The sequence below is a fragment of the Aedes aegypti genome, chromosome 3 (genome assembly GCF_002204515.2).
Source record: "Aedes aegypti strain LVP_AGWG chromosome 3, AaegL5.0 Primary Assembly, whole genome shotgun sequence".
In the NCBI taxonomy this organism is placed as follows: Eukaryota; Metazoa; Arthropoda; class Insecta; order Diptera; family Culicidae; genus Aedes; species Aedes aegypti.
The window spans coordinates 214,506,001-214,572,407 of NC_035109.1; the positions used below are offsets into that span (position 1 = coordinate 214,506,001).

Below are 66,407 nucleotides of genomic sequence, written 5' to 3' on the forward strand. Positions count from 1 at the left end.
CCATTTGAATAATAAAGGAAATGATGCATTAGTGCACTTATTCCAAAGTATAGAAAAAGATGCAATTAAATTAAACTTGAACCAGCTTGCACTATCTACTGATGACGAAATTTTTGAGTTTATAACCGCAGAAGCATTAAAAAAGATAGCAAATATATCCATGAAAAATATTGAAATATTATTATATGAAAAACCAAAAATTATAAAAGATCCAAGAATGGCCGCTGAAATTCTCAAGAAAACCCACAACAGTCCAACCGGAGGACATCTGGGTCAAACTAAAATGTATATTAAGCTAAGGAAAGAGTTCTATTGGAAAAAGTTCAAGGAATCAATCCAAAATTTTGTAAACAATTGCAAACATTGTAAGATGAATAAACACCAAAAACCAACTCATGAAAAATTTATAAAAACTACAACTCCTTGCAAACCGTTTGAAATTATTTCGGTAGATACCATTGGACCATTCCTAAAAACAAACTATAACAATAGGTACGCAGTTACCATACAATGTGATTTTACAAAATATGTTACAGTTATTCCAATTATAAACAAAGAAGCCTCAACAGTAGCCAAAGCAGTGGTGGAAAAATTTATGCTAACATACGGAACAAATATAACAGCCGTTAGGACAGACATGGGAACAGAATAAGGAATGAATTATTCAAGAGCATAGGAAAGTTATTGAAATTTGAACATAAATTCTCCACGCCATATCACCCACAGACTATCGGTGCGTTGGAGAGAAATCACAAGTGTCTAAACGAGTACTTGCGAATTTTCACTAACGAACATATTAATGATTGGGATGAATGGGTTAACTACTACACATTCGCATACAACACCCCTCATACACTTTTTAGACTAGTTTAGAATTCAAATCCCTACAGACCACGCGGACCCCCTTCATAATCCATATCCATCCATCTCATTTTACTACTCACACGGAATTCTAAACTTGTAACCAACTCAGTTATTGGGTCACCAAGTGGCTCGGTAGCTTAGTTGGTAAAGCGCTCGTCTAGCATACAAGAGTCCTGGGTTCAAATCCCCGCCGAGCACGTGGATTTTTTTCATAATTTCACCCATAATTTGTCCATCTTTACCACGCGTAATGAGTTAATTAATTTATTATAGAAAATTTATTCGCGATTTCGCAAAATTGACCAAACCTTTGACGAAATGCCTTAAAAAAGATACGAAAGTCGTCAATAATGAAGAGTTCATTAATTTTTTCAATGATTGTAAACAATTATTGACCACAGATCCGATTTTAAAAACAGATGCAAGTGACTTCGCTTTAGGAGCCGTTTTGTCTCAGAAATTTGAAGATGGCAAAGAACATCCCATTGCCTTTGCATCAAGAACTTTGAACGAAACAGAATGTAATTACTCCGCTACGGAAAAAGAATTGTTAGCCATCGGCAACAAAGCATTTCAGACCGTATATCTATGGAACTACATTTGAAATTCGTACGGACCACCCGCATAGAAAAATACAATTCGTCGTATTTTCCAAACAATAAGATTCTTCTAGCTGTAAGAGTTATTATATCACAAACAGTGGCCTTTTTGTTGGACAATTTGAGTTCCAGAGCTCTAGACTATTAATAACGGTTTTCATAATCCACAGCAAACAGTAACAGTATATAATACTGTTACTCGTAGGAAATAGTGGCAGTATAAAATTACCGTCCGTAAAATGGTTTGTACGCAACACACTAGCACATATATGCATTTCACTGTATTTTACCTTTTCATTACAGTTTGGCAAACGGTCACCCGCAATAGTATTCGTGAACAGGTTCATAAGCGAACTTAATCCACTCTTAAAATTTTCTCACAACAGCGTAAGCATTATAAATAATTTGAAAAAAAATCCAACTTAATCTTGAAACACTACCGTTTTTTGGTTCTTTGGGTTTATTCACAAATTTCATAACGTCATAAATGTTCATTTTTGACACCCACCCAACTCCTCGTAGCGCACTTTGTATGAGTATTTTTCGAATATTGTATGAGCTGTAACATCTTAAGGACACCCACCCACCCCCTTCAGGGTTATGAATTTTGTGAATGAACACTTTTATAGTTTTCAACAAATTGTGTGAAAACATATTTCGAAAAAAAATCGAAAACCTACATTGCTGATGTGATGTTTTACTAGAGTGTTTGTTTTCTCTCTATCTAAATATGGAAAAAAGTGAATCCATTTGGCGGATTTGTTTTTGGGAAAAATAGTTTATAAAATCAGCACGAATCAGTGTGAAATGTCCAGCAACAGTAGCGCCGGTAAGTAATTGATCTGAATAATCTAAATGTAGCACGTGAGTCATTTGTTTTTCTCTTAGATGCGGGAGTGGAATCATCGACGGAATCGACACAATCTGCTGTCGAACTGGCAGAGCCCTTTCAGCATAATGGCTGGGATCGGAGACGCTGGGACTAGATAAAATGACCGAAACCAGACCGGTGCTTCACCAGAAACAAGACAAACAATGTTTTCCCGGGACGGTGCAGTACGCTGTTCCGTCACGATTCCCGTTAAGCGGAAGCTAAAATGTTGGCAAATTGGAACCCATCGGAAAATATTCTTCAACGCCTGAAAATTTACGTGTGAGAAAAATTTACAAGTGGTGAATCAACAACTGAACCTTTTCCTAATGTGAAATAATAAAATAAGTTTATTAAAAGTACAGTCCATGGGATTTTATACTTGGGAAAATATAACTCTGCTGAAGATGCTCAAAATGTATCATTTCTATTTTATGGTTTAAATCCAAAAGAACAATACCACATACAGTAAAATAATCATTTAGCACCAAAGACCAACTATTACACAAAGATTATTTGTTTTTATTGAATATTTATGGTTTTAATGTTTCTTAACCATTTGGCTTAAAATAAATTTGTCAAAAAATGGACGGTATATCTACCGTTTGACGAACTATTCATGGAAAATTTTGTTCGTGGAAATCGCCATATTTATATGGTTACATAACTTAACCGCCCATTCCCCACATTGTTATTTTCCCATTCACTATTCACAAAATTGTCAAACACGTTTGTCGTACTGTTGACATATTGTTAATTTGCATGTTATACGTAGTGGTCCAGATATTGTCGCAAATTGTTGTGGATGGTAGGGGGAATAGTACCGATATGGTTCATGATTATGCGGGCACAAACCACTCGTTTGGCTCCGGCAAAAAAATGAATTAAACAAACGATTACTTCATTGGAAATTAGCTCTCGAAGAACTAGAATTCGAGATCAAATATAAAAAAGGAACCCTTAATGGTAACGCAGATGCTCTTTCACGGATAAACCCTGAGCCAGTAGGTGCAACAGAAATCAATGCAAATTACGAAAGTGACAACGCAACTCAACATTCGGCAGACACCGATGACAATGATTTTATACCTTCCACATTAAGGCCTCTGAACGGATTCAAAAATCAAATAATTTTAGAAGAAACACACGAAAACAGTCGTTGACTCTGTTCAGATATTATCATAGAATTATTATCAAAAAACCACATTTTCGACCGGCATCCTTGATTAACATTTCAAAGGAATACGCCTCCACAAAGTATACCACGGGTCTTTATTGAAGCGAAAAAATATTAAGTAGCTTGCAAACCGTGTACAAAAATTACTTTTCTGGAACCAAATCTTTTAAAATATTCTGTACACAAAAATTTCTGGAAGACGTGACAGACGAACTGGAACAGGACTTGATAATTCAACGTCAACATAATGCAAATCATAAGGGCATAATAGAAACATCATCTCACATTTCTCGGAAGTATTTTTTCACAGGTTTGAAGAGTAAAGTCTCGAAGTTTATTAACATCTGCAGGCTATGCCAAAAGGCTAAGTACGAAAGACGTCCATGGCTATCCCGCTTAAAACTCGCAATGCAATTCACATTCTCAAAGCAATAACACACTTTTTCGCAAACGTTGGAAAACCTTCATTTCTCGTCATGGACCAAGAGGCCTCATTTACCTCAACAACAATCAAAGAATTCCTCGAAGAAAGCCATGTAGAATATCATTATACGAGTGATGGACAATCCTCTTCTAATGGTACAGTGGAAATCGTTCACAGAACCATAAGAGAATTGCACAACATCCTAAGTATAAAAGATACAACGAAAGATTTATCGGAAACTGCCAAAATAAATCTTGCAGTTGATCTACAATGATTCCATCCACTCACAAACAAAATTAACCCCCAAAGAATTATTCTTTGGTTTTAGAAACGAAGAACCCGTCCCCAAAGACCTAAATGAAAGAATTAGGCTCAAGGAAGAGTTTTACAGGATGTTTTCTGAAAAACAAATAGAGAAAACACGTGCAGATTTAGATAAACTAAACGCGAACAGAGAAGACCCAGGAAAATTCTCTTCAAACGACGTAGTCTTCGAGAGAAAACGCAACAATCTAAAACATCAAGAAAGATACCGGGAAACGAAAGTAATTGAAAACATGAAAACTAATATTCTTGACGAGAACGGAAGAAAAGTCCACAAAACTAAATTAAAAAGAAGAAGAAAAATTAACCCTACTTAAAACTATTACCTTATTTTTTTCTCGATTCGGTTTCATTTCTTTACAGCTTGGAGATGACACTAAAATTCATAATATCACATTGTTGTATCATTTTTGTTTTGTGTAACCCCATCAATTCCTCACATATGGAAATTCACGAACTCAATCAAAATCCAGGCATTGTCGCCTTCAAAACTCATCCCGTTTTTCTAAAAGAAGGTTTCCACACATTAATTCATAAATTGAACCTATTTATACGCATTCAGAGTTATATTGAAGCAATATGAATCGATCATTTTAAATTTAGAAGAAAATTCAAATATTGTAGAAATTGTTAACATTTTGAAACAGAAGCAAAGAGAAGCTCACATTATTCTTGAAAATCTCACAACAAAACAACGAAGAACAAAAAGATCCCTTAACTTTCTTGGATCTACTATAAAAATGATAACTGGAAATCTTGACAATGAAGATTTGTTAAAAATTGAAAATCAATTAGAATCATTGAAACATTCAAATAATGCTTTAGTTACCGAAAATAACGAACAGATCAGGATTAATGAACTATTCGAAATCATGATTAATAATTTGACTAAGCAGGCATATAGACAGTCTATGGAAATCGATAGCATTATAAAACAAGCTAGGTTGAGTTTAGACAGACCAGCAGACTGGAAACACATTCTTCAGGTACACAGCATCATCTTCAACATCGACATGGTCCAACATCAGCTGGCCACAATCTTCGAATCTATTCAGTTGTCAAAACTGGGCGTAATATCAAAGGCATGCTTACAACCCTCTGAATTGGAATTTGCCACGCAACTTTTAGAATCACAAGGCATAGTGATCGAAAGTTTTGATCAAACTTACGAGTTTTTGGAACCAATAGCTTTCCATAATAACTCAGACATAGTAGTCCTCATCAAAGTCCCCAAACTTCGACAAGGTGAATACACACAATTTCAAATAAAAACCATTCCCACACGTAACAAAACCATCGCAATAAATGCTACAACGAGTCATACTTGGTTACGTATCCATGCACGAATATCGAGAAAAACAGTATTTGCGATGTGCAAAATTTCTTCAATGTTTCCAACGACAAATGTCTACATCCAATATTACGAGGAAATCCGGGTAGCTGCACCTTCTCAAAGACTCTAACGAAATTAGAAGTAAAAAAGGTCGGAAACCTCTGACAAACCAACTCTAATACAGAACAATTGTGGATATGGCCCACGAAACCTAACCGGAACATTCCTTATATCATTCAAGGATTGCTCCATAACAATCAATGGAAAGGATTTCAGCAGTAAATCTTTTAAGGGAGAATCTCCACCTACAGTTCTTCCACTTAATCGAATCAACGCGGATGAAACAGAAACCGAAGCAAAATCAATAGAAAATCTGGAAGAATTACACATACAAAATCGTCATAAGTTAGAACACCTCTAAGTCGTTAGCAAAAGGACTAGAGCGGTTAATACTGGAGTCATTATTATGATCATGTGCCTCATCATAGCTTTATTCGCTCTTGTTATGAGAGAAGTTCGGAAACTTAAGCTGAAATTGACGATACGAATTCCAACTGCCGGAATTGCAGATACTCCGCAATCAGGGTTGAACCGAGACGGTTTAATCTAAGAATCTAAGATTGTGAGTTAGGAGCGACAAGTCGCAGTGTAGTGTTTTTTAAAAAGTCTTCAATGATAATCAAGACATAACTCTATATCACAAGCCATCTCTGCGAATATTACAACCCAATGCTATAGCAGGAGATGGTGGATATACTTCCACCAAACCTGAAGTTGCAATGGGCATCCTACAAGAGAAATTTTCAGATTGTTGACTTGGCGGAATCCAAGGATTTCATGATGGATTTGGTAACGATGACTAATGATGTGGCTCTTAAGTGGATCTCGAGCAGCACACCTCGGGGAGATGGGAGAAACCTAAGAAGGAGAAGTTTTCGACGGAGAAATTGTTCGTACACCAACAAACGCCAACGGCTCCTAAACTAGAAACCTTCAACCTTGTCCGTGCGGAGAGACCAGCTACCTCAAGTATTAAACCATGTCTACACTGCTGTGAGATAGATCACCGAATTACGGAATGTCCAGAAAGCTTCGAAAGCTGGATCTAGATGAACGTTCGAAAGTAATGAGACAAAAGGTTCAGACTCGACAACCGTGCTTGCTTGGCTGAGATCCGAAACCAGACGCTATCACCAGTTTGTTGGATTCCGAATAGGAGAAATTTTAAGCACCACCACTGTAAATGAATGGCGAAAGGTCCCTTAACTTAGATTTCTTTCAAATCGACTACAACTACTATTTATCTTGATAAATTGATAAATTTAGTGAGTATGGCCGTACGATACCCATCAAATCTCGACACGCTCTTGATATTGGGAACGCAATATGGGAAACTGTTACTTCCTTTATTGTCCCTAACTCTCTTGTAATGGATAACGAGCGAGCATTCCAATCGCCCGATATCAAAGCCAAATTACTAGATTTGTATATTAAAGTGTACCAAATCCGAAGTAAACGGAGCTGTACTATTCCATCATCCTTAAACTTTAACAGAATCCAAAAACAAATCACCCCGCACTTACTTTCTCGTAATCTAAAAACAACATAACCATTCATTCTTCCACGCTTAAAACTCCTAAAGAAATCCTTTTCGGAAACCAGAGAAACCCTGAACGACGACTTGACCCAGACACAATAGAGCAGATAAGAGAAAAGACTTACGACGACATAATCATTCGACTAAAAGAAGCCCAATTCAAACAACTAGGAAAAACTAATAAAAACAGACTAGCCGCACCGTAATTAAGGACCGGACAGCCAGTGTATGTTAAAGACAAGATTATTAAACCCAAACATAAGAGAATTTTCAAAAAAACGTTTGTTCAGACCAGTATTTAAGTAACTTTTAAAAATGAAGATAACTCAAAATTACATAAATCTAATGTCAAAAACGTCCATCTACTTCCAGAATCCCGGCAGTGTTAGTTGACCTCAGAATACAAAGCACTCTATCAGGAACATGTAGCAATTGTGCAATTAGACCAGCAAAATTATATCCGGACATTCAAAAACTATAAACGAAATGAATACTGCAAAAATACAGCCGTACACGACATGAAGACAAAAATAATTGCACGAGACAACGACGACTCAGAAATGACTGTCTTTCGTAAATGGAAACTCGACGAACTGAAGACAAACCTTAGACAAATACTACCCAAACATCGACGACAAAAGCGTTGGGACGCACTTGGACGAGCTTGGAAGTGGATGTCTGGCTCGCCAGATGCGGACGATTTACAACTCATTAATTCTGGCATTAACCAACTGACAGAAAACAACAATAGACAAACTTCTGTCAACGATAATATCTTTGACGGAACTATTCAACCGCATTTATGTTGCTCTTCCCTGTCTCGAACAATATCCAATGGCACCCAGTCTCATCAAGCAATCTGCTGTGCCCTCAGAGCCAAAGGTATCATAAGTTGTCCAAAGGCGTGTCAATTCCTGTGTTGAGTAATGTATTCAATATTAGTAGATGAATTGATCAAATTCATAGGAAGACGCTGGAGTGCGTTTTGTTCAATAACATGTTACTCAAACGTAGCATGTGTGGAACAACACCACGCGAAAGTTTATAAATATTTGACACATCGGAATTTGGTGCCGATGTTGTTTAACCTAGTTTTGGTAAACTATCAACCAGGAACTTTCGGGCTTTTCTTGATTGCTATGTTTACGTTTGAAATATATGATTGAATAAAGACGATTACAAACTTCGGACATTGATGAAGAAGGTTCACCTTCCGTGACCATCTTCAGAACTAAAGCAAAGTGTTATAATTACAAAGTGATGCATCACCGAAATCTATTCGAAGTCCTTCTACACCATTAAGCAAAACCACGATATGGCGACACCGACACGTGCCATAAGCCTACAGTCTTCATAGTTATCGAAAAAGTGAAATTGGTGTAACAGTGAGCAAAAATGTGCCATTGATCGGTAGCCAAAAAAATTCATCATGACCGATAATTGGCGGCCTCCAGGCAAAGTGCCGTCTGTGGTACTGATTATTGGACTTGTACTAATGGCATTAATGTGTAAAATAGTAATGCAATTAATAATCGAGCAGAAAGAAGTGACCGATAAGGCTAAATTCGCCCATCTGTTTGCTCATTGGTAAGCAAGAAGAATTACGTTCGCGTAAGAAAGTGAAGCGAAGAACATTACCAGAGAAAACATTACCTTCCACAACCTGTAACTGACACAGTTAAAGTGCGATTCCATTGCCCGGCAATTCCATTCGTTCGAAAAAAGTGCCACCTAAACGAACGAAATGGGAAATACGGAAAGTAACGACCAAAACACACACGTTACACAGTTAGGTGACCAGCAAGTCATTATTATTGAAAATCAGCAAATTAGCACACAGCTTCATAACCAGGACGATATAAAACTGTGGATAATTTTATATATAACAAGTGCCTTATTAACATTAAAATTAGTGAAAATGATGAGGAAATGCTGTAAGAAGCAAACTCTTAAAGCATTAAGCACCGCAAATAAAGTGCAAAACGTTTGAACATTGAACTGAATCATTTAAATTAGCTGTTGCAATCGCTATAGCGAATGTGGTAGTGTTTTTTTTTTCTATCTTTATTAACGAGATTTTTAGCCCTGGGCTAGTTCATCTCGGGACCAACGGCTTTACTTCCCTTCCGAAGGAAGTCGTCACTAATTTTTGTTTGTGACTATCTCGGGGATGGGATTCGATCCCAGGCCCTCGGCGTGAGAGGCGTGTGTTCTAACCACTACACCAGGCCCGTCCCCAATGTGGTAGAGTGTGAAAATCGTAAAGTCATCGCGAAGTGCGCGAAAGTTAACAATATCGTCAAAATCAACCACACTGCGCTTGTGGATAGCGTCACATCAGTGCGAACCAAAGACATCAACAAAGCAGAGTCCCCCGCACAACCCACGGTAGAGCCGTTGAGTGGTAGAGCGATTAACTGTAAACTCGCTACTGTTGCTGATCCAGGATTGAGCGCATCAAACTACACATACAAAGTAATGGAGTGGATAATTATAATCAAAGGTTAGTATAAATAGGTAGTGTTAAGTGATATGTTGTAAATTTGTAAAATGCGTTTGACGTAGTGTTAAAGGTGTTAAATTTCAAATGTGTAAAACCGGTAATCTTTGAACAAAGTGTGTAATGGTTTTTCGTGTTTTAAAATTCAACGGATGAAGATATCGATCCATTAATTAAAAAACTTTCCAATATTTTGAAAAATCTAAAAAAGTGTCCAAACCGAAAATATCTAAAGAGTACTGTAGTGGAATTATAACAAATTGCAAGACTCTTCCTGTCATCATAGTACTAACCGTAACAATTGTTTTATATATTAGCCTGACCGCATTATGAGCCTATGCATGCTATAAAACGTTTGACTTTTACTGTACGCCCTGTTTTGAAGTTGCCCATAAGAGAGAGCGAGACAGCACCAACACACGGCGCACAGTAAAAGTCATGAGAACAAAAGAATTTATGGCACGCGCAAAGGCTCATGCGTTTATTGCTGACTGCCGACGCAGCACAAAAACGCATGGGGCATGCTGACCATTTTCCTGTTTGCATATTGTAGGTAAATATTAAGAACGAATAGGTAGGTTGAGATTTTGGTGGAGCAATATAATTCATTCTAGACAGAACTGCAATCACGATCGGACGTTAATCAAGAGAATGCCACACAGCTCGCTGTTGAAGAGCGATAAACTACCGAGTGCATACGCAACAGAAAATGTAACACACCACTCAGGTATGATTGAAGATGAAATATAGGATTATTAGTTAGCAATAAACTGAGTCGGTTCTTTGATAGATATCACTATCGTTCGCCTTGGACTTGTTAAATTGAAGTAAATATTGATCACCAAAATAAGGGTGAATCCTTAGCAAGTCACTCAGGAAGACAGAACAAATCAGAATGGTTTTATCTTCCAGTTTTGATTTTTGTCCCGTATCTCCATACATTCAACGCATTGTGTGTTTTGGGAAATGAGATTCTGGGGAACGGTTTTCAGGGTAATGTTATAAAATAGAAAAAAATATTTAAAAAATCCGTTTTAAACATCCATGCTTGGGATAACTACTTGTCCCTTTCCATATAGTCCACCGCAACTCACTTCAAGAAATATGTTAAGGATTGCGGTTTAAGTGTTAAATTTTGTCAAAACAAAAAGCACCCACTTGCATGAATTCAACACAACAAATCATTCATCCGAACAAATGCTTAAATTGCTGCAGCCTTAATTTCACCTCGTTTGGATTTGACTATTGAACGCGTTTTTTTCTCCTGCTGAGTGTTCCCCCCCTTGTGTACTCCCATGGATTTTTCGCTACTGCCAGAAGATCTGACTCTTGTCGAAAAGTTGCTAGCACCAGTCTCACCTTCGTTGGACAATTTACGATTTTCTAGTAACCTGGCGTTTAACTTTCGGATGCTCTCCGGTGAAAGTATTCCCGTGCGATTGTTTGACATTTTCGATCGATTTTGAGTGCCACTTACGCCACTGGTTGGCGATGGAGACTCGGTTCGCGAATTGCTACCACTACCACTAAGAGACGACGATAAGGCCACGTATTTTTCGACCGGTTGCTGATGCCTCGAATATCTCGGCGAGCTACTTTCCATCGGTCGAAAACTGCGATTCTTATTTAAACTAAGCATATTACTACTACTGCTAGTGGCGCCACCAGCAATCGGTGGCTTCCTATTTGTGGGCGGCTTTTCTATGGTCACTGATAACGATTTGGACTTACTGCTATTAATGGTACTAGAGCTACTTGTACATATGGCATCCGAGGTTGGCACGTGTGCCGTTAGAGTTGGTGTTTTTTTGGTTTTATAGACAAACACTTGAGGAAGATTTTTATCTGCAAAGATATTCCTAGATGTTTTGAGCTTACTAATGGCATAGCTGTTACTAGTCGAGGCTGGAGCACTTTCAACAAAGCTAGACTGTGGTTTCAGATCAGAAGTTGGCGAAACTTTCTGCTTAGAAGCAAACATAGGCTTTTCTTGACTAGCCGTTTTGGGTGGCTTTATTTGATCACCTGAGTCGCTACGTTTCATCGGCGGAGGAACTGGGGAACTAATATTACGGCGCTCAAATATTGGCGTATCACTAACCCGAAATAGTTTTGATGTATATTTGTTTGTTTTCAGTGGACTTTTAGATCTCTCTTTTTCCAGTGAGCTGTTTCTACCACCTAAAATAGTTGCAAGCGGGTTTATCTTACTAAACATCCTATTGTTTTTTGCATCCTTCGTTTCAGCAACTACTTCTACCTTAACGTTTTCCTTTTCAGACTGTGTTTCTAAACTTTCTTTCCTACACATACTCAACTGTGTTCTAAGATCATCCAAAGCAGTTCTAGGCAAAACTTTAGTAGCTTCTTGTTTGACTGAAGAATTTTCATTTACCGCATCAGATGCTGACCAAGTATCCTTTGACTCTTGTGTCATACCAGCAATCTCATTTTCAACGGCAGATAACAGACTACCGTTTGTGCAACTACCATTTACATCAATATAGTTTAAGCTTGTATCACAACTTGAGTCAAAATCTGAGCAACCCTCTAAGTCTTTTACGTTATTCAGTGTCAAATTGCCATTATTCATCTGAATTATGAAACCCTTCTCCCCGTAACGTTTGGCCCTTGGTGACTCATCGTACCTTCTCGTCAGTTGAGGATTGTTTGTCAATGAATCTTTCACCAAATTGAGCACATCCTCTGTCGAAGATGGTTGCTTCAAAGCGTTTGGATCAATCTGTATCAAACTAGTTGGCTCCGAAATGCTTGAATCAGCATTAATTACTAGATCTACGCCATTCAGTTTCAAACCTAAATTACTAGAATCTAACGACTTCCGCTGGTTCTCCCTGTTAAGTATCATTCGCTGCCTACGTCTTGCCCTTATGCTATCTCGAATACGATCACCATTAGGTGAGAAATCTTTGCTCAAATGAGGCGACCTGGGTATCTCCGTGACCCCCAAAATGAATCCACTTACATTTACGCTACTGCTAGTGCTATCACTACTGGTAATGTTATTGTTTTCCACACTGTCTTTCGTTGCCATTGCTCCCTTGGGAGATTTTGCACAGTCTACCATGTCAACACCGCCATCATTATTGGCGGGTTTTACTGTCTTTTCACAATTTTCTTTCTCTTCTACCATCATACCTTCATTGATCCTTTTGCGACTCAGCGACGGTTTGACGCCTGAAGCAGGAGGCGTGGCCAGCCCATCCGGAGTTGTACACTTGCTAGAGTCGTTGCTCCTCTGTCCTTTGAAGTGCTTGATTTCGGCGGCAATGGTTAAGGGAAGGGGTTTACCCAGCGTGGCGTTGTGAGCCATGCTTTCAAACCACACTTCCAGAATATTGAATGGAGGCCTGTGAAGAAAGAAACAAAACCATGGAAACTATTGGAAAACATTAACCTTAAAATACTAAACTATTTTACATACAAAGGTATCGACCGTGATAATTTTTATTTTGAATTTATTTATCGGCATATCGGTCTATTTTGCTCGAAGTAAGAGGGAGCATGGAGAAGAAAGCAATGAATACTAGATGGAAAGGTACCGTATGGGAACGGCGAGAGAAATTGGATTAGATGTTGAAGAGGGCATACCATATGAAATAGTAGGGGAACTGTGGGTAAAATGAACAGGGGGGGTAAAATGAACAGGTTTGTGTTTTACGATAATTCTGCTATATACCGTAAAATCGGGTGTAATTGATCAGAAGGGTGAAATTGATCATCGTATCACACGATTTTATTTATTCGTAATGGAGCACAAATATCAATGTAAGCTACAGTAAATGTACGTTGCTTGTCGTAACTATTGTCGAATTGTGTGTTGTGAAGTTTCTTGCGTTAAAGAATGTTTATTACCATGAAAATAACGCAAAATTTCAAAATCATGCACGGTGCAGTATTAACAAACACCATTGAACTTTTATTCATAAGCAAAGATTTGAACATGGTATAAACCTGAAAGTTTGTGAGGATGCTCGAGATATATCCTCAAACCAGATTTCATCACCAAAACTCGTACCAATTATCTCATATGGTTCAAATAATTAAATTTCTATCAGATATCATTGAATTCCTTGGGAAATTGCATACATTTAGGCGTTTTCCGCGTAATTCTTGAAATTTAACTATTCGTTATTTATATAAATATTGCATTGTTATGAATTTGACAAGCATATTCGGATTCAGGGAGCACAAATTTATCAGGTAGAGTTGTTTTGGAAACTAACAATAATGGCATTGACAAATGATCAATTTCACCCCGAAATGAGATCCTCTGATTTTTTATTTTAGAGGTATTTGTTAACACTAAAATGACATTTGTTAGAAAATTTCGGTACATAAGTCGACGAGGCTCACCTTCGTACTTGTTTTCCTGCATTTAGCTGTTTGGTATTGTTAACATTATAGAAAACAGACTTGAAAAATCGTGAAAAATGATCAATTTCACCCGAAATTACGGTATCTATGCAAAACATTGCACCATCCTGAATCCTCAGACTAAGGAACTATTTCGACAACTCTAGCGCGATCCAGAACTGTCACAAGCTGGAAAAGTATACAAAAACAAAGTACGCCTCTCCGTTTTCTCATGTGATGTAAATTTTCACTCCTGGAATTTAAGGTTTTTATGACTAAAATCATCAAAAATCTATTTGACTGCGTAGCACATCATATCTTTAAAGTATTTATGATAAGTAGACGAAAATTGAAAGTATTATTATGTTCTAATTTCGTAGAACAAATGATTTGATGATGTTGATTATTTGGGGGTAAAATGAACCACTCGAGATGGGGGTAATATGAACACCATTGCAGGGTGAATACTACTGGATTTTATTTCAGATGCCGAGAGTTTTCCGGAGAAAATACAAAGACATACATGGACAGCCATCCAAATGGTCGCGGCTAAACGTTCCATCGATTCCGGATTGTCCGTGAGATATGCATTGAACATGCACCAGATGTCGAGCATCATGCCGCAACCCGCTCAATTTCAAAGGCGTCCATTTTACCCCCACTACATGTTCATTTTACCCCCAGTATATGTTCATATTACCCCCATTGTATGTTCATTTTACCCCCAAGTATATGTTCATATTACCCCCGTTACATGTTCATTTTACCCACATGTTTGGAACATTGACTCTGTGGAAAGAATTTTTCAAAATTATAATAATGTTGATAAAATTTTAATTCTATCACAATTTTTCAACTTGTTACATTGCATAAACATCCTTCTTCAATTCTAAGCAATTGAAAAAGAATCTGACAGCTTCATAAGCAAGAAAACGTGAAAATTGCTTAGGGTGTTCATTTTACCCCCAGTTCCCCTATTACTTGAAACGTCACTTCCTTGTGGCTAACGTCCCCTATGGGAACGGCTTGGGTGTGTTTTGAGAATGACACTACCAAGACGTTAGCCACAAGGAAGTGACGTTTCAAGTAATACTGTTTCATATGGTATGCCCTCTTCAACATCTAATCCAATTTCTCTCGCCGTTCCCTTACGGTACCTATCCATCTAGTATTCATTGCTTTCTTCTCCATGCTCCCTCTTACTTCGAGCAAAATAGACCGATAGACCGATATGCCGATAAATAAATTCAAAATACTAAACTATTTTTTTTATTTGCTTAAGGGAAAGATAAAACGAAGTCAAACCTCAAATTTTTAAGAGCACAAATCTGGAAAACCATGCATCCGTTTTAGCTGAAAACTGAATCGATTAGTCACTAGCTGATGATGACCAATCGATTAAATTTTCAGCTCAAACGGTTGTTCGGTTCTTCATATTTGTGCTCTTGAAAATTTGAAGTTTGGCTTCGATTCATTTTCACCTTAAAGTAGACATTTGATGGTTTAGTATTGGAAAGTATTTTGTGTTGGACCCATAAAGGCCTGAGTGAGAGCAAAATGAAAACTAAAACTCTATTTATATATTTCATAGTTTCTAAAGCTGACCAGAGGAACTCGGAAATGTTCCTGTGGTTGGAGTTATTCCAGTGGTTCACTGAGTGAAGTCGGGTAAAAAAGGCTTTTATTTTTGTTGTGCGTTTTGTACTGTTCGAAGAGCCTAATTTCAACTCGATATTTCAATGATAGACCATACATGGACTATAACTTTGCAGAAGGTACTCCGTTATCTCTCAAGCAGGATTGCTATAAGCAATTCTCGCTGAAACCAGGCCGCCATCGGCACTCATCGTTAGAATTCTAATTTTATGTCACTGATCGTAAGTACATGCTAAAACTTAACGGTGATTTTTTTTAACTGTTTTCACTAAAAAATAGGTAAACATTTTGACAAAGTAAAATTTGAGCCAATATGTTACAGCTGCACTGTGTGGTTTTTACCTTTCTTAAATGTTATGGTGTCTAAAAATATTTAATATTTCACTAAGATCGAACTTTACAGAAGGATGAATAAAGTTCATTCTAACAGTATATTTTAATACACCCTTTCAAGATTCAACATTCGTTTTCTTCTATTTTATTTTTTTCGAATTTGATCTACTTACAGTTAAAGTTGAAAATTAAACTTACCGTTTGTCCGGATTCAAATCACAACACAGAAAGGCAATTTTATAGAACGGTTCAGGACATTGTTCGCAAAACTTTTCTTTGAAAACTGCCTGATTCAGTCCGAAATCCGAGGTCCTCGGTAAGTAGTCAGGATCCGCTTGCACTCGCCCAATGATCTCACACAGCATGATGCCGAAGGAAAATATGTCAACTTTCTCGTCGTACTTGTTGCCACGCATCATTTCCGGTGCCATCCAGTATGGATTCCCTACCACAGTGTATCGCTGTCTACGAGGTCGACCCCGACGACCAACGGTTCCCGTGCCATTTGATTGAGAACATTTTTCAAACGCGGTACTGAATGGCTGTTTGATTATACGCGCTAGCCCAAAATCAGCCACGATCACTGTCTTGTCTTCCCGTACTAGGCAATTGAGAGAGTTCAGGTCCCGATGTATAATGTTCATGGAATGTAGGTAGCTCATGCCGCAGGATATATCACGAGCAAAGCGGATTCTCAGCTCCCATGGCAGTGGCAGTCCAGAGTCATGAATCAACTCTTTCAGCGAACCACCCGGAATGTATTCCGTCACCAAATGTAGCTTCTTATCTTTGTACAGTACTCCGATAAATCGCAGAACATTGTTGTGCGAAAGGGATCGCAGCACGGCAACTTCTTTAAGGAAATTTTTCTGCGCTTCTTCGTCTACTCGATAAAGTTCTTTCAATACCATCACTTCTTGTGTCACCCGGTGAGTCACCTTGAACACTTGACCGAAGAAACCTTTGCCCAGCAATTCACCCTGAACGAGATCCGACGCCCGAAAAATACGAGCAGCTTTCTGCTCAACCCTAAACGACTTAGTTCGTGACAAATCATAGAAATCGCCACTGTGATGATGGTGTTGGTACTCGTCCAATAGCTTGGACATACTGGAACTTCTCTCCTTTTCCTTGAGGCTATTTGAAGCTGCGAAAGACAAATGTGAATTTTAGATTATTTGTACTTATAAAGTTTCAAGTAACAAGGTGTCCATTCAAAATCAGCTTAACAATTCCCGGATGGCCAAAAATATAAAACATGATAGCATCTCGATCTTTCAACTTATATTATCGATATATTCCAGGCATTTGAAGAAAGTTTAGGTTTTGTAGTGTGTGAGTAACTTAAAAGTGGGAACTTCAGACACCTTTAGAATAGAAACCAAGAAAATAGGTTAAAAGAGATCAAACAGAAACCAAGGCCAAGCAGGAACCAAGGAAATAAAAAAAAAGTTTTTATAGAAATTCATCAGAGAGTCCAAGCATTTCAATAAACATATTTCTATCAATTTGTATTGAATTCTTTGTGACATTACTACAAGTGTTACTGTTCAATGCTCAAATAATTGTATGTATTTTTTTCATGATTATCGCCAGAAATTACATCAGCATTAAATTCAATTGTTTGCTGAACCTACACCCCGCTGCTACCTCATTGGTGTACCGTGAACAAACATCGTTCGTGGCATCTTCATTCGTTATCGGCCGGGAAGAAATTTCAGTTCTTCCAGGTAAGAGCTAGTATATGTCTGGCCGAAGTCAGTGATGCTGCGCGCCTAGTAATGTTGAAAAACCGTTCCAGTTCTTGCTTCTCTGCTGTTTCTCTACAACATCTTCAATGCCGCACCGTGAGCAACCGTTCATGGCATCTCATCAGCTATCGGCCAGGAGGAAACCCCAGTTCTATCAGGTAAGAGCTGGTATATGTCTGGCCGAAGTCAGTGATGCTGCGCGCCTAGTAAAGTTGATAAACCGTTCCAGTTCTTGCTTCTCTGCTGCTTCAATGCCGCACCGTGAGCAACCGTTCGTGGCATCTCATCCGCTATCGGCCGAGAGGAAACTCCAGTTCTATCAGTTTTTGCTTATCCGCTGCTTCCCTACAACTGCTTCAATGCCGCGCTGTGAGCAACCGTTCGTGGCATCTCATCCGCTATCGGCCGAGAGGAAGCCCCAGTTCTATCAGGTAAGAGCTGGTATATGTCTGGCCGAAGTCAGTGATGCTGCGCGCCTAGTAATGTTGAAAAACCGTTCCAGTTCTTGCTTCTCTGCTGTTTCTCTACAACATCTTCAATGCCGCACCGTGAGCAACCGTTCATGGCATCTCATCAGCTATCGGCCAGGAGGAAACCCCAGTTCTATCAGGTAAGAGCTGGTATATGTCTGGCCGAAGTCAGTGATGCTGCGCGCCTAGTAAAGTTGATAAACCGTTCCAGTTCTTGCTTCTCTGCTGCTTCAATGCCGCACCGTGAGCAACCGTTCGTGGCATCTCATCCGCTATCGGCCGAGAGGAAACTCCAGTTCTATCAGTTTTTGCTTATCCGCTGCTTCCCTACAACTGCTTCAATGCCGCACTGTGAGCAACCGTTCGTGGCATCTCATCCGCTATCGGCCGAGAGGAAGCCCCAGTTCTATCAGGTAAGAGCTGGTATATGTCTGGCCGAAGTCAGTGATGCTGCGCACCTAGTAAAGTTGATAAACCGTTCCAGTTCGTGCTTCTCTATAATCGCTTCAATGCCGCACCGTGAGCAACCGTTTCGTGTCATCTCATCCGCTATCGGCCTGGAGGAAACCCCAGTTCTATCAGTTCTTGTTTCTCTGCTGCTTCTCTACAACCTCTTCAATGCCGCACCGTGAGCAACCGATCGTGGAATCTCATCCGCTATCGGCCGAGAGGAAGCCCCAGTTCTGCCAGTCACTGCCACCAACCACTACTGCCCTCCATCAGCCCACCATCGTAACACATCGCCATACGTTAAATTCCTAATTAAGATAAGAAGCTTGTAACATAAGTTGAAATACTACACTTCCTTAAAAGAGCAACTATGCTCACTGGAATGTGTATTGCAATGTATAAAATATAATAATGAAAAGATGAGGAGGTTTTATGCCTGTTGGAGGAAGATTCTTGAAAGAAGATCACCTCCAATGGGCTTTTCCCTGCTCCATAAGAGAAGAAATAAAAAAAAAAAAAAAAAAAAAAAATATATCGATTTTGATACGAAACGGTTATGAAATTTTACCAGAAGAAAATATTATAAATTTCATACGATGGCGTTATGCAGGAATTAGCTTGCGGTATAGTATGAGTTTTGCAATGCATACAGTAGTATAGATTTCATAAATTATTCGTATGAAATCAATGAATAATTGTTATGAACATCAAATTGTACTTGTATGAATCTCAGTATATTTGAGTATGACGTTCGTACAAAAATGTATGTAATTTATTTCATATTATTATGCCTTTTGCAGTATTTTAATTGTAACAAGACGTTTCTTGTAGTTTTCCTAATATGTCTTATACAATATCACTGTTCTCACTTCAACATTATAAAACCATGCTATATTCATGTAACAAAATCAATGAGAATACAGTATTCACTTCATTGAAAAGTATACATTTTGATCATTGTTTATGAATTATAAATCAATAGTTTGTCTCCCCGTTGAAAACGCCATCCAATCGAATATTGCCGTTGTCAGAACTGAAATCTCCTGCCAGTCTGGCACCGCTTCCGGAAGCTTCTAGTATTAATATGTTGAACAGATTCTGAAGAAGATTGTCGATTAATAATTTCAAACATATGATAAAATCTAATAACTAAAATCACGTTTTGTGATAGCATCTATTTCCATTGTGCACGTTAAAAACGTGAATGACCCTTGCGGTTAAAAAGTCTATAATAGAAAAAAAAAAATGTGCACGAGATAAAGCTTTGCAAATTCCATCCTTTAGCCGCCCTTTTTACACCGCACTCTACGTAGAATTATCGATCATTACTTTTTACCTCTGAACACAGCCAAGGCCTCCGCCAGAATTTCGAAATTCGCAAGCTTCTTCTGTGTAAACGCCATTATGAATCGATTTGAAAATAGAACAGGCTCGGTTCATAAGAAAAACGTATGATATTTTTCAAACAAGGCTTGCTTTGGATTTCATAAGCACATCGTAGCACATTGTTAGGTAACAAAATGCAGACCAATTAGGGAAAGGGGGAGGAATTGATGATGCATTAAACTGGCTCCCACGGTAGACCGTATATACCACTGCGTCTACGCCATTTCATGCGGGAAGGGTGTAGAGGGGCGGTAATTTTTATGACAGAGAGGCTTGCTGTTTGGTTAGCAGACTGCCTATGTATCAGGCGTAAGGAAAGGCATACTATAGTGATAGAAGAATGGAAGCGTAAGGAAACGGTTTTTGTTTTGTCCGTCACGGGTTCTAGCAAATGCTATGAACTGTGATATATTAAGAGTGGAAGATAGAAGCAAGTGAGCGATACAACTACAAAGTACGAGGAAAGGGACGGGCCTGGGATTAAACCCATGACCATCTGCTTATGGAGCAGCACCGGTAGCCGTTCGTCCACCAACCCCCTGCACAGTTGAATAAATTCCTTGTTTTTTCCATAGTAATTCGCATGTTAACTCTGAAGGGCTTGTCCAGTCTCAGTTTTCATTCAAATGAGCTCAAATTTTGGGAGGACACTCAGAATTTCATCTAGAATCGAATGAGCGATGTGGACATAGATAAATTCAAAACAGAATCTTAGAAGAATGCACTGTAAATATGCAGAAATCCATACACAATTTCGTCAGGAACCTTGTCAACAAGAATCAGTAGATCCAGGAAGTCACCAAGCAGAATTTCAATAGGAAGCTACCTAGATTTCATTTTCATTTTCAGTTTGCAGCGTTTGGTGGGGCAATGAGAGCGCAAGTCAGTCCAAAGCCGGGGGGAGGGATAGGTAATGGCCATAATAGTCTATGCGGTCCGCTTGAACATCATCGGAAAGGATAAGAAGGGTTGGGGTAGGGTATAGGGAATTGGAGAAGACTTGACACAGTAATGCGATTAATGCTGCAAAATGTAAATGTGCTGAAAGCAATTTAATTTGAGTTTTGAAGTTTGATTTGACTTATTAAAATTCCAAATTGACCGGCCATTGTACAAGTAAGAAAAAATAAGCTGATCGCTTTCTAGAAATTTTATAAACAACAAAATAATAACAATATGAGAGTGATGCTAAGGACTGCTGATGGCACGATGCGACGCTTTAGGAGATTTTGATACTGATTGAACATTACTATAAATAGCGCAATTCAATCGATGGTGATAACTTTACAAACTTTATCTGTTTTTGCACTGATTGACGATGCTGATTTATATAAAAATATTTGATATTATTACTTCATTTGTTTGTGTGATCTAGGAGTTAATAATGGAAACATTTTACTTACCCTTGATGATAATACTCCCCTGACCAGAAATATTCTATTTTGAGCACCCTTTTCGAAGCTATTCTATCCAGGTATCTATTTACTGTTTACAATCCTGAAATTATTCTTATTATGCATGCTCATGCATTATATTAGTGATGCTCATAATCATGCAACAGATAAGGAGGAGAGAAAGAGAGAATATAGTAACAGTGATTAGTAATGAGTTAATTATGTAGTTTAGTTAGAATTATAAACAATTAAACAGTAGTAATGAATAGCTTATAAAATGACTTTGCAGCATAGCTGAGCCTTTCGGATCGTAAGACCGATGTATAAAAATAATTTGTTTCGAAATTGTCCGCATGGTCTTCTAGTGCCCCTTTTAGATAAGAATCAGTCATAGACATACATACCGAATGCTCGCCAGGGTCATGACCAACATTTGTATATGTATAGCCTTAGCTGATTTGGCTTTTCTAATAGGTAGTTCTTTCACTCATTGATTATCTTCAAAACCTTGTCAAGTAGAAAATTGATTTTATTTCATTTATTACTACATTGAAGCTACATTGTACTTATTAAGTATTAGGTATTATTTTATGTTTTTATCACTATTGATATTATCAAGGCCAGAATTCCCAGTGAGTGAAGAATTTTATAGTACTAGAACACCATAGAAGATCGCTAAACATTACCTAATCATGGAACGGCTTTTTGCTCTATTATTTTAAAAAGATGCTATTGATCTCCCTTTGCTCCTATCCGCAACCCGGTGCACGCACCCTGCTAGGTTTTGAAAACCTCATAGAAGATTACAAACCATCAATGGCATTCCCAATTACTACCCCACATTGCAAATTCAAGGGTCTGATTGTGCTCCTAACCCACTCTCAGTTCGTAATCTTCTCGCCAGCTGATCGGAATGACCCATCTCGTAAAAAGTTCGTATCGCCATATATTGATGGAACATTTCCAAATCATGAATGATGCTTCTCTTTCTTATATTCAAAAGCTAATGAAAGTGAAGATTTTTGCGTAAATTGCCATTACCTTATGCGTAAATTTGTCAACTTTTCGAAACATTTATTTCAATGGGTAAGGATGACACTACCGAACATTAATGTCTCACATAAGTTCTGCAAACGGTATGAGCAAGGAAAATGCGGTTCTTACAAAAATGGCAACGCCGAAAACGGTTCCATTGTCAAAAATTTTATAAGTATGCTCAATTAACGTTAACATTAACGAATTACTATTAAGAATATAGAATTCCCTTAGGAAATTGCCTACCTTTAGGCGTATTCCGTGGTTCGAGGTGTTTTTAATATTGAAATAACTAAAAAAATAAATGACTTGCAACCGTTTGGTCTTCATATTCGGCTTCGGGGGCCATGATTCAAGTAAGTAACGACATTTTAAATATTACCGAACATTGTTTACATAAGTGATCAATGTAACCCCATATCAGCTAAATCCAAAAATCGCAAAAAAAAAACAATTTTAAACTTTCTTAAATCTTTCAAAACACAAAATACAGTATATAATCACGAGCTATGGGTGGCAGTACTTGTTTTAAAAATATAAAATTTACAACATTTGCATTTTCGAACGAAATATTTGAGAAATATTTAGATAAATGATCAATGTTACCCCGGATTACGACACTGATAATTTAACGCCTAGATTCCCGGATTTCCCGAATATATGGACACCCTGAAGTAAGGAAACCGTCAAACGACTAACCATTATTGCAGTTCACATCCTTCAATCGCTTTTGCAGCTTTCGCGTCGTACCACTCATGTAGCCCTCGTCTTTCTTCTTGAACATTCTTTCCTTATCGTACTTATTTGGCGAGGGAGAACGTTCCTTGAGCACGCCGGGTCCAACGACCGTCAGACCAGCATTGTTGCAGTTTGTGTCCACCGGAGTGTACCGATGTTCCTCGGCAGCATTGTTCAAACGGCATCGATCCACTACTTCCGGATCATGTTCCACCGTTAGCTGAAGCACTTTTCCGGAACTTTGAATCAACTTTTCAACATTTTCCAACGGAGCATCTCTAACTGGTGTACCGTTTACTTCCAGAATTTTGTCCCCAATGTGTAGGGACATCAGATCTGACGTTAGGTCAATTCTGAAAGAGAGAAAAGTTTAATCAAAATATGTTCTATCTACTTTAAAACGAGACATTACAGCAGCAGAATAAGCTAAAGCAGTATGTTAAAAATGTTTCGATTATTTACCTACAATGTAGCACCCCGCAACAAGCGTCTAGGGCAGTAGATACACATGAGAAAATGTATTTTCCAACCTGCCCATAGAAAGTGCAGAACACCCTAGAGAATTGTTAGTGAAAGGTAAGCCGGTTAGATGTTCGTAGCACAGGGTTTGCATGTTTGTCATGAATTAACATTGGACTAACGATAGGATAAAACACTTTTCACTTACTCTGAAATTCGAACTCCTTTGCATCCCACCGCAGAATGGGAAGGAATACCATAGAGATGCTCATCCGTGGAAAGGCGAATGCCATCCTTCTTGACATTGGACCAGGGAATTTCCACCAGCCGAATAGAGTGCGGGATCTTTTTTGAAGAACCATCCATGTCATGGGTCATGGCACTGCCTGGGATTTGACGATCCACTTTTGTAGTGTCATTCATCCGTTTTTTGTAACACTGTCCACTGGAAAAAAAAATTACACAGTTTAAATAAGGATATGATCGCAAAAATATGATAGATAGAAATCATGGAATGTATGAAGGGCAAAAAAGCATAAGAAAGAAGTCTTATATGTCCGAAAAACTTCTATGCTCGGACACTAGGAGGTTTTTAGAAACCCAGAATAATTTTAAAATAAGCCACTTAGTAAGTTCTTTTGAGAATACGAATTTAAAAAAAAACATGTCTAAAAAAGGAAACGAAAAAGTAACAAAAAAAACATACGAATTAAACCTGAACCAATAAAACAAGCAGGATAAAAAGTTTCATAAAGCTTCCTTAGAGAATCCGATCACAGAACTGATAGCGACCGTGCAGTGAAATAATAGTGACTTTAGTAACTAAAATTATTAAACTTATTCTTCTTGGCATTACGTCCTCACTGGGACATAGCCTGCATCTCAGGATAGTGTTCTTATGAGCACTTCCACTTCCACTTCCACTGAGAGGTTTCCTTCTCAAAGTTGCCATTTTCGCATTCGTATATCGTGTGGCAGGTACGATGATATGATACTCTATGCCCAGGGAAGTCATGGAAATTTCCATTACAAAAGATCCTGGACCGACCGGGATTCGAACCCAGACACCTTCAGCATGGCTTTGCTTTGTAGCCGCGGACGCTTACCACTCGGCTAAGGAAGGCCCCCTAAAATGATCAAAATAATGACCAAATAATGACTTTAAAACTACCGTCGTTGGGGGTGACAATGGGTCAAAAAGGGATATGTGCGATTTATTTTTTGAATAACTATCGCAATTGAACTCAAATAAACTTCAAATTTGGTGTGTATGTACTTTGATGGTACATTAACAACTGTTCAACAAATTGAAGACAAACATTTATTCACAGCGGCACCACAAGTGAATGAAAAATAACCCAATCTCACCCCATAGAGGGGGTGACATTGGGTCACTGTAATTGAAATAACTTGTTTTTGAGAATATGATTTCAAAACCATTCACAACTGAAAAATATTGACAAAAAACGATGCAAACAAGACAAAAAGATATCTAAGATGTTTCACAAGTATGATAAACCCACTTAAAAGAAAGATTATACTCAAAATTGAAGAACTATGAGAAAAAATATGTAAACCTAACATTTATCGTCAAGTTTACATAAATTTTCTTGGTTTTTCCCTCAAATTGTCTTCAAAGTCTCATCCCCATTGCTATAAAGCCCATTCAGTTTCCCCAAAGGTGTGCTGAAACAGTGATTATTTTAAACCTTCGCAAAAAGTTAAATTTCGGTGCGACATTCCACGATCAATAAATTTCAGGCAGAAGTTGACATCATAATCCCAGTATTTCAGCGATCCAACTCATTTGTACTTCCGTGAGATGTTTCTATAATATGAAAACACTGATAAATAATAAAATTTAGAAAAAACACCCTTTTGATAAAAATTTACGATGTTGCTGCGCACGAAACACAGTTGCTGGTTTGTGAAGTTGTCAAAATGCGTTGTATTGTTATTCAATGCACGGAATACTCAAGTAGACTTGTTTGATGTTTCAGAGATGCTGTATTTAGAAAGAATAAACACATCTTAATGAAAAAAGAGAACACCTGGCACCGTAAAATGTCAAAAAAGTGGACTTGGAATTTCATGTACTATCGTTCTTGCTTGACCCAATCTCACCCCCATTTTCAATGTTTTAGACATCGTACCGAAAAAAATGATTTTTTTTTGTGGGAAAACCAAACAGATTCCGGAAAATACCTGTGATGTGTAATGAAAAGGCTTTCAACATTCTTCTAATACAACGATAGAGGCTAGAGTACATGCGTGATACTTTGTACAGGAGAAATTTAATGTTGTAAATTTTATCTAGTTTCAACATGCAAATTTATTGATGTAGTACACAAAAACTACTGTTTCTTAAAATGTATATTGTTATGAATTATGTGTAATAATATGTTCCTTAACATATGAATTATTAATTTTAGTAATATCAGCGTTATTAGCTGAAATATTTCACAGAACATATTTTTCCGTTTTGACCCAATCTCACCCCCTAGACCCATTGTCACCCCCATCGACGGTACTAATATTCATTTACCAAAAATGGTTAAAAAATGTAATTTATTAATCCACAAATATAATCCCGGCCTATATGGACTGCTTTTTTTAACCTTTGATTTAATTTTTTTTTATTCTTTATTAAGGTGATTTTTAGCGCATACGGCTAGTTCATCACCATAAAAAGACCTTTGATTTAAGTACAAATCCCTTAATTCTGAAAAAACAATCTTGTGACAGAGTTTCTAACAAGTTTCTGACAAACTTTATGGCTAAGACTTATTGATATATGTTTTTTTTTAATATTATAGAGTTGGAGTTGGTTAAGCTATTTTAGACTTCTCCATGAAAGTTCGAGAGGATATTTTCTATGGAGGTTTTGGCAGACGAATTTCTTTGGAAATTCATGGGAAAAAATCATGAGCAATTGTGATCCATATCACTGCCAACCCAGCATAGAAAATCAAACTTAGACTTCGCTAAAACTCTACCGCATTTGGTGCTCCCGCATTTGATATTAGAATTTCAATCGAACACAGCAATAAATAGCATACTTATAAAGTTTGAAATGATTCCGGGGAAATTTGACTGTGCTCAGACCAGTTGAAGTTCACTGTTCAGCCCTCTATCTCTTCGTCATAATATTTTATGGAAAAGTGCAAAAACTCTTCTCATGTGAGATCCTTTCAGCTACAACTTTGCCGGACACCATTTTGATTGGACGTTAGGATAAATCATTATTCATAATCATAAAGTGGGTTTGCAGTGTTTGCAACTGTTCGGCAGGCAACAGTGGTGCTCCTGGCGGGTAAAATACATCAAAATAATCCAGGATACTATGTTCTACAGCAAGTTGTAGCGGCTAAAATTTTACATGAGAAGAGTATGCCCATAGATTATAATGACAAGCAGTTACAGGTTGGTGAAGCTTCCTACATTCCACTCGACTTCTGGGCGGATGGTTTCTGCTGTAATCCATTCGTATAACTCCCAATTAGCCCGATCGTACAGCCATTTTCGTCGCGTTGTTTGCTGATTTGACCACCCAGGTAAGGATACCGCAATTGGGAAGTGATCACTGTTGTGCGTGTCTGAAAAGGTTCACCAGGTGAACCTCCGAGCCAGACTCTCTGTGGAGATGGTCAAATCGATCGCCTAAGTGTTGCCCGAAGCCGGGTCGATACGGGTAGCTGAGCCGTCATTCAAGATTACCATTTGCTTCGTCAGGTTTGTTTAGGCTATGAATCGCCCAAGCGCGCTTGATTGGTGCGATCCCCATGCGATGTGGTGAGCGTTGAAGTCTCCTAGAAGCAAAATCGGACCTTCCAGCTGGTCGAACAAGTCATCCAGTGCGTTCTGGCACTGAGCTGAACTCGGCGGGACGTATATCGACACAACGGTTGCCTGGATCGGCGTGTGAACTAATTGAAGCAGCGTCTAAGTCCATCCCGCGGACTAGTGGCCGAATCGGACCGAAAGCCGTACCATAGTAGTGCCCCGAGCAAAAGCAGAGGCGCGAAAGGCGATTAAAGAAGCGAAGGAGTAATCGTGGGTAAGCTTCGTAGGGAAAATCTCTCCGCATAGCACGACGGCAGAACTGTGGTGCACTGTTAACACACTGCGTGGAAATCGACAGAAACGCTCAGTTATCCTCAAACGGCCTAACGGTTTCACGGACAACCCCGAAGAAGTAGCGGAAAAACTTGCGACGTACTACGGTGCAAGATCGGCGATGTCTAGCTACCCTCCATCGTTTCAGATGGTGAAAACGGCAGCTGAGAGAGAGTCCATAGATATTTCGTCTAATACCGGCGACGCGTACAACGTTGATATTACCCTAGTCGAACTTCTGTGGGCTCTCGACAAAGGGCGAGGTGCCTCGACAGGTACTGACATGAGAGGTTACCCGCTGCTTCAACGCCTTCCCGTGTCCGTGAAGTACTGCTGGAACTGCTGAACAAAACCTGGCGCAGCGGCGAGCTTCCCGCCAGCTGGCGGAATGTCCTCGTTGTTCCGATTCCGAAATCGAACTGCCAAGATTCCGGTCCTGCTACCTTCCGCTATCTCGCTTACCAAAAGCTGGAAAATGGTGTGGTGCATGGATCAGTGTTATCTGTAACGCTGTTTCTGGTAGCGATGCAGCCCATCTTCCGGGTACTGTCGAATGGAGTCGACATATCCTCCTCATCGTTAAAAGGACTAAAAGCGAAGGGCTACACACGAAATTGCAGGCCGCCGTGAAGGCTGTCTGTAAGTGGGCGAAGAGTGTTGGATTTGCCATGTCTGCTGCCAAGTCGCATGTGTTCTACTGCAGCCCAAACACGCGTCGGGAGCCTGCGCGGAACATCATCGTTGACCAAGTCTCCATCCCGAAAACCAACCGGCTGAGGGTTTTAGGGGTCACTCTGGACCGTACCTTAACATTCAAACCGCATTGCAAATTGGTGAAGAAAGCATGTGAGTCACGTCTGCGAATACTCCAGATGATCGGAGCCAAACTACCGCGAGGCAATCGGACAAGTCTGCTACAAGTCGGATCGGCGTTAATAACGACAAAACTGACGTACGGTATCGGATTGGTGAGCCGAGGAGGGCCAGCAACACTACAGATCCTCGCTCGCTGTCGGTCACATTGCTGGACAGGACGATCGTTCCTGGAATGAACGGAAACCCTCGATTGTATGGGACATGAAAAGGAGCATTCGAGCCGGTGACCCTCCGGATAAAGTCCGCCAAGTCGTCCAGCAAGTGTGAAGACAAGGTAGGAGCCGCTTTTTATAACAACGGCATCTCCGAAACTTTTAGCCTACCGAAGAAGTGCAGCGTTTTCTTTGCAGAAGCGTATGCGATCAAGAAAGCGGTTTCAATTCCAAACATTCGGAACAAGGTGATCCTAACGTATTCGGCGAGTTGCCTTAGAGGCCGGATCTTCAAAGCACCCGTGGATTCAGGAGGTTGAGTACATAGTGCGAAACAAAAACGTTCGGTTTTGTTGGATCCCGGGACATGCTGGCAGAACCGGAAATAATGAAGCCGACCGCTTGGCCAACTAAGCTCGACAACAACCGGCTATCGACATCCCTATCCCCGGCGAAGATGTACTGAGAGCGACGAAAGCAGCCATACGGTGCCGATGGGATTGCCAATGGTTTGGAATAAGAGATAACAAGTTGAGAGAAATTAAGCACGATACCAAGAAGTGGACAGAACGTGGCAATGCTGCCGACCAACGCGTGCTAACGAGGTTGAGAATCGGCCACACCCGTGTGAATCACTTTTCTTTTGAAAAGAGAATCTCCGCCTACCTGCGAGTGTTGTGAAACCAATGAGCTACAGTACAGGTGAAGAAGACCATGATTTGCATATGTATTGGTAACCAAAAAAGTGGTGACATCACTATTTGGTTGCAAGCACGAGTAGATATGGGATATTTTAAACAAATTGAATGTAACATAAAAAATTGTGGTGCATACCACGAAATTTAATTCAAACTAGATGATTTTTGATTATTGTATTTATCGTTGGACTATTTCAACACAATAGACATAAAAACATTCAAAATAATCATATATTTAATTGAGGTTTGCCTAACACGAAATAGGGTATTCCATCTGTATAAATAACTAATGTATACTTTTTGATGACGCCGTAAAAACTATTAGTACCCAAGTGTGTAGCTTGTTGTTTCTGAGCAGATGAATAGATTAACACGTTATTAAACAACACTGTGGTGAAACAATGCTCAGAAACAATAAGGTACATACTTGGTTGTCATTGGCTGGATTATATATCTTGCTTGCGTTTAATCAGCGTTCGTAGTTCGTTCAGCATTACCAATCTTACCGCTTCCTCTAACATGACATGAGTAGAATTGAGCCCATCATGACTGATGAACTCTGACCAACCGGAATCGTTCAGGCTATCAACATCTGAACTTCGTAGCGGTAGAGGGATTGTCCAGCTCAATCACCTCTAACAAAACATCCATGTTTGAGTCGGAATCACGTATGTTCTGTTCCTTTTGGAACGGTGAAACATCGCAAGAAGATCCATTTTCAACTATTAACGTTTTTCGATTTCTCCGCCTCCAGTGAACAGTGATTTTGCAAAAGGTTAGCCACAAGTTCCTTCCGCTCGTTTCGTTGATAACGATTCCGGAGTACGAATGGTGGGAAAAGCTGTAATTGGCATTACGTTTCTTGGTACTGGACAAAGAAATCTTACCGCCTCGGACCAGACTATTTCGATCTGCACCTGTCAACGATTTTCGGATCGAAGCATTGAACACAAAATCGTCAGATGTGAAATGCTGGGAGCATACATAAAGCGATGTACCCGGATCTTTGATGAGCCCACAAAATTTCACCCATTTCGATCGCTTGCTAGGTTCTTTGAGGAAAGTATGAAAACTTATGCAAATATCACTGTTCTTCGCTTCCTGTGTCGTTATCTTGCACACATTAACTGCACACTGCGGCATTCTATCAAAATTTACCAGAAATTGTTAAAACTGTACGAAATAAAGTGGAAAAACTTCTGAACTCGCGCACTTTTTGCTTTCGCGTCAAGGGATTTTAAATTGTAAACATAAATAGTGTCATTTTCAATTTTATACAGTTGCCACACACACTATTATACGGAACTGCGCCACCTGTTCTGTAACTCATTGTTGTGGAACCACAATCGATGTGCGACACCTAATTCTGCACTGCAGGGAATTCTAACACGAAAGAAGAAGATACGGCATAGATACGCTAAGCCTGAAAGAAGCCCTCGATGACAATCTAGAGAGAACAACGAGGCTGTTGAAGTACTTACCAGGATGGCCACCAAATATCCATTTTGAAATTCCCGTTTTTTCCGGGTTTTCCCGGTATATTTTATAAAATTTTCCCGGTTTTTATTTGAGAAGCCCAATTGCAAAAGGGTGACCCTGTGGTCGGTTTTTAATTGAATATACTAAAAAATTCTATACAACAACTTCAAGCTTTTCAACGGTAGTCATAGGTGAATTTTCCGTCCAATATGAATATCCGATACAGGGTGTCGACTACCTGGAAAAACCTGGAAAGTCAGGGAATGTCAGGGAATTTATTTTTGACCTGGAAAGTCAGGGAAAATCAGGGAATTTCACTTGAGGTCAGGGAAAAAATATCAATACTACAATATCAAACGAGTTTATTGTCTGCAAAGTAATTGATCATGCTAAAGCAATACACCTTCAGCATGGCTTTGCTTTGCAGCCGTGTAGTCTAACCACTCGACTAAGGAACCAGGACCCAGAAAATTCTCCAGAAATTCTGAGGATGATTCTCAAAGTTCCTCGATTATTTTTAGTAATCCAGAAAATCATTGAAACGCAGAAGTTTCAGGAATATAATTTGAAAAAATCTTGATAATCTGTTGACCAGTGCTGAGAATGGTAATAGTAGTAGGCTTGAATTTCGCGAAAATCACGTGGCTTTCCCAGTACAGTAGTTCAAACACGTGAATCTCATCAAGTAGCCTATGTTGGGTGCATGAATTTTGTAAAACGTTAGTGTCATTGAAGGCTCTTAAGGCTCAAGAATCCATCATTCAATCATCAAAAATTAAAAACCAGTTTTTTCGTTCAAATTTGAAGAAATCCACATGAAAATCTATCATTGCATTGCAGATATCAAGTGCAATGAAATGATAGATTTTCTTGAACATTGCTTTAGTTGCGAGCAAAAAAACTGGTTTTGAAAATTTGTAAAACGATGATGGTTATTTTCCTCTTAACGATCAACGCTCCGTCATCGTAATCATCGTCATCATCGAAACTTCAAAAACAGTTTTTCTGTTCAAAACTAAGAATTTTTCGATAAAAATGTGTTCACTGTGTTTCGGTTGGAGAGTAGAATACAGTGAACACATTTTCTTGATTTTGAAAAAAAAAAAAACTGCTTTTGAAAGTTCCGAAAACAATGACGGATCCTGCCCCCTTAATGCGAGAAATGCAGCGGAAAATAAAACATTTTTCTACAGTAATTTTGGGTTGCCGTTGCATAAGGGATGTTTTGCAATTTTCAAGGCTTCTTTCCTACAGCAGCGATGGATGTGAGTTTCACTGGTTTCGCTGACTGTGATTGGCTTTGTTTGGCTACTGTTGAGTGAATTTCAGATTTTTGCCCAGCCCTGCTATTGACAATTTGTGATATTACTTAGAGATACTCGTAGATGAATTCTTAGAAGAGTTCCTTGGAGCATTGCTGAAGGTACGGCAAGTACAAGAGAAACATTAGAAACCTTCTAATCAGCGCATTGTTCTGAATGCATTCTGTTAAGAATATTTAGATTTTTTTTTCTGGGAAAAAACTAGGGGTAATTCATATCGAAATCCTAAAATATTAACTGTAACGAATCATTGTGAAGAATTATCATAAATATTCTAAGAAAAAAAAAATTAAAACAATTTGGAAAAAATTATGTTATCCTGAAAAATATTTTTATAAGCATTCCTGAAATAGTTCTAGGAAATACAAATGCTATTTTTAGAAATATTTAAAACTGAAAGAAATTCTCTAACAATTTTTAGAGAATCTTGGAGATGAGGAGCTTCTGGAAGAAATCTTTCAAGAGTTCATTGAGAAAAATTGAAGGAACGTCTGGTAAAAAAACCTTAAGAATTCCAAGAAGAATTTCTGAGCAATCTATGTGGAATTCCTTGAAGCAATTCTCCAAGAAAGTTCTATGGCATTGGCTAGAATTTAGCCTGGAAAAAGAAATAGAAGAATTTGAGGATAGCTTTCTTCCAACAAAAAAAAGTATGGTGGATGATCGTAATAGTGTTGCCTCTTGTATAAAAAAAAGTTATAATCAGGAAGAAGTCTAAAATTTTCGTTCATGCCTAAAATTTTAAATCAGGTCTAAGATAGTTCACTAGCCGACAGCATCTTTGTTCATACGGATCTTCAAGTTTGAAAAGTAAATAAATTCTCAGTTGTTCAGTTTTATCATATCAACTTGAATAAAAGTTCAAGAACGTCATCCGGCAGGTACATATATCTCAATAAAGTAAAAGCTTTTGATCAGTTTATTCATACGACCTATAACATAACGAATATGTATCTTCTTGTAAAAATCTTACTTATTTCGGTTCAAATTAACCAACTCAGTGGTCTGGAACTTTTCTGGAAAATGACTGGAAGGTCAGGGAAAGCCAGGGAATTTTATTTTCAAAATTAAGTCGACACCCTGCAATATTATTCTTGTTTTTTTTTTTTTTTTTTTTGTTGGCTCCCATACAATGTAATGAAAAAAAAACTAAAAAATTGGATTTCATCAAAACCTCTTTACTACCCCTTCTAATCTCCTCAATTATTGAGGATTTTCAAACATTTTATTCCACACAACTACGTCGGGTCCCTTGAGGAAAAAAGTGAAATAATTTTGTGCTTCTTACTACCCGATTTAAAAGTATTTCAATTCCAAATTCTCGATTTTTTCTTCATCAAAATGAAGAGTTCATTAAAGCAAATAAGTTTAAAGTAATGATGAAACAGAGCCACACATGTTGAAGCATGTATCTTAACTTACTTAACCAATTTTTAGTCGATTAGATAACTAATGATACATTGGAAGCTCTTATATATAAAGCATTGTCGTCAAGAATATTTGGATCTATTGATTTGTTATTCAGTAACTAAGAAAATGAATCCAATATGCATGAGTACTTAAACATAGATTTTGCAAGAAGTTTTGAAACTCGGATTCAAAACTCAGATAAGTTGAAGAATAATTCAAGCCCTGATAGCAGTGATATCAGGCTGATAGGTAGTAAGAATAAAAAATCGAAACATTTCTGAGAAGCATAGTGTAGCAAAGTAAACTATTTCTTCAAGAAGTTAAAAAAATCAATGTTTAAATGTTCTTTGTCTAAGATTACAGATGCTTAATGCCATTATCATCAACCATAATAACTTTTCAACTTATTTTTGGTAGTTAGTAGATTAATAGCTGGAAGATGTTCGTTCAAAATTATTTTCCCGGTAATCATCTCGAATTCCCGGCTTTTTTCCCGTCTATTTCTCGATGGATTCAAATTCCCGTCTTTTATCCGCTTTTCCCGTTTTTCCCGGTTCGGTGGCCACCCTGTCACATGAAACAGGATTGTACAAGAGATTGTGAAAATCAAAAAATTAAATTAATAAATTAATGACACCGTTTGAGCATAAGGCAAAAACTTAAAAATTTGCATCAGTCCAATAAGCATTGCAAATTAATGTTTTTTTTTTTAAATGCACTTAAACCATTTATGTGGGTTACCGTTTTCCCACATTATTTTTGACCGACAAAAAACAGCTAGGCATTTTTCAGAGTTATTCAGTATTTTTTTTTTTTTTTTTTTTTTGATGATTAAGATCAAATATTTCAAATATAAGTAGGGTTACTAATTTTAAAGTAATTTAAATTTTTGCGATGTTTTACCCTGTGATTAATAATAATAATACAGTAATGACTCGATTTTGTCAGTCCCCGATTTTGTCTACCCCCGATTTTATCTACCCTCGATTGTAGCGCCCTTTTTGACCCAATTTTGTCTATCCCCGATTTTGTCAGCCTAAAATTTATATTTATTTTAATTAGACTAAACACGGCTATACTGGCAATATTGGGTGCATAAAGTGAAATATGACCTTGGCCACGTCTATACAATCATCTAAACATCGAATTTTTTTTAATTTGAAATTCTTAATAATTACACTGCGGAACACGTTTTTGTCTCCAGCACCAAAATACCGCTATTGACTTAATTAAGGGTTGCTGAATCCATTGCCGTTTTCAAAAATATCATAGCACATCTAGGTTTTGAGATATTGGCTGTTGAAAATGCTAAATTTGACATTTTTGCCAACTTGCATGCAAGTTTGTCAGCTTGTATGGCCCTTTATTTGCTTAATTTGCCACAGAATTCTAACTTCATGTGTTAAACAATACTTATCAACAAAGTTCATAATACCTCCAATGCTTAAAAGTTATTTTTTAACGATTTAGAAAAGTATTGTATATTGCCATATAAGAGAAACAAAGAATTTTGTATGGAGAACGCAAGTATGTCGAAAAAATCGATGTAATCTAAATTTTATCGTGCAATTTCAACCAAATTATATCTAAAATGAAAGTTAAAGTCCTTTTTTGTAAGTTTGGTGGATTAGATAACAAAAAAGTTTGATATATCATACTTTAAATTGCATGCTAACTTTAATAAAAACAGTGTTTTATACAAGTTTGGCGACCTGTACCTAAAAATTGTGACGTGCTGGAACATTTCTGAGAACGGCATCAGATTCAGCAACCCCAAATCTACTAGAGACACATCATTTGGTTCTTGAGACAAGCAAAAATGTTATTTTTGTTACGCTGTGTTATTCAAGAAACTTATCAATGTTACCTTGAATTACGGTACATAGAAAATGGAAATAAAAAAATAATGTTTATATTAACAAAATCATAAAACTAAGTCCTTAAGCTAAAATAAAGCTTGAAACCAGTCAAAAAACTTTATCCCGATTTTAGCTATTTCCCGATTTTGTCAACCCTAAATGCAGCATGGGGCTGACAAAATCGGTACATTACTGTAGTGTATTTTGCTATAGTTATGGCACGAAAAAAATGGATTCTTACCAAAAGAGCTTGGATCGTTCCAGAAGTGCATATGCTTCCCTGTCGCCAATGTAAATTTTACATGATTCACAGCAGAAACACTCCGGATGAAATTTATGATCGCCAGCAACCATAACTGGCCCGGAAATCACCTACAAAAGCGAAACGAAATCATATTATCAGTTATCGGACGATGCCAATCAGAAACTCACCTGACCACACTGTTGGCAACATTCGCCATACTTTGCCCAGTAGTCATCCTTGCAGAACAGCAGGCCCTCTTTCTCGAAATACCAACTCGATAGATGACTGTCGCACACCGAACACCTGAAAGGCGAGTAACGCGTTCGATTAACTATGTCCGATAAGACGTACCTACTAGAAAATGTGAGTCAAGCTCCGCAAGAACACATAAATTAATTCAATTAGAGCGCTTCTAATGGGCCAACACATTCAAAATTGGTTTCCTGTTTACGTTTTGATTTGCTATGTGCATGATGCGGACTAACTTTCGCATCGAAGACGGTGCACCACAGTATTGGACAATACATTTGAAACATTTTCGAATTTTTTTTCGGTAAACTTCGGAGGGTTAGACCTAAGTTGTTTATGGACCAATTTGTTTGTGTAATATGTTTCAAAGGTTTTATTTTCTGCTGGAAGAATATCGTCAAAGCATTTTGTAAGCCAACGATAATTATGTTAGTTCTTAGGATTTGTTTGAATAAAACATGATACTGAATAAAATATGATCCTCATAAAACATGATATGGTCATCATTATAGAATGTCTAAGAGTTACAAAACAAATCATCTGTTTGCTGATTTCTTGCCTTTCATTCGCCTATTATCATAGCTAATTAGTGAAAAATAAAAAAAAAGCTCAATTCTGTTTGTATATGGGAAGATATTGGGTTCCTTTTTTTAGGCTACCCATTTTGCCCATCCTTAATTTACTTTTGTAAAATTGTTAGTATTATTGAACACGTAAATGAAAAAATACTAAAAATTATGTTGCGATTTAATTTAAGTCTGGCGTGCTGTAAAGTTTCATTCAAATTGGTCCTTAAATAATCGAGTTTTAGCTTACACCAAAGTTAACCATTTTAAATGGAAAATCAAAAAAGTTGCAAATTCATTGTCTAGTACTGTATATAGAATACAGACTTATGTCTACACATACCTGAAGCAGTCGGTGTGCCATTCTTGTCCGAGGGCGCCGATGTATCCGTCTTTTTCTATGGCATTGTAGCAGCTTGCACACGATAAATCACTTTTTCCTGTGCGATGATTGAAAAAAAAGAGAACAAACAGAAAACACAAATCAGCATTTTGCTACTTGCTGTTGTTAATCAATAAATTTCGTCGTGCCTCTTGAGATCGGATATAGGAGACTATGAGAGTAGTTCTCAATCTATCTAACAACACTACTTACATTAGAGTAATTTTACCATACATTATTTCCTTAGGCGTTGAAAAAAGTTGGTGGAATGGAATGTAAAAAAGGCATTTCACCAGAATGCGCACTTTCTTACAAGGGTCAAATCAAAGACGAAATTAAGACCTCCATGCCCCTTGCAGTTTCCCAAAATTTTAGGCACTTGTGTACAAAGTGTAGTACCAAGGAATCAAATGTAGTACTAGAAGTGGTAAGTACCGAAAAACGAGGAATCTTTTGTAATAACGGTAACTGATAGAGTGAAATAAAATTTGTGTTAATCAGTTAAGCAAAATGTAAATTTCCTACCGAAAAAATCTTAATAAAATATTTATGTAATGTCAAAACATAAAGATAAGTCGATTTCTGTTCAAATATACAACTATTGAAATATTTCTTCTTTTTCTCTCTGGTTTTACGTCCACAATGGCATAGATAATGCTTATCAATTTAGTGTTCTTCTTCTTAAATGTAGTTATTAACTAAGAGCTTGAAGTTACCCTTAAACTGAATATCGACATTCAAATGTAATTTCGAAATTTTATGCTTTACGATCTTTCAACTCCAATCGATAACTTAGATACATACCGGTAGTTGTTTTCAAAATATAAGATAAAAATCACCATCTTCAGCAATAATTTACTTTTCATCGACAAAACTATCAATGTTACCCAGTTTTACGGTACCAGAATGACAACTTTCCAGTTCAAATATGTGACTGTCCTGTCTACTTATTATTATTAATCAGAATTGCATTCTTTGGTTCTTATCAAATAAAGAGCGCTTATCTTACTCCGCCTACCATTATGTACTATGCTGAGTGTCATAGGCATAGAATTCTGTAAATATTGTGAACGTACCATATTTGACGCGGGTCCAAACTTGACGCATTTTCTAATTATTTTTATTATAAATTAATTCTAGTTCAGAATAGCATTCAAAAATTTATTCCTTAATCTTCATTTACATGTTATTGTAAGATATCAATCAAAAAAAGTTTATTTTTGATTAATAATAGGCAAAAAATAAAAATTATTTGAAAATTCATCCGACAAGTGCGTCAATTTTTTTCATTCCTTAGTGAATGTGCTAAATATTATTAATCAATTTTCATGAAAATATTGTGCTGTTTTACAGCAATATCATCAACAACAATCAGTAATATTCTTTTATTCATAAATTGACGTCGATTTTTTTTCTATTTTTAAGGTTTAAGACACATTTTTGTATGAAAATCTTGTGCGTCAAATTAGGCACACAATGTTCCTAATTATTTGCTATTTTGTTCAGCATGTTTTGTTGAATCGATAATAGCAAAAGAAATATTTATGGTGATTGCAATTAAAAAAATCCGTCCGCAGAACAACCCAATGCTTTATGTAATCACATGTAAAGGGTCATCCATAGATTACGTAACGTTTTTAGGAAGAGGAGGAGGTTCAGGGAAATGCAACGATTCATACAAAATATTCGCACTTTTCATAAAATAAATGTGGCCAAGGTTGAGAGGGGTTGATAATTGAACAATTTATCGCGGTTTATGGACGTCCCCTAATGTTTCAAGGAAGCTTCAATAAATGCGTCAGAAGGTGAGGTGTAGGTTCAATGGTTTGTTTCGTATTATTTATACAATAGGGGGTGTCCATGAGATACGAGTCACCAAAAAATACCATTTTCTAGAAAAACCCCGGCTATCCGCCCTACGTCACACTTTTTATATGGAGCCTTCAAAAAACTTATATGATTCGTCACATCGTGCAGAACACCTCCTACCCCCTAATAACATGAAGTACTTTATGGATGACCCCATATATGGTTCTCGATCTATTTCGAAGACCATACTGCCGTTAGTTCTACGCATATTTGTCCCGCGGTCCATAAGGGTGACATAGAACATGGGACAAGTAGGCGTAGTTCACGTGTAATAAGTAACGAAGATTCTTAAACGGATATTTTTGGAACCGGTTGTTTTCGTTCTAGTTTTTGACCAATTTTTCCTTATTTTAGAAACTATCTTCCCCGTTCCAGCGCAACGTAGTTTTCAAAACTTTCCCTTGCCTGATATCGCGACGAAAATGCATTAAACTAAACAATAATGCTTAACTATGGATTGAACTCAATCGCCGGTGTTATTTTCTACACTAACTAAACGCATAGCAAAAGTACTACCGGATAACGTCATTCAAAACTTTCTCCAAAGGTTCTAACTAGTCTTCCCAAACGAACACCGAACACGTTGGTTCAGGCGGTTTCGGTACTCTCCTTGTACTCTATTTTCGTGTGCAAACCGAAACGCTCGAAACTGAACCTAAACCCAAACATGTGTAAAGTGAACATTGGTTCAAACGCCGGTTCGAAAACCGGTCCATTTGTACCTCGAATGCAACCACGGTTCAAATTTTGGTGCAAATCTTCAGTTGCATCCGAGGTTCAGAACGATGACACAAACGGAGAGACAGAAAATTGTTGATATCCACGCTTATCAATTTCTACTTATCGTGTCTTGTTGTTTGATATAGTAAAATCCTTGTTTTTTTCATAAAGTTACCACTGAATGTTACTCAAAGTATTGATCTCAATTGATCTGCTTAAATGAAACATTTATTCAAGCCTCAAGGGTCTTGTGATTTGAACCAAAAAGTTCCATATATGATCGTAGAAATTTATCCGCGTGGATTTCAACCGTTCTCTGTCTGCCTGCTTTGTGCCATTATTTGAACCCAAGTTTGAACGCAAGTTTGAACCGAAGTACACATGTACCGGGTTCGGTTTGATACACTGGTACAGAGACGAAGCGCGTTTGTGGTTCAACACAAGTTGCAATGTTCAAACCAAAGTTGCACATCGGTTCGGTTCATGGGAAGACTGGTTCTAACTTTTATGTCCACTCTAAAGCGCTTTTTTCAATTAATTGAACTATTGAATACTGAAACTCTTGTATATTTTGAACTTTAGCAATTATTTGTAAGTGCGTCAAATAAGGAACATAGTGCGTCAAATTAGGCACATTGAAGAATTGATGCGTCAATTAAGGAACCTAATGTGTTCCACAAAAAGTCAATTAAACATGAATAAAAAAACGTTTAATATTTTTTTACTGATTTTTCCCTAATTCTATAATAGTTGAGCTAGCATATGTTCAATTTTCAACAAAATCGGAAAGATTTAGACGATTTGACAAGTGTTTGAATTTAGAATTTTCTTAACCGCGTCAAATATGGTACGTCCACGGTATCTGATAAATGGCCAGGTGACTATATTTTACCGGAACAAATGCACTGCCAGTTGAGAAACGCTAGTGGTTCACAGATAGGTATAAGAGGTATAAGCCAACGAGACGGGTCGGAATTTCAAAACAAAAACAATACAATACCACACCGCTTGGCCGATTATTTGCTCGCTACAAGTAAACTCGGTACTTACCGCATTCTAAAGGGATATTCAAGCAAAGAGATATTTTTAGCAGTGAAATTCAAAGAACGTTAATGTTCTTGTTTATTGAGATGCTCTTCGGCTAGGTAGACTGATAGTCGAATGCTAAGAGAATTATGCAACAATAGATACATCTGCAATACTTAATTCAATGCTCACTTGAAAGTGAAGTTTTGGCACTAGATATCACCCCAAGTAAGCTATTTGCTCTCCTGCCAGCTAGAATCAATTTAATTTCTCTTCTTTAGGCGCCGCTATTTGTAAATGTCAAGGTCAATTGAGGATAAAAGCGAAATTCCGTTCTCTGCGTTAGCCACCGGCAGCAGTCGGTTTTCACTGAACGTTTTCAAAGTCACTGCCGCCATGCAGTCGCAGCGCAATATTGTACCATCATCAACACTGCCGATAACGAGGCAATAGTTGGTGGGGCGTATTAGGTGCTTTTGAACAGAAAATATGAAGAACGAATTGTACACATATTGGTATGCATTTAATGGTGTTATTTGCAAAACTTCGTTGTGTAGTTAATTTAGAAATATCTAAACACGATATAGCGAAAACCAAAATCGATCGCTATTTTATTTATTTATATGATTATTTCTCGATTACTTTTTCAAATCGACGTAAGTAACTTTCATACGGTTTTGAGAAAACAAATTCAGAAGAATCACAACCTGTCTTTTAAAACTGTTTTAAAATTAATCAACTTTTTAACATTTTTTCGCCGAGTACATCGCTTAAATTTTGCATACATTAAGCTCGCGTTCAAAAACTAGGGAGTTCCTGTTATATCCCACAAAAAAAATATTACAAAATGATAAGCCGATTTATTCAGTTACTTTCGACGTTTTTCTATCAGTGTAAAATCGGCTCAAGTAGTGTTTTGTTTTGATTCGTGGTTAAGTCACTTTGTCTCTCCATACAGCGGAGCGGCGAAAGTAGGGGTTAGGTTGCGAAAGTTGAAAATCTTACTTTCGTCGTTTTGTAAATCCGGAAATTACACGTTCTAAAAGTGAAAAATCGAGTTGGTTTAGAGCGCCACGTGTAGGATTTCGTCTGCGAAACACGTAGAATCGATAAAGTAAGTTTATATATTTTTTTGATTTGAGTCTGTTTGAATAAGTTTTCGAGATTTTATTTTTTGCATTATGTTTATTATTATTATTATTATTATTATTATTATTATTATTATTATTATTATTATTATTATTATTATTATTATTATTATTATTATTATTATTATTATTATTATTATTATTATTATTATTATTATTATTATTATTATTATTATTATTATTATTTTTATTATTATTATTATTATTATTATTATTATTATTATTATTGTCTAAGAACTGTTTCACACATGGGATCAAATGTAAAACAAATCTTCTCAAGCCTCAGCTGGTCCTCAGCCTATTTGATCAGGTGGGCCACAAAATATGCAAGGATTTAGTTTAAAGCTATCCTATGGGATTGCAAATAATAAAAAAAAAGGTTTTAGGGTTTTTAAGAACAAGAGAAAAAAATGATTTCAAAATTTCCTATAGGTAAGACTTTCAAGATTTATTTAATTTTGAAAATGCTGCTTAAATAAAGCTTTTATAAAAAAAATGTTGTTTTGGTTAGGGGTCATGCACAAATAACGTCACGCTCCAAGGGGGTGTCGAGCCAAGCGTGACAAGCCTTACAAAATTTTCGGATGACTCATACAAAAAGTGTGACAAAGGGGAGGGAGGGAGTCGAAAAAATTGTAATTTAGTGTGACATAATTTGTGTACCATCCCTTATCGCGAAGCGAAGATTTTTTTGTAAATTGTAGATATTTAAAAGTATTTTAGTTAACCTAAGTTCCCTTATTGATTCAGGATAACTACCCAACTAACACTTTTAGTGCTATAAGCCAAGATTATTTGCATCCTGCTTGAATTGAACAGTTGAATTGAAGCAACGAACGCTTCAAAAAACGAAACCTAACAAAAATAGAACGAGTAGCGTTAATACAGCTATAACGCAAACATTTTGCAGCTTCCAATCTTAGCTGATTTTATTTCGTCTTTAATCGCTTTTGCTGCTTTTACAAAGCTGTATCTAAACACCTTAAACAGTAGCAATTTAATGTTGTGGAATAAAAGTTCTCATCATTCATCCGGCTGCTTCTATGCAATATGTTTTGTTATGCATATGCTGCTTAATTAATCAATTAAGAAGCGCTTTGTCGTTTGTTATACAGCGCACATACAGCAAAAAGCTATATAATAACAATATGTGACGCAACTACACAGCCTGTTGGATGTAAACATTACGTTTGACGTTTCTCACACTTTTACAGCTTGATGAAGTGTTATAAGCATGATTATAACATCTTACAACATCATTATAAAATATTGCATAATCCGTTTTCGATGTAAAAGGAAACGGTGTTTTTCTTTGCTTTTGATATATACTGTAGTGGCAGCAAGAACACCGTCGTGACTTTTGGATGCAGAGATCGTGAGTTCAATCCCAAGCGGTGGCGGGTACTCTAATTGTGTAACGTAGGGAACATTGAATTCAGATACTTATAAATTGATTTGCGGAAGCTGTGAAACAGCTTGAAAATAATATTTAATCGATAATACAGTGAAGCTGTCAAAAAATATTCAACAGTTGCGAAGTGATTGAAAAAACGCCTTCAGAAGATGTTATACAGCTACTTGTCCTATAACAGTCGAGACAAAGCAATGATCGGTATGCATAAGAGCTGCCAACACAGCTTAAAAATGGCTGGATAGATTCGCCAGATTTGTTGTTAAAAGGATCGGATAAAAGCTTTTGTTCGAACGTTCAGCGCATTTACTCAGCATGAGGGCGCACGGGACGTCATTATAATCCCTATCCATTTGAAGAAGCAAACCTCAAGTACCATTCCATATATCGATATGAAACATTTATCATATAATTCTATATATGTAGTGCATAACCCATGACATTTTCAGCTTCATCTGTTCACTAAAACCTGAAATTTGCTTCTGCATAGTTTTGATGAAAATTGTTAGAGTGAGACGAAGAAAGGGAGAATAACACGGTCTCCCGTGTTACCTTAAGCCGTATGAAGAAGGCTTCGAGAATGTTACCATCTGCAATAAATGTTAGTTGGACTAGTTTTGAAGAAATTAATGGTCTTTAATCAATTTTGAGATGTTCATGAGCTTATAATAAATTGCAGTAAATTTCTTGATAATTACTAAAAGTTATTCGATTGATAAACGTACACAGCCAAATTTACTTAGATTTTAAATAGCAGCTCCAATCCAACTTTGTACAACATCCTTGGTTTTGCGAAAGTCTGACCACACTGACCAAAGATGACGTCTTCGGCAAAATTGTTCCATAACGGATTTTGCCACTAGGCGGCGCTAGTGGGCATGAAACCTGTGTTTCGCATATCTCAGGATCCTGACCACTTAGAAAGATGGCGTCTTCGGCAAAGTTGTTTAGTAACTCAAGGACTATCATTGTTTGGGCTAGTTGATTCAAAGTTTTGCCACCAGGTGGCGCTAGTGAGCATAAAACATTTGTTTCGCAAATATCTCAGGAGCCTGATCACTTAAAAAGATGGCGTCTTCGGCAGAGTTGTTCAGTAGCTCAAATTCATTCTTTGTTTAATCCTTAAAGTTTGAGATTTTGTAAAATAATGATAGTCCCTGAGCTTCTGAACTACTTTGCCGAAGACACTTCCTTTCTAAGTGGTCAGGCTCCTGAGATATCTGCAAACAAAAGTTTCATGCTCACTAGCGCCGTCTAGTGGCAACATTTTGAATCAACTAGCTCGAACAATGATAGGCCATAACTTACTAAACAACTTTGCCAAAAAAGCCATCCTTCTAAATGGATCCTGGATATCTGCAAAACAAAAGTGAAACTTCCATGCCCACTAGTGCCACCTAGCGGTCAAATTCCGAATATAATAAGGTACCATCAGATAGCGCTTCACCTCCAGAACAACTTTACTAAAACCACAATAGATCAATTTAATGGTCGCATCGCAGTTGTTCAAATCCCAACAAAAAAAAAGACCCCATGTTTCTATATTATCTGGATTTTGAGATACCATAGTGCGTTCATTATTATGCGACTTCTATGTACATTTGTTGATTTTGACGTATTACAAAGGCCATACTGTGAATAAAAACTGTCGAGTATTGTTTTTAAGAAGATTCGTGAGGAATATATTTTGGTTTGGTGTTGATAGTTATCTTTGTTGCAAAATGATCACATATAAATCACAACTGTTGTATAAAGTACAACAGCGCGACAGCCCGAAAGTCAAAGACACGTTAATTTTTATGAATTTCAACAGCTTTTAGACCAATTTGACTTATCTTGAACACGAAAAAATATTAAATTGAGCATAATTTCTGCCTGCACTCACACAATATGACAAGCCCATGGTGGTATGCCGTTTTTAAGGCATCATATATGTGCTTAAGAGTAGCAAGCGCATACCGAACGGTATCCTAAGAGGCCGTGTGCATCATAGTTGGGATGATGCCCATCGGGCTCATCATCAAGGAAGATGTTCAATGCCTTAACTAAAGAGGTTCCAGAGGAGTCCGCGACACGTGGAAAGAGGAAACGCTAAGAAGATGGCAGCAGGAATGGGATAACTCAACTACGGGTAGATGGACTGCTTTTGGTATTATGTGTCAGATTGGTATGAAAGAAACCATGGGGAAGTGAACTTCTATCTGACGCAGTTTCTGTCAGGACATGGTTGCTATAGACAGTACCTGCATAGGATCGGGCGCTCAGAATCTCCTGCGTGCCCCAATTGTGCTCGCTATGTACATGCGGAGGGGACACGTCCCCCGACAATATAATAGAGAGAATGTGTGTGGATGCTGAATTCTGGAATGCAGTAACTAAGGCTGTCACTCATATTATGTTACAATTGCAGCGCCTATGGCGCGCCGACCAAGAGTTGGCTGCAGAGGGGTCTACCCCGTTTGGCATAATGCCATTTGGCATACAGTCGTTTGGCATAATGGTCGTTTGGCATAATTTGAAAAAGGAAGATACTGCAGTGGTACAGTGATATGCCGTACCATAAGAAGCGTCATAAAATTCCATGTTCCTTCATTTTTTCAAATGACATCGAATAACTTAGGCGTTGGATATATTTTTGTTAAAGATGCGCCATAATATCCTGGACTTAATGACTCCGGAAGTCATGTATGATGCAATTCCAAAAGAGCTTTATTGGATATTGGTTTCCTTGAAAAATGATAATTAGAAGTATGTCCTATCACTAACTGTTACGACGCGTGAACAAACACGGGATTTTCGGACACCTATTTAGCACTCCGTTATTTGCTTGGAGAATGCTTTAAGCTGCAGAAATTTATTGAAATTAGTTTTATAAATAGTTTTAAACAGTTTCTTGACTTACGTATTTAGTCCCTTTTTATCGTGTGTCCACTGTCCGCAACTGTCTTTAACAATGTATGTATTTCTGTGTAAACAATTAACGTTAGTAATTTATTTTAGTTCAGTTCAGTGTATTCATGGTACTTACAATTTCAATTCAAATAGAAACTAAGTTTAATTTAAGTTTTAAAGTGTTTTAGTTTATAAAATTTAAGAATTCAACCACGTTTTAAACTTCGATTGCTCTAATGTCTATTGGTCTTTCTGTTTTGATCCCTTTACCATCGATGACAGCTATGCTATCACGGTAGGGTAAGCAAGGTAGCCCCAAGGTATCTCCCAATGTAGTGGTAGTGCGCACAGTGGGTCTACTCATCCACACTAACTGACAACGGAATGTACGATCGTGAGCAGTTTATACACACCCCTTTGCTTAATGGAAGGAATCAAATGATCAAATTCAATGTTTTTCACAATTATGCCAAACGGCTATTATGCCAAATGGCGATTATGCCAAAGGACCGTTATGCCAAATGACATTATGCCAAACAGCTATTATGCCAAACGACTGTATGCCAAACGGCATTATGCCATACGGCATTATGCCAAACGGGGTAGACCCCTGCAGAGGATTAGCCCTGCCGAGGCTGGTCCTTGTAACATTGTTTAAGTCGGCTAGGAGAAGCAGTTTGCCTAGGCTACTTCTGCTACACGTGTTGTGCTATATGCACTGGCCTCTCCCCGAAGAAAAACCACCTTACGGGTTCCGGGGAGGTAAGGTCTGAGGCCAAGGGTAATGTCGATGCACTGTACACCACTTGAGCAATTCTAAAAGAATTGCTCAAGTACAGTGCATGGGCTGGTTTTAGCGGGTCGTCGTTGGTGCGTCATCCCCGCATTCCCTGAGTTACCTTCTCAAGGAATCTGTTTGCATACAGATTTGCCCCCTTGTAAAAAAACACACATATTGGGTGGTATGAACAAAAATCGCTTAACTTCACTACATGCACATTTACTCAAAAACAAAATCCACAAAGACTACTACACTTTTGGTACGAATAAGAAACATTTCGAACATGTAGTACAAATCATTTCAAACTATATTGCTATCATGTGCATTTCCGCTATGATTTGCGTAATCGAGCATGGAATCTAACCGATTACGCGACAATTTGCACAGGTTAAAGCATTTTTCACAAGACATGTAGTGTAATTCTGCTATATATCTGGCATTATCTTTATTTGCATGATTTTATGATTATTTTTCATCAAAGATTTTTCTGGGTGGTTTTCGGTCTTCGAAAACGCCAGAGTTTAACGAATTTTTAAATTTTAGCTTAATATCTGTGTCATTTGTGAAGACATTTTGAGATTACAGCAATCAAACTATGAATTACGTAATTCCTAGCAATTTTGAGATTCTTGTGAAATTGTGGTAGAATTTTAAGGCTCCCTGTGTGTATTAACAGTATGTTGAATTTCGGAAATTATAAGTATTTCTGTGGTATTCTAGTTATTCCGCTACGATTGTTGGTATTACTGGTATTATCCTAGAATTAAAAATCAGTTCTCATAATAGTGCTTGAATTGAGGAAGGATTTTTTTGGAACTCTGGTAGGAATCTCCATTGAAAAGTCTTTTGAGTCCAGTAATATTGCTGAGTTTTTTTTTAATCTGTTGTTGCATTCGATTCGTAGTAATCTTGTTATCAATTCGATCTGGTGGAAATTTTGAAATCCAATTGGGAATGTTGAGATTTTTATGGGAATTGTAGTGCCTCCAATGGCAATCGTTAGAATGCAATAAAAATCCCCCTGGAACAATAAGGTTTCCATCAAAATTATTGAGATTCTTATCGATATCGCAAAAATTCCCATCGTAAAGAATGCAGAAAATATTTGCCGACATTTAAAAGACTTATATTTAAGTTTTGCTCTGAAATCCCGTCGGAACTGGGAATCAGACGGGGTTGGTGGTCTAATGACTACCGCTTCTGCTTCATATGCAGAAGGCCATGGGTTCAATCCCAGGCCCGTCCCTTTACTCGTACTTTGTAGTTGTATCTTTCACTTGTTTCTATCATCCACTCTCAATCTATCACACTTACACCCTATCTGTTCATATCAAACGCTAGAACCAGAAACGGACAAGAAACCGTTTCCCTACGCTTCTTTTCTTTACGCCTGATACATAGGCAGTCTGCTAACCAAACAGCAAACCTCTCTGCCATGCCTTTCCCCCAACCCACACACTCCCGCATGAATTGGCGTAGACGCAATGGTATATACGGTCTACCGTGGGAGCCAGTTTTAATGCATCATCAATTCCTCCCCCTTTCCCTCATTGTTCTGCATTCTGACGTGGTCGGCGCCATTGTTGCCTAAAAATAGAAGATTACTAGCACTTATATACTGAGGGTGTCTGTTAGTCCCAAGCAGTTATTCAGTTGGTTCCTTGTGTAAGTGCAGCTGATCAAGCGATACTGGAGTAGCAACCACGGGCAACCAATCAAGCTCAAGCTCAAGAAATCCCGTCGGAACTGGGAATCACTTGAATCTCAATAATTATTATAAGAATGCAAAATATTTACACCAGAATTTGCAGAAATCCAACCTACATCTCATAGATTCTTACAGAAAGCCCGTCTCAAGGATAGCCACAGAATTCAAAGAGATTAAGGCAAAGATTAATCGAAGTCAAACTTCAAATTTTCAGGAGCACACATCTGGAGAACCGAACACCCAGTTGAACTGAAAACACCAATCCATTTAATTTTCAGCTTAAACGGATGTTTGGTATTCCAGATTTGTGCTATTGAAAATTTTAGGTTTGGCTTCGATTCATCTTCACCATAATAACCAGCATCTCATTCTCACCTGAATTCTAGAGTTTTATCAGACTTCTAATATTTCCACAGTAATCCTAGAATGGATTCCAAAATTCCTACCAAATCCTAAATGCCTATCGGAATCCCAAATCCCCCAACAGTCAAAATTCATATGTAAAATTCAGAATTACTTTATAAATACCTCAATTCCTACCAATATCCCAGAAGAACTCCCTTGAAGTTCATGGACCTCACGAAGGAGAGGGAAATTTGACCTTATTCTCCATGTAAATTATAAATCGTCTACAGACTGTGGTCCTAAATGTTTGAATTTTGATCTTCGACAATGTCTATGTCGTTGATTAACAGCTCCATGCTGCACACATGGTATTACATGGCCTTAACTGGGAAGTAAGTAGGTTCACCATTTGTAGAAGACAGTCCATGTATTGGGCCTGAAAAACATGATATTCGTTCAAATAAAAAAGGGTCACGAGAAGACCACGCTTTGGGCTGTTTCATTAAACGAGAGGGTCTCCTGAAATCCATAAAATCGTTCACTTGTCTTGCAGAAGAGGCTCAAGCAGAATCAGTAGTAACAGTAGTAAGTTTTTAACACTTATTCCGACTTTTCAGTTCAAGGAATATAGAGAACTATCATAAATCTAAAATGGCAAAAACATAGTGTTAGATACAGAAAATCAAAATACAAAAAAAAAATAAAAAAAATCATTATGTGAAATGTAATAGTTACTTTTTTACGTGCCTCCGTATCAACATTGAAAAGTTTTAAAACCGCAATGTTTAACTTTAAAAATATTGTACCGTCAAGCTACCATTCACCGTGCATTTAAGAAAAAATTGCACTTCAAAAAATTATACAACTTTTCCAAATAATTTGAAGCGTACTAGAATACCACCACTACGTAGCGTGAAATTATATAATAATCCAGGGAAAAATCTAAAACTAGTGATGCATAGCAAAAAATTACTCAAAAATTATGTTTGAAAATGTCATGTTAAGGTCGCCTCGTACCGTTCTATGTCACCATTTACCGTGCACCCTAGTGCACCATTTACCGTGCGTGCAGTTTTCGTCATGATTTAATTTTGTATCTTGAAGAAACGTTGTTTATGGAGAAACTATGTTGCTAGTAGTGTGAGCACTCATTTTTAAGACTACTCAAAGCTTCATTTACAATAAAAACCATAAAAAATGAAAAAAATGGCTAAATAATTATTTTTTCATTAAAATCGTTATAAGAGGATTGACTGTATTGTCCAAACCATTACTTCTTCACTCAAAAACTAAATATGAAGTAGTTTAATGACGACATAACAATAAATCTAATATTACCGAATAATTTCATGCCTTCACACTAATGCACGGTAATAGGAACCATATATATTGAAAAGGATCCATTCACCGTGCATTTGTGTTTCGACTGAAATACAATAAAAAATTCTAATTTGCATAAAATCTTATTGCTCATACGATGAAATACATCTTGCTAATAGTATCCATAGTGAAAACTTGTTGGAATTTAGAAAAATTTCATACTAAATTAAAAATGTGAATTTTTGGCGTTTCTACTAAGAATGTTAAAAAATCTCATTTTCAAACAGAATTCACATGACATTGACTACATAAACTAGGTTTTTCAAAATGCTTTGTGACAAAAACTACTTCATTTCATCAGTTTTACCTTATTTTGCTGACAAAAGAATAATTTGTGAAAATTGTATGAATATTCTGTAGGAATTTGTATATGTGCACGGTGAATGGAGGCCGCACGGTGACTGGTGACTTAACGGTAGTGTACCTAGTCAAGAAACGTCAGAAAGGGGTGAAACAAAGATTATAGCAAGCTAACGTAAAAAGCTGGTATCCAGCACTGTTCCGATTTTGTGTGACATTTTCACTCCTATTGGTCTTGTTGTACACATTTATTGTTTAAAGAGTGAAAGATAGAGGAAGATTATTACGCAGAACTCTATACGGTATGTATACATCCAAAACTAGAGCTAATACAAATATATTAGGGATATTCGCTTATCGGCGTTAATTCGCACGTATACCGTGATATAAACATTTCACAAATTTGTATAGACTTTGTAGGAAATATTTCAATGTGTTGCGATTCCACAATCAATCAATCCAAGAATGCGTCGGGCGCTATAACAACGTTCAACAAATTTGTTATTTATAAAATTAAAATGCACAAATGACAGACAGATCAAACCATTTTCAAAACAAATCAAATGATCAAGAGAATAGAGCAAATTGTTGATCTTTGGTGACGATCTGGAAAAGACTCCGGGAATCGTGGAGAAAGCAGTCACGAGGTCATTAACTAACCTGAATTATCGACTGGCACAAATCGTATAAAAATTGTGAACTTATACAAATGAACTTATAATAAGCCTGACATTTTTTGTTGGGTAGGTAACTAGATTATTAACTCTCACTTTTCATTCCCTAAAGACAGAACAGGGATATTTCATATGAAATATTTCTTCAAAAATATCTCAGTTAACGCAACGTTAAGTAAACACCCCTAGTAAAACATCGTCATGTGTACCAACATTATGCAACATTTGTAATTTTTGTATGCATAATTGTGTTCAAATCATACAGCCGCTGACTGGGTGAATTTTCTAGAACCTCACAAAATTACCGTATTCTCACATTCACCTACATAAAGCTTAACACTAAAATTTGAGGGAGTTAGAAGCAAGTGTAAGTAACAAAAACCTATCTATGAATTATGTTATTTTTGTTTCTATTTGACGGAAAATCATCTGAAAATACCATTAAAAAGCTTGGAAATAGAAGATTTTTTCAGTGTACTCAACTCAAAACCTACCAAAATGTCACTTGCATTAGGGCCCCTCATTTAATATTTCTGGGGACGAACCTGGTGTATTTTTGTATATCTTTTTTTTTTTTTTTTATCTTTATTAACGAGATTTTTAGCCCTGGGCTAGTTCATCTCGGGACCAACGGCTTTACTTCCCTTCCGAAGGAAGTCGTCACTGAAATTTTAGTGACTATCTCGGGGATGGGATTCGATCCCAGGTCCTCGGCGTGAGAGGCGTGTGTTCTAACCACTACACCAGGTCCGTCCCCTTTGTATATCTGAGTAAGTAAAATATTTAATGAAATACTAATTATTGATAAATAACTCAAGTGTTCATTTCCAGGATACAAACCGGAACGGGCAACGGAGCTTTACTTTTTCCTCCCGAAGCGCAGAAAATTTAGGATTATTTTTTATTGTGAAAATAAATGTTTGAAGCAACGGAATAGCATTTTTTATGTTTTTTTTTTTTGTGAACTTTACTTAAATTTTGCTTCAATCAGAACTTGGCGGCCCTGATTTGCTTTAAAACAGCATGAAATCCTACAAAAATAACAAATAATTAAGTGCTGATCATTCAGCAAATTGAAATGTACTTTGCTGGATGTTCAGTAAACCAGCTGTCATTTTTATGAGAATTTGATTTGGTTAGAACTCACGCCGAGGACCTGAGATCGAATCCCGTCCGGGATTGTCCCTTATGACTCAAAAAGATCATTGTGACGACTTCCCTCGAAGGGGAAGTAGAGCAGTTGGTCCCGAGATGAACTAGTTCAGGACTAAAAATCTCGTTAATAAAGATAAAAAAACTAAAAAGTATGCTTTCATGTTAATTATTGATTTTTTTGTGCCAGTTTTGCAAACTGTGCCCTTCATAAGTGTGAAGTCATAAATAAAAGTGCGCGATTATGTACACACCAAATTTTCGATCAGTCTTCCAGCAATTTCGTTTGCTGAAACCCATTCAGCAATACACAATTTTACTGATGTACAGCACTTCTGAAATTATTTACTGGAATTCAGCAATTTAACTTGCTGGATAATTGTCAACACCATCAGGTTTACTGATTTCCAGTAATTAAGATGACAGGTGATCGATAATCAGCAATCGGTTAGAAATTTTGCTGTAAACCAGTAAACATAATTACTGATTTCCAGCAACAGTTATACTTGTCAATCGAGAAACTTAAAAAAGAGAAAAAAAAATCTCTTACTTTCATTTGCAAGCACAGCATGGAGGTTTGTGAGAAAAACAATATATTAGTCGCCCTTTTTTGTATATCTGAGTAAGTAAAATATTTAATGAAATACTAATTATTGATAAATAACTCAAGTGTTCATTTCCAGGATACAAACCGGAACGGGCAACGGAGCTTTACTTTTTCCTCCCGAAGCGCAGAAAATTTAGGATTATTTTTTATTGTGAAAATAAATGTTTGAAGCAACGGAATAGCATTTTTTATGTTTTTTTTTTTGTGAACTTTACTTAAATTTTGCTTCAATCAGAACTTGGCGGCCATGATTTGCTTTAAAACAGCATGAAATCCTACAAAAATAACAAATAATTAAGTGCTGATCATTCAGCAAATTGAAATGTACTTTGCTGGATGTTCAGTAAACCAGCTGTCATTTTTATGAGAATTTGATTTGCTGAATGATCCAGCAAATTTCATTTTGCTGGATCGATTGCTGAATTTACAGCACAAAAAAATCAGCAAAAATTTGCTGGTTTACAGCAATAAAATTTTGGTGTGTAGGATCGATTTGCTATCTTCGCCGCATTATTCTTCATTTTATGACAAACGATTGCGGTTAAGACACCACGGTGTTTCGGCGCAATCCTGCTCTTCCTGGTCCCGATAGAAAAAGCTTTCATAATTTCTGACTACTAAAGAAAACTTTGTGATCTCCGTAACTTTTGATTTTCATCGCAATTAACGATTCTATCAACTTATCAAGCTTATTCTTTAGAACATTTTTTTCATGTAAAAAACAGCAAATCAAAACTTTCCTAAATCAACAGAATTATTAGTCATTGTTTCAGATAAGAAATCTTTAAAATAGTTTAAACGCGATGATTGGGTAGGAGCTCATGGAACACTAAGTTGGAACACGCAGTCTCTGTTGGAACGTTTTACTAGAAACAAGAATACGAAGCGTTCGTGTGAATATTTAGCTACTCTGAAGTGAAGATTTTTTTTATTATATAAAATGCGGCATACTGCCATGAGCTGGTCATAGTGTGTGAGTGTATGTAGAAAACGATGCTCAATTTGAAACATCTCATAATTCATTTATGTTAAAGATATGTCAAATTGGTTTTTAAGCCGTTGAAACTTATTAAAATTAGCGCAATTCTTATTTAAGGCATAGAATAGGGAAAAGCAAAAATACAAAAATCAACTTTTTTTTTTAATTTTTACCTATGAAAGATTTCTCGATACAGGTCGGACTCGATCCGGTGGCTAATATATTTTTTGATATTCTTGTTTTTTCAGTTTTTATGCATAATTTTGAGATAATTTAGTGTTGCAATATACACTATGAATGGTTTAGCAGTTTTGGACGTAGGTAAGAAAAGGGGGGTTTGAAACAGGGTTTTTTGTGTATGCCGGTCAAAACATTATTTTTCTTCTCAAGACCTCTAATGTCCCTAGAAATAATTTCTGGCTACGCCACTGCATCATATAAAGAAAACAACGCAACCTGAAGCAATTCGTCACGAATTTGCCACCGTCGGGGCTCTTCGTGGATCGTTAGCAAGGATATCGGCCACCGTCGGGGCTCCTTGCTGTGTCGTTTCTCGAATGCTGTTGGGTGTCCCCATCCGAGTATTCTGTGCAACCGGCGAAACCACAATGCAACACTAATCCGGAACCCTGAATCGTTGCGCTAGAGGTAATATCACCGACAATGAAAGAGGATCTATGCGGAACATGCAACCAGGCAGAACCACCTACGGGAAAGAAGAAGAAAGTGGGAAAGCGGAATAAAAGCAATGTGGAGGAAATCAGTTGGATCAGCTGCGACGCGTGTCAGAAGTGGTTCCACACATTGTGTGTACGGATAAGTGATTCCCTCCTGTCCGAAGTCAAAAACTACGTCTATCTGTGCGAAAGATGTAGTGTGATCGGTAGTCTCATTCGTGTACCATCGGATGCATCCTGCAAATCCGATCTGGTCGAGGTGCAGAAACGGATAGACGAACTAACCCTGCAGATAAAAAAGCTCGAATCCGAAATCAGCACTCACCAAAGCAACACGAAGAAGCAGATCGATCGCTTCCAAAACAAAATTCGCTCCATCGATCAAGCAGGCGATTCTCCATCTTCCACCAGACTGACAGAGGACATGGAGCAGAAAATACAGATCATCGAGTCCGGTGCGAAGCTTGCAAAAATATGTTCCCAGAGTATCAACTGCCACCGAATTTCCATCAACAAAGTACCACATCGTGAAGGAGAGAACACTCGGTCCATCGTCGAAAGCTTTCTAAGTTTCCTTGGTATCAGAAACCTGATGTCACACGTTACATCCTGCTTCCGGCTGCCCGTGAAGCCGTCCAAGTGGACCGACAGGTCGCTCACTCCGACAATCGTGGTAGTATTCAGTAGCGCTGAAGTACGCTCGGAAGTTTTGAAGAAATACTTCCAGTTACACAAAGAAGCCAAGTTGTGTAATTTGGAAAAGGGGCTTCCTCTACAGTATCGCTTCACCGTTAATGAGATGCTCTCTGTTAAAAGCTTCCGTGTTCGAAACCTTGCGCTAAGAATGAAGCAGAAAAAGCTCATTCAATCGGTGTACGTCAGAAACGACAGCATATCCATACGTCTACCGTGCCAGAAAAAGTACATTCCCATCGAAGATACCGGACATCTGCTTAAATTGATGAACGCAAGCTCTTGCACTAACGAGTCCTCGATTTTCTACGACGCAGAATCCTCACATTTCTAAATATTTAATCAAGCGCTAACGATTCCTATCACGACGAAAATATGCCCAACAATTACACGAACCTCCGTATAGGCCACCTTAACGTCCGTGGACTAGAATGTCACGCGGATGAAATGAAAATTCTACTCGACAAGAACCAGTACCACTTTTTCGCAGTCACCGAAACCAAAATGAAAGCATCCAGTTCGATGGGGCCCGTTCGAGTCCCGTCTTACAATTTCATGAAACACTGCCTACCAGCTGGAAGAGGCAGAGGCAGCAAATCATGCGGTGGAATAGGACTGTACTTCCTCAAAGGGCTGAAGGTTTCACCAGTGATGGAGTCAACTTTCAACCCCGACGTCCCTGTTGGACAAAGGTTCGAATACCTTGTGGTCCAAACCAAAATCAACGAGCTCACTGTAGGTATCGCAATCATCTACAATCCAATCGTTACTAATCCGAATTTCACCGCTGAGTATGAAAAGTTACTTTTTGATATACAAGACCTAGGCGTCGACAGGCTGTACCTCCTAGGAGATTTCAATATCAATGTAACTGCACCTTCGCCTACCGGAAACCATGAAGCACTTTTGCGAATACACCAAACTTTTAATTTAACAATTCTGCCAACAACTCCAACTAGGATTACAGACAGGAGTGCAACGACTATCGACCTGATGGTTACCGACTGCCCTCAATCAATTGTGACGGCCAAAGCAGTCTCGAACTCAATTTCGGATCACGAGACAATTTACCTAATCTCGAACGTTCGATGCAGGAAACCAACAGCCCACCGCCTAACGGTAAGAGATTTTCGTGCCATCGACACAACCAGATTGCAAGCAGACTTCCAGGGAATAAGATTCGAAAACATTTTGGATACGAGGGACGTCAATGTCAAAACACAATCCCTCACGTCTGAATTGTGCAACCTGATGGATCGCCATGCACCTGAGAAGATCATCACAGTCAAGGATAAACGCACGCCATGGATGACAACAGAAATTGAACAAGCAATCGTCGTCAGAAACCTTGCCCACGAACTCTATTCGCGAAATCCTCATCGAAGGCGGGATGACGCACAATGGCTGGAGTATACCCAAAAACGTGACCGAGCTGCAATCCTGGTTTCACAAGCCAAAAAGCGTTACGGCGAACGTTACTTCGCACCACATCTACCCGCGAAAAAACTCTGGAACAACCTAAGGAGGGAGGGCGTTCACAACAGCACCAAGAAAGAGCTACCAGAGGAACAGATCGACGTTGAGCAGCTAAACAGCTTCTTTTGCGAAGGTCATCGCCAACTACAAATTCAAGTGCCTGCAACCTCTACGAGGAATGAACTACATCGTGCAATCAGAGACGAGGGCGTCAGGGAACAGTTTAACTTCTGCCATACCAACGCTGGTGAAGTTGCCTCTAAAATGAACCAGATTCAATCAAACGCCACCGGTGCGGATGGCATCCCAATCTCGTTTGTAAAGCTGCTTTGTCCATTCATCTATCCCGTACTGGTAGACCTGTACAACTCGGTGATTGATAGCAGAACGTTTCCAGTCATGTGGAAGAAGGGAATCGTCACTCCGATTCCAAAAGTGCCGAACCCGCTACATCCCAAAGACTTCAGGCCGATTACAGTGCTTCCCGCAATATCCAAAGTACTGGAAAAGGTTTTACTCGACCAGATTGTTGAGTACATCGATGCTCCAGGCTCGCATTTGCTTTCGAGGTGCCAATCGGGTTACAGGAAGAAATACAGCACAACAACAGCTCTCGCCAAAATTACACACGACATCTACAACAGCTTCGATGGTGACCACTGTACTCTCATGGTGTTAGTGGACTTCTCTCTCGCATTCAATTGCGTCAACCACCTGAAATTGAAGTCCAAGCTCAGCGAAGAGTTTTGCTTTTCTCAAGATGCCTGTGCGCTGGTTACATCCTTCCTTGGGCATCGCAGCCAAGCTGTGAAAGTTGGATCAACGGTCTCTGCAGTGCACCCTCTCACAGATGGTACGCCCCAGGGTTCCTGCCTAAGCGCTCTTCTTTTTAGCCTGTACGTAAATAGTCTGCCGCAGGGACTCAAGTGCAGCTACCAGCTGTACGCAGACGACCTACAAATATATGTATCCGGACCAAAGCAAGACATCGAAAGGCTTGTAGCGTTGGTCAACACCGATCTTCAGCACATTGAACGTTGGGCCGGGATCAACTCACTTTTCCCAAATCCAAAAAAAACTCAAGCTATCATCTTTTGCAGAGAAGGAACAATTACACCGATTACAGACATCACCTTTTGCGCCGAAGCCATCCCACTATCCGATAGCGTCACTAACTTGGGTCTACAAATGGACAGGAATCTTCGATGGCTCACTCAGGTTAATGGAATCACAAAAAAAGTTTTTGGCACTCTGCATACCTTTCGTCGTTTCTCGCCTGTGCTGACTACCCAAACCCGGAAAAAAACTAGTGCAAGCAGTGGTGATGCCTTTCTTCACCTATTGCGATGTAGTGTATCACCCCGGCCTGTCCGTAGCACAAAAAAAGCAACTGAACAGATGTTTTAAGGCAGCGGTCCGTTTCGTATACCGGCTTCGTCGGAGAGAGTCCACCGAAGAAGTGAGGAACACCATCTTGGGACACGATCTAGCAACGAACTATCGGAACCGTATTTGCAGCTTTATGCGGCAGGGATATGCCAAGGATCTGCCCGACTATTTGCTGCAGCACCTTCAGCGAGGAACGCAAGAGCGCACTCGGTGCTTTACCATCCCAGCACACACGACGTCCCAAAGGAAAAGTATCCTCATTGCAGGAGCTCTTAGCTGGAACGGCGTTCCTCTTCAAATTAAGCTTGAACCAACAATTAATTCATTCAAGGCAGCCGTCAAACGATGGCAGTAGATAATAGGTACCTAGGTTAAATTTAATGTGGTCGTTATTGACACTGACAGTCACTGTAACTTGTAAAACCGTGATTTAATTACTAGTTTCCAATGTTTAATATCCAAATTTACTTCGTTCGTTTCCTTGACCTGAGATATAGTTTGTAAACTGACAGGGTATCGTAACGTTAATAAATTACAATTACAATTACAATTACGATAAAATATAATATTTAAGTTCTTTCATCGCAGATTTATTTTTTTTTTCTTTTAGTGATTCGATTATCCGGAGTGAAAAAAAAACGATACTCCGGATAATCGAGTCCGACCTGTATGTCGCAAATTTTTTTCACTACCAAACTTTTAGTGAGAAGAGATCGTAGATTCATATAAGTTTGATAATAGGTATGTATGTTTCAGCACATTGTGGTCCCGGGCATTTGTAAATTCGGCTCTGGATACACTTTTTAAAATCTCCAATATCTCCTGAACGTAGTAGGCTAGCTTTTCGTTTGAGCAGCATAAAATTCCCCCTTTGATTTTTACCTTCATCCACCTCTGAACTTTGCGCTTCGATGGCATTTTTTGAGGATTTAATTACCAATTTCGATCCAGTTTACGAGGAATGTGGTGGCACTAAATAATTAGAAGGCACATTCGTTTGGTTGTCACATTTGAAGGCACACTTGGAGCAAGTAATTGGCTCAGCGGGCTTGTTCAGTATGTATCTTGGGTGACTCAGCCACCGCATTGAAGAAGAAACGCAGCAATAATTCAACAACAACATAGCGCATAGAATGTGAATCCACATAAAATACACACAAACACCAACACTAATGCACAGTTCGGAAGACGGCCATTCTTGGAACAAATTCTTGCTCCTTGATGAAAATTCGCTTCCGTTTTCAGTCCCATTTCCACGGCCTGTGATTTCCAAATTACAATAATCGTATAAATAATGTGAACACGATGCCATTTCGTTCGAAACCATCCACAATATTGTTGAAACTTCCGACATTTTCGTCGTGATTTTGATTTTCTATCCTCCTTGCATACATAATCAGCTCTCCCACGCATCGAAATTCATCTGTGAATTTCCAATCGAATTTCACTCATTTTCCACCGAATTTTGCACAATCTTCACATTCACTTCACTTTCCAGTGGTTTAATAGCAAATTTCCACCAAATTCGACGGTAAATATTTACCTTTCTGTCCATTTTTATCCATAGTTGCATCTTCTATACTTCAACACTGATAAATACGATGACTGCGACGCTAATAAAATTTTTCAACTACTCCCCGATAATCAACCAATCCAGTCGAGAGCTTGACCAACACTTTCCCCGCAGCTTCGGCGTCCACGAACCGAACATCAAAACGCGCCGTCAGATGCTATAGCGTTTTTCAACGTAAACAACGCATGAAAAACTTTGGAATCGGTGCTCGTCATTTGGGTCAACCGAATAATGGCCGGGACGCGCGCTGATCATAGGACAAGGGTTTGTTCACGAATTTCATAACGCCAAAAATGGTCATTTATGACACCCACCCACCCACGAATTTTGTATGAGGGTTTATTCACAAATTTCATAACCCCAAAATGGCCATTTACGACACCCACCCACCCCCTGGTAAGGGTTTATTCACAAATTTCATAACGCCAAAAATAGCCATTTTCGACACCCACCCACCCCCTCGTAACGCTTTTTGTATGAATATTTTATAAATTTTGTATGAGCCGTAACATCACGAGGACACCCACCCACCCCCTTCAGCGTTATGAAATTTGTGAATAGGCCCTAACGCTTTTTGTATGCACATTTTACAAATTTTGTATGAACCGTAACACCATGAGGACAACCACCCACCCCCTTCGGCGTTATGACATTTGTGAATGGGCCCTGAGTTGTAACATATCAACATGGAGACGGAATTCAACTCAATTTTGGGTTGTTTCTGTTGAAATAAAAACGACTACAAACAAGGCTATTCACTCCACACCGCAGGCTACTGACTGATATTGCTACCACGTCAGCGCCTCTCTTTTATTTCATGTCTGGGTAAAGATATCTACAATTCTCGATTACTTTTTCAAATCGACGTAAGTAACTTCCATACGGTTTTGAGAAAATTAATTCAGAAGAATCACAACCTGTCTTCTAAAACTGTTTTAAAATGAATCACCTTTTTAACATTTTTTTCGATGTGTACATTGCTTAAATTTTGCATACAATGAGCTCGCATTCAAAAACTATAGACTTCCTATTATTTCACACAAGAATTTTATGACAAAATGATAAGCCGTTTTATTCAGTTACTTGCAACGTTTTTCTACCAGTGTAAAATCGACTCAAGTAGTGTTTTGTTTTGATTCGTGGTTAAGTCACTTTGTCTCTCCATACAGCGGGGCGGCGAAAGTAGTGGTTAGGTTGCGAAAGTTGAAAATCTTACTTTCGTCTTTTTGTAAATCCGAAAATTAAACGTTCCAAAAGTGAAAAATCGAGGTGTTTCAGAGCAAAACCTGTAGAATTTCCTCTGCGAAACACGTAGGATCGATAAAGTAAGTTTGTATACTTTTTTGACTTGAGAGTCTTTGAGAATTCATTCACTTAAAGTACTACCTCTACAATTCTTACCCATCGACATCTCCACTACAGGGTGTGTGATGTACCTGCTCTCCAACACTCCTCCTCATCACACAACCTATAAACCGCCATCTGCCACCGAGCTCTCTTGTCCACTAAGCTCCTCCTGGCTTAGAGCTCCAGCTACCGAACTCCTCTTAGTCGAGCTTCTCCTGGCCAGCTGCACCATCGTCCTCTAGGCCAACCGCGCCGTCCTCCGAGCTCCTCTTGACTTCCGAGGTCATCCAGCTGTTTCAAGCTCATCGTCCGATCAGCCAGCATCCGCACCTTCAGCCTCGTCCTCAGCATCTTGGCCACCAACTCTTGGGCACCTCGTCCAAGCCACCTTCCGTCCAGACTCCACCTTCCGTCCAGGCTCTACCTCCTCACCGAGATTCTGCCTCCTCGTCTAGGCCATGTCTCCTCGTGGTCCCTCATTGAAGCCGCCTCAGCGTCCTCCAAGCGTTCCTGGGCCCATAACCTGTTGAAATAAAAACGACTACAAACAAGGCTATTCACTCCACACCGCAGGCTACTGACTGATATTGCTACCACGACAGCACCTCTCCTTTATTTCATGTCTGGGTAAAGATATCTACAATTCATTCACTTGAAGTACTACCTCTACAATTCTTACCCATCGACATCTCCACTACAGGGTGTGTGATGTACCTGCTCTCCAACAGTTTCAACGCAATTCCGTAGTTGAGCCCAATAACTCAATTTTGGCTAAATTTCCAAGGTCCCCACTAGGTAGTTTGGCTTTAATTCCATTAGAAAAATATACTCAATTTTGGGTTGATTTAACGCAAAATTGAGTTCTTTCGACCCAAACATAAGAAAAGTTGCATTTACCCAAATTAGGCTTACTGGGCCAAAGTACCCCCATTAGGTAGATGCAGCTCTCTCTATTTTTGACAACATTCATGTGGGAGAAAGAGAAAACCGAGAGATTTTGGGATGAAACTATAATCGATATAATTAATTTTGGGTAAAGTAAACTCAAAAATTAGGTAAAAATATTTCTCCGTGAAGGACACCCACACCTCCTTCAGCGTTATGAAATTTGTGAATGGGCCCCAAGCAACGGTCGAGGAATGATTCCGCTACCGAAATTGCTTGAACTGTACGCTGCTGAGCAGTAGAGCTGATTTCATAACGTCGGTAACGCCTGCCGTACAAATCATATGGAGCTGTCTTTTTTCCTTATATGGAAAAATGTGACGCTCAATTATTTCGCAAGTAAAAGTGACATTTCGTTCATACTGGATTAGCTGTCAAAATTACTTTGGTAAAAAAGAGAAATTTTACTTGAGTGCTTTACGTTTCAGGCAAAGACAAATTAAAGACCTCCTTGTTCCTTGCAGTTGTCCAAAATTTTATGACTCATAACGTAATCTAGAATGCCGTGAAAAGTGTACTGCGATCTGTCAAATTTGGGTACCTTTTGCACTACCGAAGGACCGAATGCAGTACTAGAAGTGGTACCCAATCTGAGCCCGAGTGCGACGGACTTGTTTCAGGTGCATAGGGTAAATCATGTATTTTGGACAGGCTAAGGATATGTCTGGAAACGACGATTGATTAACTGCATCAGATACTAATATTTTATTACGTAATGTTACTTATATTCTTAATGCCTCATTGTACTTTGGGTTGGAAAAGCTTACAAACTGTAGCATTAGCTTCCAAAATAGCTATTTTGACGAACTGTTTGTTATACATTTCGGACACCCTCATGTGAATATAATTTGGACAGAGGCGTCATCCACAGACAAACAGACGTAACACTTAGAACAAATCTCGATCAAAATCATAATCACAAGCAAGGTATCTAGAAGGGACGTAGCTCAATCTGCCAGATTCCTCATTCAGCCATTTTGAAATAAGAAGTGACAGCTAGCGAGCTTGCCAGCTAGCTCACCAGCTGTCACTTCCACCTTCCCCGCTGCTAACCACACCTCGCACCCACTGACTGCTTAGATTGCTAAACCTGTCATTATAAAAACCTTGGTCACGAGGACATGTACGCCCAATGCTAAAATCGGTTTGTTTGGCCGATAGGCCAACAGATGGTGGTAGTGTGTAAACGTCAAACGCGAACAAAAACGATGCGAGCGCTGCAGGTGGCGGATTGGCCACCTACCATATTTTTGAATCGACCGTTAAAAAGGTGGTCGATGCACAATGATGAGAGTGTGACGTCTGTTTGTCTGTGCGTTATCCATACATTAGTTTCTTAAAAAGATGATCATATCGTAAAAATTTAAGAGTTTACATATGGGGTCATGCACAAATTACGTCACGCTCCGAGGGGGGGGAGGGGGTCAAGCCAAGCGTGACAAGCCTTACAAAAATTTCGGAGGACTCATACAAAAAATGTGACATAGGGGGGGGGAGGGGGTCGAAAAAGTTGAAATTTAGCGTGACATAATTTGTGTACCATCCCTATGACTTATGCATTTTCTCACTTATTGGATGTGTATATTATTGCTGTTTGCATTTGAGATGTAAATCATGACTAAACGTCCTCCAAATGTGGTAACACAAAACAACGATTATAGCACTCACCGCCGCCCTAGCAAGAAAAATCTATTTTTGACACCGCATTTCTTGTAAAAAATCTTACCGCATTTGGTGCTCCCGCATTTGATATTTGCATTTCAAACGCACACAGCAATAATGATGATCATTAATTTCATTCAATGCAAGCAAATATCATCAGACCCACGAAAAACGCCTGCAAATATGCAGGCATGCGATATTCCAGTGTGTTTCATCAGATGGCCAAATTATATCAACTGAACATAAAACATAATCACCTGATTGATGCCTTATATGCTTAGGCTGACCATACGTACCGTATTTAACGGGACAGTACCGTTTTCACGACCTTATCGAGCTGTCCCGTCGTATTATTGTAAAAGCCAAATTTGTCCCGTATTTTCGGAAATAAGATACATTTCTCACAACATAATTCAAACAATTTTAAAAATAATCATAACTTACTTATCTTTGTTTTCAATAGTTTTCAGTTTGTCAGTCAGAGCTATATTTGAATATACTACGAGTATAATATTTTATTAAAATGTTGTGTGATCCCTTTTAACATGACAATATTTTGCTTATTATTATTATTATTTGCTTTATCTAAGTAATATTTCGTCCTTGGCGAGTGCCCCACTATCTTTTATGCTCATATAAATAACACATTTTAATCAAATTTAGGTGAAGATACGAATTTTCCTAAATTTTGCCTAAGTAAAGCTGGAAGTCAGTTTTCTACTTGAGTATATAATTTTCTTAGATTTGGTAAGCAATTGATATTTGTTCATATCTCCTTCCAAACGTTCGTTTGTTTTTTTTTATGAAACTTGACTCTAAACTAGCTTGTTTCTGCCTTTCTAGAATCATGATTTGGACCAACATATTGAGGTTATTCTCCGAATATATCACCAATACAAAAATAATTTATTGGGTTCCAAAAAAAACCTAAGAGATTTTGAATGATTGAGTGAAGAATGACGTGGTTTAAAAAAAAAACTTTCAAATCATAGAGAATTTATCTAATCAGTTTTTAACATTATATTTAACAACAATTAAACTGTCTTACAATACATCATTCATAAAACTAAATTCTGAAAAATAAGTTGTTAGGAAGATTACAATTTTCAATCAAAATCATCATTCAAAAATTGTCTCAATTTTTTTATGGATAGGCCCTACTCTTAATAAAAACCAGGAGCAAATTTTTTATTTAAAATTCAAGAATTGTAGCTCATTTTCTTAAGGCTATACAGAATGATAACTTTTTTTGATAGTAAAATAAATGATTATAGAAAATATATGCTTTAATGATTTCAATTTCCAATGTACATTCAGTTTTGAACAACTTTAACATTTGCCTTGATTTTTTTAAAAATTGCATACTTGGTTTTGACCTTGATTTCCAACTATTTTGTTGTTTTATTTATATGATGCAGTGGCTTAGCCAGAAATTATTTCTAGGAACAGTAGGGGTCTTTACAAGAAAATAAATTTTTGAGCAGCATACACAAAAAAACACTTTTTCAAACCCCCCTTTTCTTAAATACGTTCAAAACTGCGAAGCCATTCATATTGTATATTGCAATACCAAATTATCTCAGATTCATGCATAAAAATTGAAAAACAAGAACATCAAAAAACAAATTCCGGATAATCGAATCCCGGATAATCAAGTCTCCGGATAATCTAGCCCGACCTGTATATGCATTAGGCGGCGTTTGATTACTACTCATTATTTACTTTACTGACAGGAAATAGTATTCCCTATGTAGTTCTAAAAGAATGTTGTTTCACAGAGATACATTTTCTAAGAAAATTGTTGTATTTCAGCACATTATTTAATCACAACAAAAATAAATTATCTACAATATGTATGGTTCGGAAAAATGTACGAGTGAGCTTGTAGTAGAAGATTTTAAATATGGATGAAGATTGTCTACCTTTTTATAAGCCTATGTCCCGTTTTTGTTCTTCATGTGTCCCGTTTTTGTTCTGTTAGCTTATGGTCAGCCTATATATGCTCATGTTAAGATTTTAGATGAACTTAGCTTAAATCATAGACATATTTTATCATGTTACCAGTTTTAAACTTTTTATGAATGCCAATTCTGAGCGCTGGGGAGTCCGTAGCCTTGAGGTTACGCTTTCGTTTCATAAGCGGAAGGTCATGGGTTCGATTCCCAGCCCCTCCGCAAAAAAAACCCGTCCAGCTACCAGAAGACGCCTTACGGAGGACCATGCTTTGGAGAGCACATCCATCATCCGTCAGTATCAGATGGTGACTGAGACAAGCTGACCCTCTTCGCAGGCAGCTAGCCTCACTAACAGCAGAGCTCTCTCCTACTTGCTCGATGTGAGAGTAAAAGAGTAGGAGAGAGTGTAGATGTAAATATAGATAAGTTGAAAATAGATCTGTATCGGTTAAGAAGCTACAGATCAACTGATTCCGGCACAGTAGTGTCCACGAGCACAGAGTGCCTTAAAAAAAGAAAATCTGAGCGCTATTATTGCATTTAATGTATGTTATTGAAATGTACTTGCATTCGTAGGTTACACAGATGTTCTGTTGATACAATTTAC

The 66,407-nt window shown here is 38.1% G+C and overlaps 1 protein-coding gene and 2 long non-coding RNA genes across 4 annotated transcripts; 1 reads left to right on the forward strand and 2 right to left on the reverse strand.

Moving 5' to 3' along the window:
- The first annotated feature begins 2,091 nt into the window (after nt 1–2,091).
- On the forward strand, nt 2,092–2,698 carry LOC110678765. The gene is made up of 2 exons (XR_002501922.1): nt 2,092–2,292; nt 2,352–2,698. It is a non-coding gene; the product is annotated as an uncharacterized LOC110678765 (long non-coding RNA).
- A 6,732-nt stretch (nt 2,699–9,430) lies between these two features.
- Nucleotides 9,431–60,008, reverse strand: LOC5570027 (LIM domain kinase 1). 2 transcript variants are annotated; one of them, XM_021850096.1, is made up of 9 exons: nt 59,862–60,008; nt 37,053–37,149; nt 36,083–36,197; nt 35,892–36,022; nt 23,947–24,183; nt 23,742–23,834; nt 23,241–23,632; nt 16,254–17,202; nt 9,431–13,060 (listed from the first exon to the last, which is right to left on the reverse strand). In XM_021850096.1, exons 1-9 carry the CDS (start codon nt 59,881–59,883, stop codon nt 10,891–10,893), a joined length of 4,206 nt encoding a protein of 1,401 aa, XP_021705788.1. In that variant the 5' UTR covers nt 59,884–60,008; the 3' UTR covers nt 9,431–10,890. The 2 variants fall into 2 exon arrangements, with proteins under 2 accessions (XP_021705788.1, XP_021705789.1); XM_021850097.1 differs by lacking the exon at nt 23,742–23,834.
- On the reverse strand, nt 29,938–30,845 carry LOC110677957. The gene is made up of 2 exons (XR_002501344.1): nt 30,498–30,845; nt 29,938–30,421 (listed from the first exon to the last, which is right to left on the reverse strand). It is a non-coding gene; the product is annotated as an uncharacterized LOC110677957 (long non-coding RNA).
- Nucleotides 60,009–66,407: the final 6,399 nt, after the last annotated feature.

Coding starts and splice junctions, on each gene's coding strand:
- LOC5570027 (XM_021850096.1), bottom strand. CDS start 59,883: ATGGATAAAAATGGACAGAAAG. Junction 36,198..37,052: donor TGGCACACCGACTGCTTCAG/GTATGTGTAGAC, acceptor CTCGCCTTTCAG/GTGTTCGGTGTGCGACAGTC. Junction 13,061..16,253: donor GATTTGAATCCGGACAAACG/GTAAGTTTAATT, acceptor CTTTCTTCACAG/GCCTCCATTCAATATTCTGG.